The sequence below is a fragment of the Pinus tabuliformis genome, chromosome Q, assembly GCF_031772625.1.
Source record: "Pinus tabuliformis cultivar Carrire ecotype Pingquan chromosome Q, CPIR1, whole genome shotgun sequence".
Classification (NCBI taxonomy): domain Eukaryota; kingdom Viridiplantae; phylum Streptophyta; class Pinopsida; order Pinales; family Pinaceae; genus Pinus; species Pinus tabuliformis.
The window spans coordinates 819,332,084-819,404,172 of record NC_142296.1 but is presented as its reverse complement, the minus strand read 5'-3'; positions in this window follow the sequence as shown (position 1 = coordinate 819,404,172).

Sequence of the window (72,089 nt, the reverse complement as noted above, 5' to 3'; positions counted from 1 at the left end):
AAGAAGGATAATAAATTATCACCAAAGTATTATGGTCCATACAAGGTGTTGCAAAAAATTGGTACTATGGCATACAAATTGGAGCTTCCTACAGCTTCTCGATTGCACCCAGTTTTCCATGTTTCATGTTTAAAGAAGGTTACAGGTGACAAGCTCCTAATTCAAACAATATTGCCAGAACTTGACGAGGAAGGAAAAATTATATTGGAACCTGAAGCAGTCACAGAAACAAGAACTCGACAGCTACGGAATCGATCAATTTCGGAGTATCTTATCAAGTGGAAGAACTTATCCGCTGAAGATTCTAGATGGGAGGATGAGAATTTTATACAGAAGCATCCATAACTTATCAAGCGTTGAGGACAACACTTTTTTTAAGGAAAGGGGCATGTTGGGTCCCTATAATACTAGTTATTACCCCATTACTATTGTAGTTGTACCCCTTATTAATATTGTTGTGCCCCTATTATCCCCATATTGTTATTATTGTGCCCCATAGAATCCCTCTATTGTTATTTTTGTGGTTTTATATTATTATTGTTAGGTCGGCTGGGTTATATTGTGACTCCTTAGACTCCTATATATAGAAAGGAGGTTTTGTCATTTGAATCATCCAAGAATTGTTTATTTATGTAATGTAAAGGAGGTTGCCCCCTCGAAGAGGTTGAATTCTAAGGTGTTGATCTATCTTTTCTATCTTTTTCTTGAGTTGGTTTCATAACATCTTTCTTGTATGTTTCCAAAATCATCTATTTGATCAAAATTACAACACTTCATAGACTTTTTCACCCTCAAATCATCCTTGCCTGTACTTCATTCAATATCCCTCACTATTTCATTCACCTTGACCCACATATTAGTCCCTCAAGTTTTAACCTTAAAAAACATGGCAGAAGAGGGTCACACTTGTTCAGAAGAAGGGGAAAGACAATCAAGGAGGCAAACCAATAAGGGAGGGAGAATTATAAAATTTGAACCCACTAATACCACATAACTTAGGGCATCACTACTTACATTATCATGTTTCAAGTACATGGGTTGTTTTGCGTTTTGCCAAAGGGTTGAAAGGGTGAATTTTCATCAGCAGTTAACCAAGCAATTCATCCTCAATTCGCAAAACAAATAGGTCACTTTAGACGGGGTCACATTCACTATATCTCCTTCCATCATATCACAGGCCACTAGAATTCCAAATGCAGTAGAGAAATGGTTCAAGCAAAGAAATCTGCCTCATAGTTTTTATGAGCCATATCTTAAAACAAGGTTTAAAAGTGATAAGAAAAGAATTTTCCCTTTCTCTTATCCCTTAGACATGTGCCACTAATGAAGATAATCATGAGGTATTTCACATGTGAGGGTAGGTTTTCCAGACTCTACTCATATCATATCAGGCTTCTCATGCACTTTACCAGGGTAAGAATGCTCAGTTTAGCATATTAACTTTTCAAAAGTATCGACAAGATGACATATATTGCTCAGAAAACAGATCTAGCTCATCAGATCTCCTAGTATTTTCCATCATTCTCTTATCAAAATGATATTCGTCCATCACTTAGATCAATTAGGCATTTCTTGGGAGACCTTCATAGCTAATGAAATATTCAATGAGCCACCTACTCAGCCAGCTTCCCGCATTCCTCCATCATTCTCCACTCATCCATATACTTCTTCTCATACACCACAGCCTACTTATCACTCATCCTCAATAGATCATTCTTCACCATCCACCTCCACACCATCTACATCACCATTTCATTTAGCCATTCATTCACCCAATAGGGATGATGACAGTGATGAGGAACATGATGAGCATGATGGCAGTGAGGGACATGATGTACACACTGAGCATGGTCAGAGTAGTATACCACAGAGGAACAATTTGCACTCATTTTCTTTCACCTATCAGAGGGGAAAGAGGTAGGTGTTTACCCCATGGAAAGTGGGAGGGGCCTTACCTTCATCATCAACATTACAGGTTAAAGGAAAAGAGAAAATGGTGGAGGAAGCAGAGGTCAAATAGCAGCATGAAAAACATGACACTGAAAAGGAGTTTCTCCTTCTGAATACAAGTGATGGGGAGAAAGACAAAATCACTCATGTTGCCTTGAAAGCAAAGGATACCAAAATCAGGGAGCTTGAGACCAGTTTAGATAGGGAAAAATATATCATCTCCTTTTATGAGAAAGAGAACAAGCAGCTAGAGGTTAAGCATGAATTGATGCAAACCAAGTACATCAAGGCAAAGAGGGAGGCTGAGAAGGCCAAGTTTCAACTTGATGAGACTTATGGAGATTATGAAGAGCTAGATGATAAAGAGGGATAGAGAAAAATACCAAGAACAAGAGGATTAAACAGAGCCTTAGAGCTTGAAAGGAAAAAGGAGGTAGAATTGGAGAAGAAGCTCACTTTAAATGAGAAATTGGTCAAGGACATAGCTGAGAACAGAGAGCCTTGGCTTGAGAAGTTGAACACACACTTGGAGACCCTCTTGGACAAAGAAAATAGAGATGTTGGGATATAAAGGAAGATGGCCCAGTATTATGCACGGAGGAACCAAGTGGCAAGGAGCAAGCTCAAAAGAGCTCATAAGAAAATTGACAAATTGACCAAGCAAGAGGAGAGGAGGAGACTTCACATACTTGCTGAAGCATCCCTACATGCCTCTAACCTTTTATCAATCATAAAGATACATTTTGGGCATGTTGAACTATTTTAGCATTAATGAAATTGATGTGTTTTTCAGTCTAGTTTTTGCACAGTCATGGAGGGAAAATGTGCAGCGCCTTGGGCGATGCACTCTTTTTTTAGACATCCAATCAGTAAGAAGTCAACATTTTTGGGTTTCTAGTGATGATTACATACACCCTATACATTTTCTAAGCATTTGGAGGAAAACTGGTTGGTCAAAAAGTCAAAAAACACCCAAAAAGGGACCTTTCTTCCCTATTTTTGGCCTTGGCACTGCATGCTGAGCAATGTTGGGAGAATTGGGTTTTGACTGGGAAAATGACATCAAAATTCTGAAATTCAATTTTTTCTAGAAATTAGATAGGTAGATATTTCCAACAAGCTATTGTCTGCCCAATTTGGACATCGAGAATTCCTCCAAAAGTGTAGATGAAGTTGAAGGGCGCACTTGTAGTTGGCGCTGTGTGTTTGACACTTTGCCCAAAATTTTGCAGATTCAACCTAGTTTTCACTTCTACCATGACAAATGATGTTTCTACCCTTTTAATTGATAATTTGAATGTAATTATGATGCTTCTAGAGCTTACTAGGGTAGATTCATTAGGTAAAACAAATTTATGAGGTGTAATGTATCAGTTTGTTTGGATTAGGGATGAGTCACTTTGACCACCCTATTTTCTTGTTAGCAGTTCAGATTTTGTTGGAAAATCTCCTCCTCTCATGGATTCGAATCCCTGAGCTTAGGATGATTTGTTTTGGGTCTATATGATTCTTTTCCTCAATCATTGTAGGGGTTGGACTCAGTGGGATGCTTATGTTTTGATTAAATATCATTTTGTTTTAGTTACAACAGGAGATTAATGAAAAATTGCAGTTATTTCTTTGGGATCCATGTGGTATGATGCTTATTTCAATTTTTCTTTTGTATTCATGTGTTAGAATATATTGTTGACTCCATTTAATCATTTCATTTCCTTTATGTGAAGGTATACAAGTCTGAGAGGCAGCATCCATATCTTTTATGCTCTGTTTTGGGTAGACATTTCAGTCTGTGTTTTCTTCAATTTAGGAAGAATCCATGTGGTTTACATGCTCTTTCCATCTCCTCACCTATCTTTTCACCTCATCCATCAAAACCCTAAGGTTCTAATCATTGTTCCTACCTTGCCCATCAAACACCCTACAGTTTTGACCTAATTTCCTTGCACTAACTGTTTGGCTCTTTTTGATTCAGCAAAACCCTTAAAAAAATCAAATCAAAACCTTGTGCTACTATACCTATCCTAATATCAGTTTCTTGATCCAGTCATTTTGGCTGAGATCCTTACAAAGAGAGCCCTCTCCTAGCCTAGTAAGACTAGCTACTTGGCTAAGTGTGGTTTGTGGTTACCTCGGAATTTCCTTATTCAGCCTGAGGTTCAATCCAGGTGCTAACACTAGACATCTTTCAAGAAAGAATTTACATAATGTGAAACCATGCAAAGAAAATATTTTTATGAGGAAAACCATATCTGTCTTATTTTGGGAATCTTACCAAAGTCGTGGGATCTTGACATAACCATCAACGGAAGTTGAAATGCCTCAACTTCCTCACAAGTCCCGAAACTTTCAAAGATTGTAAAATCACATTTTTAAGATTGAATCAGATCATGCATGGTGTGTGGTTAACTACAAACATATTACTCTAGTATAAAGATTCTTCTAAATGCACATATAAGAATGAATATACTGGAAAATTTTCATGAGTAGCCTAGATAAAAAAACTTTTTTCATGCAGAACAAGAAATTACAAGGGGCAGAATGGATACTCAATGATTTGATTGTTTCATTTTTCATCAAATATATCCTCACTACCTTGTGTCAATTGATAGGTTAACTCACCAGATGAAGAACTTGGAGAGAAATGAGTATCCTCGTCACAGGTTGACACATGACAAACGGTAGAGCACAAGGGATAGTAAGATGGAGAGGAAGTTTCCATAAGAACATATTCTTTCACCAAATAAAATTTTGGATGAGACACTGAAAGATCAACTGGTGCAGTTGGGGGTCCATCATCACATATGTCAATAGATTCATCAACATCAGAATGGATTTTGTTCAAGACTTCAGATTAATTAAGCAAACAAATTTCATTTGACTCACTGCCAAGATTAGTAGATTCAAAATCAACCAAGAATGGAAGAGCATCGTCTTGACATGGAGGACTTTGAAAAAGAGAAAAAAGAATGAAAGAATCCTCACATGTATGTTCCTATACCTGTATAATATGACCACCTTGTACTCGACCGCAATTTGAACCAACAACTAGAAGATCAAGAGAGTGTGAAGAACTAGTTTATGGATCAGATTGATCAAGCAGATCATGGTACAAAGAGTCATGGCATGTAGATCATAGAGGATGATAGATGTCCCTTGAAGAAGTAATACTTTTAGTGTAACCAAATTCAATATTGAGGTTAAGGATTCTAGTATCATCTTGAGGTATGGAAGGATTAGTCTTCACCCTAGGCTCCATGAACCATTCCAAGGTTTCCTCCACTGGATCTGAATCATCAAACATGTATGAAAGTTAAAGAGATGGATCTAGAATATGGTTTTCAAGTTTCCTAAATTCAGTTTTAATGTATAAAGGCACCCCAATCAGTACTGGAAAAGGAGGACGACAAGGAACAAAAGGGGTAATAGGTTCCTCCTATGAAATTAGACGTGTCCCATGATTTATAAGAGTTGGGAAAGAAGAAACATCAAGGGGTTCAGATTCACCATGGAAAGAGATATGAACCAAACGATCAAACTTTTGTTTAAAGAAATCCCAATCCATGTCTTCCTCGAGAAATTCATAACAAATGTGAAGAAATAGATTAGTAAAATCCTCAATTGATTCTTTAGGATTCATTCTTAGTTGATTAATTATTTTAAGGGCATCTCGGTAATCATAGCTATCAAATTCAAAATGAAAATACTTGATGAGGTGCTCAAAAGAATGAACCGAAGTTGATGGTAGGGTATGAAACCATCGGTTAACTCGACCTTCAAGTGTGAGGCATAGAAGAATACAAGCCACATATTCATTGTCAATTTCATAGTGTTCACAGGACTTAAGAAAAAGAGATGCATGCTCGGTAGTGGATTTATCATCCTCACTAACATACTTAAATTTAGATAAGTCATCAAGTTGTTCTATGGAGATGAAATGTTTACTAGGGGATAGGTTAGAGAAACATTCTGGTATTATGATTTGGGGATGAGCCATTTAAGATAAGAGGTTCAAAATAGACTCATCAGGCACAACTTGTCATCTGGCCCTCCTTTTAGTTCCATTTGTTAATGGTGATAGAAATCCAACAACTAAGGTGGTCTCCCTGATGAAAAATCTCAATTAGACTTCACATTATTTGGTTTAGGATCCCTTCTGGGAATAAGTCTCGGCTACCATTTGTTCTTAGAGATTTTACTAGGTTACAATGGTCAACACAAGAGAGTAATGAACATGTACTTTTGGATGAACAAATTAGTATGTCTTGTGGAGTGTTTAGCTGTGGAATGTATCAAAGTTATTCTACCAAAGGGGAGAGAAAAGTGATCCTTTAAAAGAAGAGTAATAGTATTGGTCTAGTAAAGACACATGAGCATATATATATATATATATATATATATATATATATATATGAATCAATCGTTGGACAAATACTGAAGTATTTCACATATAAACAATTATTGTTAAAACACATAAAACACACCTTCAACAAGATAAGTACCAAAGCCATCGAAATAGTTCAATTTCCTTAGTGCAGATGAAAACAACATACATCGAAAACATTCAAAAAGTATTCTTACAATATTTAAGAGATACACATGATAGTTTGTTGGCTCAATGAGCTTTGGAATTAAGAAAAATTTCCAAGATACATCAATATAGTGAACACCACTTGCTCTAATGGTGGAGCATTAGAGCAACCAGTTGCTCCTACAATATAACTATTTTCCTCTCTAATTCCTGGTTGGAGGATCTAAGGTGAAAACTCATTTACATGAGCTATGAGGGTGTATATATAACAAATGGGATGACCATTCACCACCCTTGTGACTCTTGGACTACCCTCATTACTATTTGACTTCTCTATGACATTTTGACTCCTTCATGACTTTTCACACTCTGTAGATGACTCTTGGACTTCCACTTTACATTAAATTTCTCACTTATTGAAAATTACATAATCCATGAACGATGTGGAAAATAATGACTCATATACATTTTGACCTCACATATTGACAGGACATGACTTGACATTGATGACATGGATTGCATGATGATATGACAGTGTCAAGCCACTCTTATTGTTGTTATCTTTGTGTCTTCCTAAAAGACAGAACATTTTATTCTTCTTCCTCCTTCGTAAGGCTTGAAGGTAGGGAGTCTTCAGTGTGATCTTGATCTCTAGCTATTGTCACAATCTAGTTTGACATTGATGACATGGATTGCATGATGATATGGCAGTGTCAGGCCACTCTTATTGTTGTTATCTTTGTGTCTTCCTAAAAGACAGAACATTTTATTCTTCTTCCTCCTCCGTAAGGCTTGAAGGTAGGGAGTCTTCAATGTGATCTTCATCTCTAGCTATTGTCACAATCTAGTGTCCCTTTGTCTTTTTTGATTGATCAACTTTTCTTTACAACTACAAAAGTGTCTTCTTGCATGGTCTCCTTCTACATTTCCTTCATCATCATCCTGTCATTACATGATATAATATATGCAACTGAAATCCACTCATGATAAGATGAAATTATAAACCCCTAGTCTAACATTCTTCATGAAAACCATGAATAGATATGGAACTAGGTGATAGGGTGAGAGACTAGCTCAAGGATTGTACAGTTGTGTAGCTCAAGATGCCAAGGGCTAGGACTGAGCCTTGAGACTATGTAGTGCATAGTTTAGGAAGGTTAGGACAAGACAACTATGAAATTTAGGGGATCAAGGGGTAAGGCTAGAGGCTTGATGCTTGAGGTTTCCAATTGCATAGTTTTTTAGGGACAAAGGCTAAGGGATTGTGCATTTCAAGAGATCAAGTTGGAGGCTTGCTGCTTGAGACTATACAATGCATAGAAAATGGTGACTGGAAGGCATGGTGTTATAAACGTATTTGGGCACTGCAAACCCAATCTTATATTTCAATAAACCAAGGGCTATTTAACCACTGAAAGTGTTGTTTCATACCCTAAAGAATCATGGTCAACTGATTACATCATTCCCCAAAAGTTCCACCTGAAAAACCACTCAGAGCTGGCCAAAATTGGACCATATTGATTGTTTCACTGTCAGGGTGTGATGCATACTGACTCCTACACTAGCCAGGTGTGATGCATACTAAAGAGGCCTTCTGTGGGGTGTGATGAGCGAGGATGGACAAATTTCCACGACAGTTTGCTAAGTGGATGCTCATGGAATCTTATAGAAACTTCTCCAATGACACTTGCCTCTCTGAATTCACCCAGGGATGAGTAAGAGATCCAAGAAATCTCCAAGTGGAACCAAGAACAACAAGTGGAATGACACTAATCGAGAACCCAGAGATGACTCACACCCTTGCAGAGATCTATAAAGGGATCCCTCATTTGAGAGATCTAGAGGCTAGAATTTTATAATTTGTAAGGAAGTGTTGATAGTTTGTCTTTGAGAAAGAGCATTGTATTGTTGGGTGATTTTGCTTTTCATGAGGTGAAGAGGGTTTTGATGCTGGGAGGATGATGCTGGATCAGACAGCTGGGTTGTAATTCTCCCTTCTATTTTAATAAATTTCTTTGAGTCTTCCTCCATACAATTGTGTATTTGTGAATGCTATTGTATTTTCAATGTATTTCTAATTCTGCATTGTTTATGATATAATAGATCGAGATGCTTTGATGGTGTTTTGTTACTTTGTTTCTACAGGTATTCTCTAAGCGAGACAAGTAGGAGAGGAGTTGCAAGCTCTATGAAAGGGGGAGAGAAATCAAGCAAGGAGTCAAGCGGAAGATCTAGGTTGGTCCCTTTGCTTCTCTCTTATCTATCATACATAGAGGAAATCGCAAATTTCTTTGATTGTTTGTTTTTAGGATAGCGGCCAATCCTAATGGGACTAGAAAATCGAAAAGACACTAGTTTTCTCAGAAAAAAATGGAAACTCCACTGGGGAGTGAATAGTTTGTTTGTTTGTTGTTGATTGTTTGTTTTATAAACTATAGACGGAACCTGAAGTTAGCCAGATGGCCTTCGAACTGCTCTTGCTCTACAATTTCAAAGTAGATGAATGTTGCTTCAGTCAATCTCCAGTTTGGTTTATGAATTGAACATCTAACTTACAAGCATTCCAGGTGCCTTTTGGTAGCTCGGTAACCTCTTAAGATCATACCCCTGTACTTTGTTCTTTGCTGTCCATAATAGCTCAACTTAACTCACTGAAATCAGCTGCAAATTTGAGCCAAAACCCATCTCAATTGTGCTCCCTGGCCCATCGCACTGTCTGTCACTGGAAACCAGTATGCATCACACTTCCTGAGTGTAGCAAGTGATATGCATCCCTGTTTCTATGAAGCACAGGTGCGATGACTGAGTAATCCTATTTCTCTCCTTTAAATTTGGAGTTTTTGTCCTTGTTTTCAACTTTGTTCAATTGTTTTGCTGCTTATGAACATTATCTCATTGTTGAAGCCTCCTTGCTTCACATAGTTCAGCCTACATTGATTAGGAATAGTAATTTTTTTTATGTATTTGTCCATCATTTGCAATCCTTTGTCGAAAAGTTGTTTAAATTGATCTGTCGTTTTGTGTCAAAAAGAGGAGTGTGGTAAGGTCTTCCTTCTCTAGATAAGTCGATTGAATTTTTTGTCATGTATTTGATTTGATTTTTTGATATTTGAAGTGTCGAAAGCTTCTTCTATTCGAAATTGAAAAGTTTCGTTTAAGTCTTCCTTTCATTTTGAAAAAGAAATTGTCAAAATGTCACTTTGAAGAAAATATTTCAGATCTATACTTAGTTTTCCTTTTTTGCATTCCTCACATTAAGGGAACGAAAAACAAATACATGCATTTTCATTTTCATTTAGACTGTGTGCAAAAAATGATCTAGGAAAAGTGCATTTAGTGTGTGCTCGTTTCTCTTGTTTGAAAGAATCATAATCTTATTTCCTTAGTAGCTAGGATTTTCATTGCTAAAAATAAACAACGATTGTTTATCATTGTAGATTGCATTTTTAGGAATTTTACATATACATCACACGGTGAACCATTGAAAGGAAAACTTCTAAGCAAGATAAACTCTAAAATAAATTTCAATGAACTTAACAATGCTTTGGAGCCTAACGCAACACATCTAGAGGTCTAGGCTAAAGACGTGTTCCGGCATCGTAAAATCTAGTAACTATCATTTTCATCAAAGGTTGGGTGATTCCTCCTCTTTGATACGACAAGTGCTAGCATGGACTTGTGCTCCTCGTACCGTCAAGTATTTATTGGGAGACCACAATAGGCTTATATCCTTTATCCATAGGAAGACATGTCTGCCGCCCTATTGATCGCAATGCACTGAACACAACATTTGGGAAGATTGACTGCCATACATAAGTCCTTGGTAATTTCTCTTTAATTTATCACCAAGGTGCATTTTGCAGTTTTGCGATTGGTTTGGTAATCCCTCTGTTTAGATTTCCAGAGTAGTCACTTTTGTTCCTTTTCAACTCCTTAAAATAAAAGGTCCATCTAAGAACTTGTCACTTCAGGCTCATTACAAATTGAAGGGGACTAGAGTCATCTTTAGCTCTTTCTCGACTCTTAAAAATTGAAAAAGCAAATTTGTGTCAAAGCGTCATTAAAATTTATTAAATTCGGAATAACATCCTTGTTTCATTCGTTGATCTTAGGTTGAGATAATGGAGCCCACCAATCATGGAATCCCTCTTGAGGGAAATCCTAGTCCATTTTCTTCTTGGGGAAATATTGGTGCTCCTCATATGGCCACATTGTCTCTACCAGGTCTGACTATTGGCCTGCCAGTATGGCTATTCTCAACCTTTGTGGTTCAAAATAACGTGATTCCTCAGCAATCGAATTAGCAACCAGTTGATACTGAAGTTGACCCTTCGCCTTCTACTTCGTTTTTTTCTCCCTCTCCTTCTTCCTCTTCGCTTGGTGAAAGTAGTGATGCTAGTAACTAGGTGAATAAGAAGAAGAAGAAAGGGAAGGAGAAGAAGAAGAAGTCAGTTAGGCAAGGGGGAAACCATTAATGATCTGGTGAAAATCCGCACACCAAATCTCCCAGATATCCTTGTGTAATTTGTAGAGGAAACCATTTTCATCGAGATTATCCTTGCTTTCCACGGATCTTGAGAGAATAGTCTCCCTGTTCACACCATCTGGTGTCATCAACCTTGGTGATCATGTTGACAGTACGCCATCAACTAGTGAAAATGAAGTTCTTGGATAGAAAGGAAAGGTCAAAATTCCATGTGGATTATGTGAAGGGGACCATCACCTTCCCCATTGTCCTTTTTTGGATGAGGCCAAAAGAGTCTTGTGTAACCGTCCTGCTTCACCGCAACGACTTTTGTCTGGATACAAGAAACTCTCCCCAAGTCCTTTATTAGTTGAAAATCTGACTGACATAACTCAATCATCGATCAAAACACCTATAATTGAAAGTGAATATTCTGAGTCCATACCGAACCAAAATCAGCAGGTCGAGATGGCAATCGACCTAGTCTTGCCTTCAAAAGGTCCACCTTTAGATGATATCATTCCCAAAGAGAGTGAGAATGATACTATTCAAATTCTTTTTGTCACTTTAGAGTCTGATGAACTTGGGGGCAATCCGCCCATTCCTTCACAATAGGAAGAGAATCCCCCAGTTCCTGCAACTCAAGGGGTTAATTCAATCGTTTATTCGGTACCCCCTCCAAGCAGTCTAGTTACTTCCTTTGATTGGAATCGACTAGTGAGATCTCGCCTTCCTTCTAATGTACCATTCTGAATCATAGTACAAGTTTACAAAATGATCATGTCTAGCACTATCATAGATGAAGGGGCTTCAAGGATTATCCTTTCCTCAATTGTTTGGAAAGCGCTTGGTTCACCATCGCTTATGCCTGTTACAGAGAATTTGTTAGGCTTTAACAAAGGAACCACTCGACCGTTAGGGATCCTTCCTAAGTTACCCATTACTTTGAGAAGAAAAATCCTTCACCTAAACGTGATGGTAGTCCAAGGACCATTAGGTTACAGTCTACTCCTTGGACATGACTATGTTTACAACATGGAAGTTATTGTCTTAGCACTCTTTTGAGTGATGTGTTTCCCAGATGAAGGAAAAATTGTCCAGATTATTTACCAGCTTTCATTTACGGGCTCAAGCATAGCTCCGAGTCAATCATCATCCCTAAATGGTCTTTTTTGCATCAAGAGTGTCTCTTCAACCTTCATTCCATCCATTTAATTATGGCGAGTAGTTCGGTGAATGTAACGAAGCTTAGGGGGCATGCACCCTTGTCTATTTTGAGAAGAACCTAGCTGAAAAGATAGGTTTCCCTATAGGTTATGTGATTGGAAGTGTTATCTCACACCATTCACCATTGTCTATTTGATCGACAAAGCCAAGGGAGTGTTTTGTCGGCTCCGTTGACAAAACAACTATTGAACCATAGTGACTTCCATATGGTTACCTGGAGACTCTCCTTTTCTCGATGCAATCATTTTTATGCGAGCTAAAAACGACCAATTTTATTTTTAGCTTTTTAGTTTTCCAATTTCTTAGGTTAGGTGATTGGTCTAACAATGTCTGCGCCACAGACGAAGCAAAGGAAGGGTTTTGTCTAAACTGATGATGAAACCATCCTACCTAACCTCAGTAGTTTCTTAGCTTTTTAGCATTTTTTAGCTTTGTATTTTGGTCCTTTCTAGCCTACATAAAAAGGCAATGAGCAATGTTTCTGCAAGGTTCAAGCTTGTTAAAAAATAAACCTACCAACTGAGCATATGTTCCCCCAAAGTTCAAGCTCGTTAAAAAATGAACCCACCTTCGGTAAATAACCTTTGTGATTTCCATTATATCAGCCTTTTGAACCTTGGTTGTGTTGCTTCCATCACCTCCATTCTTTGGCTAATCATACGCTTCCACTTTATTTTTTAAAATTTTGAGGAACAACTGCAATCAGTGGTCCTATTAGCCACCCTCTTCACATCACCATGTTTTGAGAAGTTCCAAGCTTATCTCGAACCAGTTGCTACCCTGAAACATCAATCCTTCCTAAAAAATGAGTCCTCTTTAAACCCTTTTCAAACTCACTAAATATGAAAATATTGTCAAGCAATTGGCCTCTCCAGCTCACTAAAGTGATTGGAAGCACCATCCGTCCTGTATATTTTAACATTTTTCAGACCTGAGGGATTATCTCACGAAAAAGATTGAGCGCTTGTCTTTCTCGACTTGCTAAAGTGATCGGAAAAGTCATCCCTTTTGTATTATTATAATCTTCTTCGGACTTAAGGGATTATGCTACGAAAAGGAACTACTGGAGTTTCTTTTTCGTCCCTTTTCAAACTCTCTAAACATGAAAAGGATCAAGTTATCTTTGTCATTAAACTCGCTAAAACAATAGCGACAAACTTGTCCACCCAGAAAAGAACGAGTTTCACTGTCATTAGACTCGCTAAAGCATAGTGATAAATTTGCTCGAAGGGAAAATTATAGAACAAGCATATGTTATCCTCCTCAAGCTTGACAAAAATAAAGAGGTACTGGTCAGAAATGACTGGGGAAAAAGGAAAGAAAACTTGAATAATTTTATTGGTAGCAGGTCGCTCTTGAACATGACACTTTCACTCCATCACCATGATTGAGTCGGGTTGGGTTATTTCGTTCACCGGTCATATCACCATTGGTCCTCCATACCATCCATCTTTTGGGGTTAACGCTACCAATCCATCTCAGTGTCGCCAATATGTTCAAGAGAAGTCATTCAGAGAATTCACCATCCAGTTAATGCCTCATCCACTGCAATACCTTCACCCTCCATTTTTCATGACCGCCATTCCTGAACCTTGTATCATCAGATTGTTTTCACCTCTAGAAAATCATTTGCTTCGTTTCGTGTCATAGATGTGGGATACGTTAAGGCCCTCCTACGACGGGTCACTTCTTGTTGACATCAGCTCATTATCCAAGAAGTTGACTTAGAAACAACCCTTTCAGTACTTTGAAGCTTGCATGCCTCAATGGCAAGTTTCTCACTTTTGGTGACAGGTTTACATCAATGGCCTTCGACCGAAAGATTTTGCGTGGTGTTCAACATCAGATCATATATTCACACCACGTGAATTGTACTGTAGTACCTTGAGGGTCATTATCATTATTGGTGATTCCTCTCATGTCTATTAACAACTTACATTATTGGCTGGTAATCAGGCGATGTCTTTCTATGTTCGACTTCAGGACATCTTTTCACATGGATCGACTTGTACATCAGGTGAAGATTGAACGAGTTTTGAAGACCCCAGATCTAGTTTCATCCATCCGGGCTGCGATATATTTAGGAATATAAAGACATCAAATGTACACAGAAGTTGCACAGATGATCATCCAAGCTAGGGATGATGACTCTACACGTAAAGAATCACCAGTCTGCAACTGCAGATGATTATATGTCCTATGTACATGAAAATGAATTTATAAATTTGTGCATGGGAATGTCTGCCTCAGCTAGATCATGAAAATAATATGATGTTGATGTATTGTATTGTATGTTATACAAGTCACCTTCCAGTTCGAATACCTCAGATCCTCATGATAAATCATTTCACCTGACATCAAAAGATTTACGACTTCATGCTTTAGGGGGCAATTGTTATGGACATATTTGGGCACTACAACCCCAATATTATATGTCGATAAACCAAGGGATCTTTAACCCCTAAAAGTGTTGTTTCATACCCTAAAGGATCATGGTCAACTGATTACATCATTCCCCAAAAGTTCCACCTGAAAAACCACTCGGAGCTAGCCAAAACAGGACCATACTGACTGCTCCACTGTTAGGGTGTGATGCATAATGACTTCTACACTAGCGAGGTGCGATGCATACTGAAGATGCCTTCTATGGGGTGCAATGAGCGAGGATGGACAAATGTCCGAGACAGTTTGCTAAGTGGATGCTCATGGAATCTTCTAGAAACGTCTCCTATGACACTTGCCTCTCTGAATTCCCCCAAGGATGAGTAAGAGTTCTAAGAAATCTCCAAGTGGAACCAAGAACAACAAATTGAATGACACTAATAAAAAAGACAGAGATGACTCACACCCTTGCAAACATCTATAAAGGGATCCCTCATTTGAGCGATCTAGAGGCTGGAATTTTGTAATTTGTAAGGAAGTACTGATAGTTTGTCTTTGAGAAAGAGCATTGTATCGTTGGGTTATTTTTCTTTTCATGAGGTGAAGAGGGCTTTGATGTTGGGAGGATGATGCTGGATCAGATAGCTGGGTTGTAATCCTCCCTTCTATTTTAATAAAGTTCTTTGAATTTTCCTCCATACAATCGTGTATTTGTGAATCTTGTTATTTGGAAATGTTATTATATGTTCAATATATTTCTGATTCTGCATTGTTTATGATATAATAGATTGAGATGCTTTGTGTTAAGGACTCTGGACACCACATATCTCCACAATGGTATGATATTGTCCACTTTGGGCCTAAGCCCTCATGGATTTGTTTTTGGGATTTACCCCAAAAGGCCTCATACCAATGGAGATATTTGTCCATCTTTATATACCCATGATCCTTCCCACTTCTAATCAATGTGGGACTTTGTTCGTATACCCAACAATCCTCCCCTCGAACAAAGGACCATCGAGCCTCCCCTCGAACGATTATCCATCCGCAGGATTCTCCCCTCTCCACCAACCAGGATTCTCCGCTCCAATGCGTTGGAAGCACCTGCCTTACATGGTAGCACCACCTGTCTCGTACTAGATCTAGAAACAGAGTTACTATTGGCCTTACAATGTGGGACTTTGTTCGTATACCCAACACTTTGATGGTGTTTCATTACTTTGTTTCTACAGGTATTCTCTAAGTGGGACAAGTAGGAGAGGAGTTGCAAGCTCTATTAAAGGGGGAGAGAAATCAAGCAAGGAGTCAAGCGGAAGATCCAAGTTCGTCCCTTTGCCTCTCTCTTATCTGTCATACATAGAGGAAATCGAAATTTGCTTTGATTTTTTGTTTCTAGGATAGCTGCCAATCCTAGTGGGACTAGCAGATCTAAAAGACACTAGTTTTCATCGAAACACATGGGTTGCGCAATTCTAGTTTTCTAGTTTTCTCTCACAGTCTCACCTCTCTATTTCTCGCTCACAGAATACACATCTATCTCACAGCCTCAAATACAATACCCTCATAAAAAGAGAGGGGTTGCCTTCTAGGGCAAAAAACCCTAAACTAAACATAAGTTCTACCGTCAGATCATCCGCCTAATGAATGGCCCATATTGACTAGAAATTACTATACTTTTACAAGGCAATTTTACAGTTGTTTTTAGCTTCGGGGGCGCTGCCCCCGAAACCCCCCGCCAGGGGGGGGCTCCCAAAGGTCGCAGCCACCCCCCCTGGACCCCCCCTGCAGTGAATATTTTACGGGCGGCAACGTTTCGAACTGGGGTCTTATGTGGCGATACCTTTGAATATAGAATATAATCAGGCTCCACACCCAACAATCTCCCACTTGGAGACTGATTGTAGCAACTCCACCGCTGCTCCATTTGCTGGACAATGACTCCTCTTTGGACCTGGATGTTTCTCATCTTCATCGTCATCCTTGAAGACCAACTGAAACTGAGCATATTCTCAGTTTCTCCCTGGTTACAACTTTTGTTAGCATATCTGCAGGATTCTGGCTAGTGTGTATCTTTTCCAGCTTCAACTCTCCATATTCCAACAATGATCGTATGAAATGGTACTTGAGCTGTATGTGTTTAGTCCTGGAATGAAATGTTGAGTTCTTTGCAAGATGAATGGAACTTTGGCTATCACTGTATAACGTGCCCATACCATGCTCCTTACCCAATTCACCCATAGACCTTTGTAACCAAATCATTTCTTTACTAGCCTCTGTAGCAGCAACATACTCTGCTTCTGTTGTTGAAAGTGCAACAACACTTTGGATTTTTGAAACCCAACTGACAGTTGTTCCTCCAACAGTAAATACATATCCTATAGTGCTCCTCCTGTTACCTCTGTCACCTGCCATATCTGCATCAACATATCCTTGTAGGGAGATGTTTGAACCACCAAAGCATAATGCTTGATTTGTGGTACCTTTCAAATATCTGAGAATCCATTTCACTGCCATCCAATGTTCCTTTCCTGGATTGTTCATGTACCTGCTTACAACTCCCACTGCATGTGCAATATCAGGCCTTGTGCAGACCATTGCATACATTAAGCTTCCAACTACTGATGCATATGGAACTTTAGACATATAATCCATGTCTTCTTGGGTCTTTGGGCACATTTCCTTGCTAAGTTTGAAATGGCTAGAAAAAGGTGTACTAACTGGTTTTGCATTGTGCATGTTAAATCTTTTCAACACCTTTTGTATGTACTCATTCTGAGACAATGTTAATTTACGATTTTTCATGTCTCTAGTTATTCTCATACCAAGGATTTGTTTCGCAGCTCCCAAATCCTTCATTGCAAATGAATTTGCCAATTTTCTTTTGAGCACATTTATTTCCTGCATGTTAGATCCTACAACAAGCATGTCATCTACATACAGTAACAATATAATATAGCTGCCATCATTTTGCTTTTTCAAATAAACACAATGATCAGAGTGACATCTAGTATAACCTTGTTCAGACATAAACTTGTCAAATTTTAGATACCACTGCCTTGGAGCCTGTTTTAAGCCATACAAGCTCTTTTTCAACCTGGACACTAGTTTCTCCTTCCCTTTCACCTCATATCCTTGTGGCTGCTGCATATATATCTCTTCCTCCAAATCCCCATGGAGAAAGGCTATCTTTACATCTAACTGCTCAAGATGCAAATCTTCAGCTGCTACAAGACTTAAAATAGTTCTAATTGAAGTCATTTTAACAACAGGAGAAAATATTTCATCAAAACCAATACCTTTCTTTTGTGCAAACCCCTTCACCACAAGTCTAGCTTTATACCTCTGTTTTCCTCCATCTTCTTCCTTCAGCCTGTAAACCCATTTATTCTTCAATGTATTTTTTCCTACAGGCAACCTGACTAAATCCCAAGTCTGGTTATGCATTAAGGAGTCCATCTCTTCTTCCATGGCTACCTCCCACTTCTTCCTGCTTTCAACCTGCATTGCTTCTTCATAACATTCGGGTTCACCGGAATCAGTCAACAATAAATAATATAATGAAGGAGAGTATCGTTCAGGGGGTCTACCTATCCTGGTAGATCTTCTAACACCACTTTTAGGTGTTTGGGGTGCCTGTTGCTGTTGTGGTGGTTGCTGTTGTTGTGGATGTTGATTATTATTATTTTCAGGCACCTTTACTTTTTCAGTGATTTCATCAAGAACTGCGTATTCCTTATTTTCCTTTTCCTGTTTCTTTTCTTGCAACTGATTCTTATACAAGACCTTTTCATTGAATATTACATCTCTGCTCCTAATGATTTTGTGATTTTCGTAATCATATAAGCGATAACCAAAATCATTAACACCATATCCAATAAAGGTACATTTCTTAGACTTTGCCTCAAGCTTTGTTCTATTTTCTTTATCAATATGGACAAAGGCCTCACAACCAAAAGGCTTTAAAATAGAGTAGTTTACCTTTTTACCTGTCCATGCTTCCTCTGGAACACCACCATCCAAGGAACTTGAAGGCCCTCTGTTTATTAGATAAACAGCAGTATCTACAGCATCTGCCCAAAACTGTAAAGGCAATCCTGCATGCAATCTCATGCACCTTGCACGCTCCATGATTGTTCTGTTCATCCTTTCTGACACACCATTTTCTTGTGGTGTTCTTGGAACTGTCTTCTCTCTTCGAATTCCATGCTCTGAACAGTACCTATCAAACTCTTTGCTGCAATATTCACCTCCATTGTCTGATCTAAGACACTTCAATTTCTTTCTTGTCTCAATCTCAACCAAAACTTTCCATTTCTTGAAAGTATCAAATACATCAGATTTATTCTTAATACAATAAATCCAAGTTTTTCTAGTTGCATCATCATTAAAAGTAACATAATAAAGAGAGCCACCGAGAGATGATACCTGAGCAGGTCCCCATACGTCTGTATGCACAAGCTCTAATTTTTCGTTCTTCTTTTCTTTCCCAACTCTGAGAAATCTGACTCTCTTCTGTTTTCCATAAATGCAGTTCTCACAGAAGTCCAAATCAACATTCTTCAAACCCGGCAAAAAATTCCTTGAGTGAAGAATCTTCATCCCCTTTTCACTCATGTGTCCGAGCCTATGATGCCATAATGCTGCATCTGCTCCTCTGGAAGTTAAATCATTAACAGAGTTAGAAATACCATTGCATAAATACAATGTACCAACCTTTTCGCCTTTTGCTATTACCAGGGCTCCTTTAGTGACCTTCCAAGCTTTATCTGTGAAAGTTGTCACACAACCTTCACCGCCTAACTGCCCTGTTGAAATCAGATTTTTCTTTAGATCTGAAACATGCCTTACCTCCTTTAATAGCCATTGGTTTCCATTCTGCTGTTTTACAAGAACCTTACCCATTCCAACGATTTTACAGGGTTTATCATCACCTAGACGAACTTGTCCAAAATCTCCTTGAACATAGTCATGAAAGTATTTCTTATCAGGTGTGGCATGGAATGAAGCCCCTGAATCTACCACCCAGGAATCAGTAATATTTTCGAAAGAAAGAATCAAAGCATCTTGTAACACCTCACCTGTCACATTTGCTTCATGATTGTTTTCTTGTTGTGCATCTCCTTCTTTTCCCTTCCGAGATCTACAGTCTTTCTTTAGGTGTCCTTTCTTTCCACATTTACAGCACACTATCCCTGATCTGGACTTGGATCTACCTTTCCTTGATTTACTGCGATATCCTGAGCTCTTTCCTCTTTCCATTTTTCTTCCTCTAGACTCTGCACTCAAAGCATTTCCCGATGTCTCACAGGAGCTTTTCCGTCGCATTTCCTCGCTAAGGATAGCACCGACAACATCATCAAACTTTAAAGTACTAGATCCAGAAACGGAGTTACTAATGGCCATTACAATGTGGGACTTTGTTCGTATACCCAACACTTTGATGGTGTTTTGTTACTTTATTTCTACAGGTATTCTCTAAGTGGGACAAGTAGGAGAGGAGTTGCAAGCTCTATTAAAGGGGGAGAGAAATCAAGCAAGGAGTCAAGCAGAAGATCCAAGTTGGTCCCTTTGCCTCTCTCTTATCTGTCATACATAGAGGAAATCGAAAATTGCTTTGATTTTTTGTTTCTAGGATAGCTGCCAATCCTAGTGGGACTAGCAGATCTAAAAGGCACTAGTTTTCATGGAAACACATGGGTTGCGCAATTCTATAGCTCAAGGGTTAAGGATGAGCACTAAGAGTGCATAGTGTGTAGTTTTGAAGGGTAAGATATGTGCATTTCATAGTTCCAAGATGCAAGGTCTAAGATTGAGGCTTGATACTGCGCAGTGCATAGTTCAGGAAGGTTGAGTGAGGTCAAGTTGCTCGGGAAGGCACTTTTCTAGATTTGGCTAAGTGTAGGATCAGTAAAACCAAAGTGAACAATGAAAAAACTAGAGCATGATCACACACTTAGAATAGTTTATGACACAACATTTATCACTCAAAACCAATTAACAACATAATACCCTCAATGAGAATACATCGCAATAGTTTTCCCCAAGTGTGACACTGAAGGTATACTTATGCGAAAGTACTTGAAACTTTTGGAATGAGTGTGATACATGTTTACATGATAAGAATGACTCATTGATCCAATATTACCCCTTGAAACAAACCAAAATCACATTTGTACTATATATGATGCTTTCCATGGTCAAAAGGCAACAATTGCGATAGTAAGAGAAAAGTGAGAACGACAGTTGTAAAATGTGAATGAAATTGAAAGCAACACATGCCAAAATTAACATAGCACGAAAATGACACTTATTAAAGTGAAAAAAATCAAAAGTGATAGTTGTAAACATGAAAGGGACACTTGTGAAATCGAAGGTGCGCAAAAGTGACAGTTGGAAAAAATCACCGAAATAGAATAACAATCATGACCAAAAGTGAGATATTGTCAATGAAAGTGCGCATTGACTGTCAACATAGGTTGAACATTGAACAGGCACTTCCTTGATGGAATTGTGTTATTCATGTTCAAGTTTGCATAAAAGAGTGTTCCCATGAATTTGTTGCGGACTAAGCATGTGTGAGCAGGTGCCTTGACACTTACAAAATGAGAAGAAGGCTAGAATACTTAACAAAGCACCAATCAACCATAAAGTGACTATGTAATGAACGAACACAAGATCCACAATAGACTCCAAAATTCATGTGTAAACAAAATTTTGGAAGGTGTTTGTTTCAATGACGACACTCCCATAAACACGCCCATGACAAAATTCCTTCCTAGAATTTAGATCCTTTAATAGACACATATATTTATGAATATTATGCTTTCAAGGATCATTGACATAGTTGTAAAATAAGGATTCAAGGGATGTCATTGTACTAATTTTGTAGTTCAAAACCAAGTCTCTTTCATGAGAAATATATATAAGTCAGAGTAATTCATTTTCAAGCCCAACTTTTAGGAAATTTGTCTCTATAAGAGTCTAGAATTGATCATACTCTCTATGGAAGAATTTGAACACTAGTTTATTTGAACAAGGATTTCATTTTCTTAAATATTTCAAAATATAGTCATTTTACATACCCAATTTGGTTATACAAACCATTTTTTCTAGATAGAAGTCCTATTTTAGATGCAAAAAATCCTCAAGAAATCCTTGGAACTCAAACTAAGACTAGAATTTTCTGACAACCTTCCTAATCTAGATTTATGATAGATGGTGTACAAAGATTTGCTTTTATGAGGAAGAAGATACATGACATCAAATGGTCCTTATTATGTTTTTATACCAAACTATGATAAATGTCAATCCTTAATTTCAAAGTGGGAGAACAAATAACCCCATATATTCCATAATCATGATTTTAACGCATATTCATCTTTCCAATATCTTGCCTTGGAGCCCCAATATCCCAAACTTTGATTTTAGGAGGCCCAAACAACTAATGTTGGTCCTTGAAACATTTGGTGGGTTATAAGAATGCATAATCATGACAATGATTTATCTCTTTTTCAAGGTCTCAAAATCACCGATGACTCAAAATATTGAAGAAAAATCACTATCTATGATTCAAAAATTACAACAAGGGTCCTAATTAAACATGAAAGGCAAGCTTGAAATCCAAATAATCAATCATACATCAAGATAGTAAAAGAATTATATAGGTTTAAGGATGTTAAATTCTATTACATTCTTATAGAAATGAGAGAAAATCAAATGGAAAAGAAAAATAAGTTGGTAGCATGCACTGGGCATGTTTCTGGATAAACATGGACAATCCCTAGTTTGGGTCTCATAACATGCATTAGTCAAATGGTGGGAAATTTAAACAAAGTTTTCCAATTTTTTTTGGGGAGGCATGCCACCCTAACTTTGGATTAATTATCAATGACATAAAATACAATTTCCATAAATGCCAATTGATTGGTACCATAATTTGCATGAGCTCTCACTTCTTTGAATTATGGAGCTAGCAGATAGGAAAAGTAATGTGTGTAGATAGGTGTTGTGGAGGTTGGTTTACCCACTTTCTAACATGATTAAAACTTTCATGGGTGGAATAATGAAATTCTTAATTGATCCAATGCAATGATATATTAGAGAATATAGGGGATTCGTGGGTGAAAACTTTTGTTTGCTTTGCACAAATTGGAATGGCCATTGTAATAGAGCTCAAAATTTGAAGTGGAATCAAGAAGGAAAACCGGTGTATGGGATGGTAGTATTTCATACAAATACTAATTAGCTCCATAGTTCAATTAGATATAGGAGAATTAAGGAAAATGCAATAATTAAAGTCAACTATTGTGGAATCTAGCTTAAGTAGGAGCTTCTTGCACATGTTAGATGTGAATGTGCAATAAGTAGTTCAAGGCAACTTCTAGTGCCCACTTAGTAAAAAGTGGGAAATAATACCATCTTGTAATTTAACTTAAATAAATACAAATGAAATTCAAATTTATTATATTCTTCTAATCTCAGAAATCTACATGAAATATTTTATACATTCTAGAATATTAGTGAATTACATTTTAATCTTATCCATACACCTAATTGTTAAGTTAAGGTGGTTGCTAGGATTAATGAGATAGTTTCTAAGATATGAGAAATTAGTTGTTAAGATTAAAGAGATTAATTATCTTTCTCAAAGAATAAATAAAATAAGATGGGAGAAGTTGAAACATACTTAAAAACACTTGATATAGGAAGATACCAAGAGAATGAGGGTGCATTTGAGAGGAGAAAGTGAAAATACACTATAGAAAACATTAAGAGGAAATTTGTATAATAGCAACATCATATAGTAGTACATAAATAATTGTTGTCTTCTTTATTCATCATATCCATACTTCTATTTTAGTAGGTATTACTTCTATGTTCTACAATATTTTGTTTAGGATACAACTGCTCAATTACAACAGATTGTGGATGTACCTTGTTAGCTTTGTTCATTGAAATGATAAGTTTATTTGAAGGGGAAAATCACTATGCATGTGTGTTATTCATTTACTACTTTTATTATTTATTTTCAACCATGTGTGATTCTTCATGTTTAGAAATGCTTATTTATACAATTAAATTAGTCCATATGCGATTCAATTACAAGAAAAAATTGATAGTAGTCATTTAGGGATTAATAATTTACATGGTATCAAAGTTGGTCTCTATTTGAGATCTGTTTCTGGGAAAACTAGTGTCTTTTTGATCGACTAGCCCTCTAGGTTTGGCAGCTACCCTAGAAACAACAGTTCAAAGCAATTCGTGATTTCTTCTATGTATAATAGACAAGAGAAAGACAAAAGAACCAACCTAGATCTTCCGCTTAACTCCTTGCTTGATCTCTCTTCCCCTTGACAGAGCTTGCAACTCCTCTCTGTACTTATCTCGCTTGGAGAGTACCTGTAGAAACACAGTAACAAAGAACCGTCAAAGAATCTTGATCTATTATATCATAATCATTACGGAATCAAAAATATAATGAACATATAATGGCATTCACAAATAATAACATTCACAATTGCACAGTTATATGGAAGAAAACTCGAAGAACTTTATTAAAATAAAAGGGAGAATTACAACCCAGTTGTCTGATCCAGCATCATCCTCCCACCATAAAAGCCCTCTTCACCTCATGAAATAGAAATATCACCCAACAATACAATGCTCTTTCTCAAATACAAACTATTAGCACTTCCTTGCAATTCACAATATTCCAGCCTCTGGATCTCTTATATGATGGATCCATTTATAGATGTGTGCAAGGGAGTGAGTCATCTCTGGGTTTTGATTAGTGCCATTCCACTTGTTAAATTTGTTTCCACTTGGAGATTTTTTGGATATCTTACTCATCCCTGGGAGAATTCAGAGAGGCAAGTGTCATAGGAGAAGTTTCTAGAAGATTCCATGAGCATCCACTTAACAAACTGTCTCGGGCATTTTTCCATCCTTTCTCATTGCACCCTACAGAAGGCCTCATCGGTATGCATCGCACCTGGCTAGTGTAGAAGTCAGTATGCATCGCACCCTGATAGTGGAGCAGTCAAAATGGTCCAATTTAGGCCAATTCTGTATGGTTTTTCAAGTGGAACATTTGGAGAATGATGTAATCAATTGACCATGCTCTTTTAGGGTATGAAACAAAACTTTTAGGGGTTTAAGAGCCCTAGTTTATTGACATATAAGATTGGTGTTGAAGTGCCCAAATATGTCTATAAAAGTTTCCCCCTAAAGCATGAAGTTGTAAATCTTGACGTCAGGTGAAATGCTTTAACATGAGGATCTGAGATTTCGAAACTGGCAGGTGAACTGTATAAGATAAAATATAATACATCATCATAATATAATTTTCATGATCTAGCTGAGGCAGGAATTCCCATGCTCAGCTTTATAAATTCATTTCATGTACATAGAACAGATAATCGTCTGTAGTTGCAGACTGGTGATTCTTCATATGTAGAGTCATCCTCCCTGGCTTAGATGAATATCTGTGCAGCTTTTGTGTACATTTGATGTCTTTATATCCTTGAATATATCGCAGCCCAGATGGATGAAACTAGATCCGGGGTCTTCAATTTCGTTCAATCTTCGCCCGATGTACAAGTCAATCCATGTGAAAAGATTTTATGAAGTCGAACATGGAAAGACATCGCCTAATTATGAGCCAATAATGTAAGTTGTTAACATACGTGAGAGGAACCGATAATGATAATGACCCTCAAGGTACTACAATACAATTCATGTGGTGTGAATATATGATTCGATGTCGAACACTGTGCAAAATATTTTGGTCAAAGGCCATTGATGTCAACCTATCGTCGGAAGTGAGAAACTTGCCATTGAGGCATGCAAGCTTCAAAGTACTGAAAGGGTTGTTTCTAAGTCAAATTCTTGGATAATGAGATGATGTCGACAAGAAGTGACTCGTCATAGGAGGGCCTTGATGTATCCAACATCTACAACACGAAACAAAGCAAATGATTTTCTGGAGATGAAAACGATCGAGGACACAAAGTTTCAGGAATGGCGGTCATGAAAAATGGAGGTTGAAGGTATTGCAGTGGATGAGGCATTAACTGGATGGTGAATTCTCGACTGAATGACTTCTCTTGAACATATTAGCGACACTAAGATGGATTGGTAGCGTTAACCACAAAAATGGATGGTGTGAAAGACCAATGGTGAAATGATCAGTGAACGGAATAACCCAACCCGACTCAATCATGGTGATGGAGTGAAAGTTTCATGTTCAAGAGCGACTTGCTACCATAAAGTTTTCAAGTTTTCTTCCCTTTTTCGCCAGTCATTGCTGACCAGTACCTCTTTATTTTTTTCAAGCTTGAGGAGGATAACATATGCTTGTTCTATAATTTTCCCTTCGGGAAAACCTGTCGCTATGTTTTAACGAGTCTAGCGATAGCGAAACTCTTTCTTGTCTGGGTGGACAAGTTTGTCACTATTGTTTAACGTGTTTAATGACAAGTATAACTCGGTCTTTTTCATGTTTAAAGAGTTTGAAAAAGGACGAAAAGGAAACTCTGTCTCATCCAGGAAGGGACGACTTTGTCACTATTGTTTTAATGAGTTTAACAATAAGGATAACTCGGTCCTTTTCATGTTTAGAGAGTTTGAAAAGGGATGAAAAGGAAACTCTAGAAGTTCTTTTTCATAGCATAATCCCTTAGGTCTGAAAAAGATTAGAATAATACAAAAGGGATGAATTTTCGATCACTTTAACGAGTCGAAAAAGACAAGCACTCAAACTTTTTTGTGAGACAATCCCTCAGGTCTGAAAAAGATTAAAATATACAGGAGGGATGTCATTTCCCATCACTTTAACGAGTTGGAAAGGTCAATTGCTCGACAATATTTTCATATTTAATGAGTCTGAAAAGGGTTTAAAGAGGTCTCATTTTTTAGGAATGAGTGGTGTTTAGGGTAGCAACTAGTTTCGAGTAGGTTTGGAACTTCTCAAAACATGGTGATGTGAAGAGGTTGCCTAACAAGACCACTCGTCATAGCTGTTCCTCAAAATGGTAAACAACCAAGTGGAAGTGCGTGATCAACCAAAAGGATGGAGGTGATGGGCAGTACACAACCAAGGCTCAAAAGGCTGATAGCATGGCAATCACAAAGGTTATTTACTGGAGGCGGGTTCATTTTTTAACGAGCTTGAACCTTGTGGAAACTATGCTTAGTGGTAGGTTTATTTTTTAATGAGCTTGAACCATGTGATAACATATGCTCAATCTAGTTTCTATTTATACGCAAGCTCAAAACTAAAAAATCTAGAAACAACAAAGCTACAAAAGCTAGAAAATGAAAAAAGAAATGAAAAGTTTGCATGCCCCCAGCATGGTGAAAAGGAGAGTCTCCAGTAGCTATATGGAAACTTACTGTGGTTATACAGGATGGTTTCATCCGTGAAGTAGAAAAAACACTTCCTGAACTTCGTCTGCCAAATAGACAAAGGTGAATGGTGTGTCGGACCAATCACATGACCTACAAGGAAGCTTATCTCTACAGGGAAACTTATCTTTTCAGCTAGCTTCATCCGCCAAATAGACAAGGGTGCATGCCCCCTAAGCTTCGTTACATTCACCAGACTACTCGTGGTAATTAGGTGGATGGAATGAAGGTTGAAGAGACACTGCTGATATAAAAGGACCATTTAGGGATGATGATTGACTTGGAGCTATGCTTGAACCGGGAAATGAAAGCTGGTCAATGGTGACAATTTTTCCTTCATGCAGGAAACAGATCATTCAGAAGATGAAATAATAGCTTCCATGTTATAAACATAGTCATGTCCAAGGAGTAGATTGTAATCTAATGGTCTTGGGACTACCATCACGTTCAGGTGAACGAGTTTCCTTCCCAAAGTTATCAGTAACTTAGGAAGGATCCCTAATGGTCGACTGGTTTCTTTGTTAAAGCCTGACAAGTTCTGTGTAACAGGTATAAGCGATGGCGAACCAAGCGCTTTCCAAATAGTTGAGGAAAGGATACTCACTGATGCCTCTTCATCTATGATAGTGCCAGACACGATCATTTTGTAAACTTGTACTATGATCCAGAAAGGCACGTACGATGGAAGGTGGGATCTTGCTAGTCGATTCCAATCAAAGGAAGTGACTAGACTGCTTGGAGGGGGTACCGAATAAATGGTTGAATTAACCCCTTAAGTAGCGAGAACTGGGGGATTTTCCTCCTGTTGTGAAGGAATGGGCAGATTGCCCCCAAGTTCATCTGACTCTAAAGTAACTAAAAGAATTTGAACGATATCATTCTTACTCTCTTTGGGAAGGGTATGATCTTTTGAAGGTAACAATGGGTCAACTGTCACCTCGACCTATTGACTTTGGTCTGATATAGACTCAGAAGATTCACTTTTAGTAATAGGTGTTTCGACCAGCAATTCAGTTAAGTCAGTTGGTTTTATAACTAGCAAAGGACTTGGGGAGAGTTCCCTATATCCAGATGGGAGTCATTATGGTGAATCAGGACGGTTATCCAAGACTCTTTTTGCTTCATCCAAAAATGGACAACGGGGAAGGGTATGATTCCCTTCACATAACCTACATGGAACTTTGACTTTTCCTTTCTATCCGTTAACTTCACTATCACTAGTTGATGGTGTATTATCAACATGATCAGTAGAGGTTGATGAAACTAGGTGGTGCAAATCGGGGGGACCATTCTCTCAAGATCCATGGAAACCAAGGACAATCTCGATGAAAATGGTCTCCTCTACAAATTACGCATGGAAATCTAGGTTTAGGAGATTTAATGTGTGGATTTTCACCAACTAAAACATCCAAAGTAAGGGTTGCTTGGTTGCCCTCTTGTTGAATTGGCTTCTTCTTCTTCTCCTTACCTTTTTTCTTCTTCTTAGCCACCTGGTTATTAGTATCTCTATTTTCACCAAGAGAAGAGGAAGAAGGGGAGGGAGAAACAAATGAAGAAGAAGGCAAAGGGTCAACTTTAGTATCAACTGGCTGCTAATTCAATTGCTGAGGAATCACGTTATTTTGAACCACAGAGGTCGAGAACAGCCATATTGGCAGGCCAATGGTAAGTCCCAGAAGGTACAAAGTGGCCATATAAGGAGCACCAATATTTCCCCAACAAGTAAAAGGACTAGGATTCTCCTCGAGAGGGATTCCTTGATTGGTGGACTCCATATATCCCAGCCTAAGACCAACAAAGGAATAGGGATGTTATTTCAAATTTAATAAATTGTAATCACGCTTTGACACAACTTTGATTTTTCAATTTTTGAGAGTCGAGAAAAACCTAAAGATGACTCTAGTCCCCTTCGTTTTTTAATCAACCTGAAGTGAAAAGTGCTCAGATGGACCTTTTCTTTTAAAGAGTAAAAAAGGAACAAAAGTGACTACTCTGGAAAATCTAGACAGAGGGATTGCCAAACCAATCACAAAACTGCAAAATACACCTTGGTGATAAATTAAAGAGAAATTACCAAGGACTTATGTATGGCAGTCAATCTTCCCGAATACTATGTTCAGTGCATTGAGATCAATAGGGCAGCCGACTCAACTTCCTATGGAATAAAGGATATAAGCCTATTGTGGTCTCCCAATATATACTCGACGGTACGAGGAGCACAAGTCCGTGCTAGGACCTGTCTTATCAAGGAGGAGGAATCACCCAACCTTTAATGAAAATGATAGTTACTAGATTTTACGACGCCAGAACACATCTCTAGCCTAGACCTCTAGATGTGTTGCGTTAAGTTCCAAAGCATTATTAAGTTCATTGAAATTTATTTTAGAGTTGATCTTGTTTAAAGATTGCCTTTCAATGGTTCACCGCGTGATGTTGATTTGAAATTCCTAAAAATGTAATCTAGAATGATAAACAATCGTTGTTTATTTTGATCAATAAAAATCCTAGCTATTAGGGAAAGAAGATTACGATTTCTTTCAAACAAAGAGTAAAGAGCACACACTAGTGCATTTTCCTAAATCATTTTTCGCACACAAACTAAATGCAAATGCAAATGCATGTATTTGTTTTTCATTTCCTTTAATGTGAAAAATGCTAAAAAGAAAACTAAGTATAGCAAAGATCTTAAATATTTTACTCAAAGTGACATTTCAACAATTTCTTTTTCAAAATAGAAATGAAGACTAAACGAGACTTTTCAATTTCGAATAGAAAATGCTTTCAACACTTCAAATATCAACAAATCAAATCAAATATATGACAAAAATTTCAATTGACTATCCAGGGAAGGAAGACTCAACGACACTTCTCTTTTTTACACAAAATGACAGTTATGACACTTTTTGTACCAAAACGACAAAGCGATTTAAGAAACTTTTCGACAAAGGATTGTAAATGATGGACAAATACATAAAAGCATTCACTAATCCTAATCAATGGAGGCTGATCTATGTGATGCAAGTAGGCTTCTGTAATGAGGTACTGTTCATAAGTAGCAAAAAACTACTAAACAGGGCTAAAAACAAGGACAAAAACCCCAAATTTCAAGAATGGAAATAGGTTCAGTTAGTCATCGCACCTAGGCTTCATAGAAACAGGGATGCATCACACTTTTCAGACTTGGGAGGTGTTGAAGCCCTGAAAATCGGGTCTACAACAAGGGGGATACCTGCCCGGTCTGGACCTTGGTTGGCAGCTCCTTATCCGTTTGGTATAGTAGGTCCGACTGGGGATATGGGACCAGTTTCCCAATCTATGAGTGTGTGTGTGTCTAATTTGATGTTCCTGGTCTAACAGTTCCTAATTTAAGATATTCTAATTCTAATTTTAATCTAATGCTATGCTATTGTAATCTAATAAGCAGCAACATCTAAATCTATACTAACCCGGGATGTAATTCTTCTATTATGTTATCTAAACAGATTTCAAATAACAATTGGTAATAAAGATCATTCAACTATTATAAGAAAGGAAATCAATAAAGATGAACCACTTCGCACAAAAAGTTAGACGAAACAGTTGTGAAAAACATATCGCATAATGAGCTATTCATATATTAAGCATAAATAAATAGCTATCGCCGTAAAAAAGTGCCAAATGATAACTCAGGCATTCATGCAATAATACATAAACAACTAAAAACTGTATATCACTTTAACATATAAGCAGAAATGGTCAAGAGATAAAAGTACCATTTATGACTAGTCCTACTCATAAGCTTCAAGCGAAAGTGATTTATCTCTCTTTGCTCTAACCTCCACTAAGAGTATAGAAGTGCAACATTAGTAGCAGACATCAAATGCAAACATCAGCAAATCTTGATCCATTCATTCACCAAAACCTCCTCTGAGGGTGCAAAAGTGCATGTTCTGAGGACAAGTTTTTGATAAATTTCTGTACCCTTCTCTAAATGCATGAGAAGGGTTTAAATACTACTAACTAAATAACTTAATTACACAGATTCAGGATACGGTTTAAATGACCGCCCTTTTTCTAAGCAAAAATAAAACAAAACTATTTCTAAAAATTAAATCTAATATCTAACTATTTCTGCATTTACTCCTTAATGTTGCAAGCATTCAGTATTTGCCTGGGTAGAGTCGGCTGACTGTCTTCCACTTTTGGTTGAGCTAAGCAAATAGAATTGGTAAGATCTGGCACCATATTCTCAGCAAAATCGATGATATACTCGAGAGTCATCTTCTGACTATGTGGCTTTACCGCGTATGCCCAGTAATAATCTCAGTTTAACTTGCTTAACCCTTTGGATTGCTTCTGCCTTTTCTTCAGCTTTATATTTCCAGTTTGTTTTTTACCATTTCTTTCTTTCACTTTTCGGGCTTACAGGTGACTGAGCAGTTAGAGGCTTTCCTTCTCGAACAATTTTCTCAGCGATGCGCGATTAGCGCCTAGAACTGCCTCCGTTCTTTGATCCAGGCTTCTCTAATGCATTTTTCTCCTTTTGTGCCTCTTCATCTTTATCGGGTATAAAGCTTCAAAATTTGTAAAAATAATGTCCTTGTCATCTCTTGACCTTGAGCATTAAACTGCCTGTTGATATTAATATCCTTCTATACTCATTCAACCATGGCTGTATATGAAAGATCTGTAATGGATGGCTTAGTAGCATTCTGTGAATCTGTGGCTTTGTTGCATGCGGTATACCTTTATGAGGGCGTCTTTTCTCTATCTTTGAACATTGGAGCTTTACCCTTTTTCCTCATATCTTCCTGTACATTGCTTTTTATAACTTTTGTTTTTCGTTCTTGCAGTTCACAGGTGAGGAGAGAGTAATGATAATAAATAACGACAGGAAAGTTTTAAATGCTACGAATATGCAAAAACATGCCACCTGACGTGAACTGGCTCTTTGAACAACACAAAACAATATTTTATTAACAAATGGCATATAATACATTAATTATTATTAAAGCGCATAACCAGAAAACTTTTTCTTGAATATTGAGCTAGGAAAATCTGTGATGGAATGTTTTTGCGATCTGCATCGCAGTATCGCATTACCGAAATTTCATCATATGTGCTATCAAAAGGTTGCTTGATCGCAGTAACGCAAGATCGCAGATTGCAGAATTGCAAGATCGCAGTTCGCTTAATCGTTAAATCGTTATGTGTCTTTTATGCAATTTTGCGAGATACGATATGCGATATCGCATATCGACGATTTTTTAAGGTTTTCCAACGTGAGTTTTTCTTAATGCATGTGATGCGATGGAGTTCGCATCACAATCTCGCATTTCATCATTTTGACTCATAAGGAAATACCCTATCTTTCTCTGTGCGATGCGATGTCTCTTAAGGAGTAACATATATGAGCACTAATTGATTTTTTGAATTTTTTGACTAAGGGTCCCCACTTACATAGTCTTATTACTAATACTAAATAAGGAGGGGGGTTGTTGGTGGCCACAACAGGAGGTATGATGCATACTGGTAGACAATGATAGACAGTGCGAGGGGCCAGTGAGCGCAACTGAAGTGGGTTTTGGCTCAAATTTGTAGCTGCTTTCAAGGAGTTAAGCTGAGCTATGATGGACAGTAAAGAGAAAAGTACAGAGGAATGATATTGAGAGGTTATTGAGCTACCAAAATGGCAACTAGAATGCTTGTAAGACAAGTTTTTAATTCATAAACTAAACCAGAGATTGACTGAAGCAGCATTCATCTACTAATAATTGCAAAGCAAGAGCCGTTCGAAGGCTACCTAGCTAGCTTCAGGCTCCATCTATAGTTTATAAAACAAACAATAACAACAAACAAACATCTATTTGATCCCCAGCGGAGTCGCCAATTTGTTTCTGGGAAAACTAGTGTCTTTTCGATCGACTAGCCCTCTAGGTTTGGCATCTACCCTAGAAACAACAGTTCAAAGCAATTCATGATTTCTTCTATGTAGAATAGACAAGAGAAAGACAAAAGAACCAACCTGCATCTTCTGCTTAACTCTTTGCATGATCTCTCTCCCCCTTGACAGAGCTTGCAACTCCTCTCTATACTTATCCCGCTTGGAGAGTATCTGTAGAAACACAGTAACAAAGAACCATCAAAGCATCTTGATCTATTCTATTATAATCATTACAGAATCAGAAATATAATGAACATATAATGGCATTCACAAATAATAACATTCACAATTGCACAGTTATATGGAAGAAAACTCGAAGAAATTTATTAAAATAAAAACGAGAATTAAAACCCAGTTGTCTGTTCCAGCATCATCCTCCCAGCATCAAAGCCCTCTTCACCTCATGAAATTGCAAGATCACCCAACAATACAATGCTCTTTCTCAAATACAAACTATCGGCACTTCCTTGCAATTCACAATATTCCAGCCTCTGGATCTCTTAGATGATGGATCCATTTATAGATGTGTGCAAGGGAGTGAGTCATCTCTGGGTTTTGATTAGTGTCATTCCATTTGTTAAATTTGGTTCCACTTAGAGATTTCTTGGATCTCTTACTCATCCCTAGGCAAATTCAGAGAGGCAAGTGTCATAGGAGAAGTTTCTAGAAGATTCCATGAGCATCCACTTAGCAAACTGTCTCGTACATTTGTCCATCCTCGCTCATCGCACCCTATAGAAGGCCTCATCAGTATGCATCGCACCTAGCTAGTGTAGAAGTCAGTATGCATCACACCCTGATAGTGGAGCAGTCAGTATGGTCCAGTTTAGGCCAATTCTAGATGGTTTTTGAGGTGGAACTTTTGGGGAATGATGTAATCAGTTGACCATGATCTTTTAGGGTATGAAACAACACTTCTAGGGGTTGAAGAGCCCTAGTTTATGGACATATAAGATTGGGGTTGAAGTGCCCAAATATGTCTATAACAAGATCCTTGAGAGTTTACAACACTAACTCAACTACCACAACTAAGGAACAATGAGTAAATAGTTTTAAGCACTCTTGCAATACATTTTTTTATTTGTTTTGTTTTATTTTAGATATGGGAGTTTTTGCATTTGATCTTAGAGATGGCAAAATGTAACCTCATATTTAAGGATAGATTAGATGTTTCCTCCAATAGTTTACCTTAGACAATCAACGTTGCATTGTCATTGGAAGATAATTATCTCTAAGATGTCATCAATAATGTTATTCCTCCACCTATAGATCCAAAAAAATTGGTAGACGTACAAAAAAGGAAGTGAACGTCGAGTGTATGATCTAATATGCCGAGAAGGTTCACCTAATTCCTTACATATTTGGGAAGAAAATGATGAAGGAGATGTTGGATCCCCTGGTTAGCCTCTATCAGAGTGAGAACATTAATTCAAGATGATATTATGGACCAAACTCGTATCCATAGAGATAAAAAAATCATACATCACTACCAGATACTTGATGAAGATAACACAAATTTGTAATCAACTTGCAACAATTGGAGAGAAGGTTGTAGATGTATAGTTGGTGAACATGGAATTGAATGGATTCCCAACTTCATGGGAACCATTTGTCAAAGTTACTTATGTTCAAGATAACTTTATCAATCTTGAAATATTAAGGATTTGTATATTCAAGAGGAATCTTAGATAGAATAAAGGATCAATAAGAAGGGTGGTGACAATAACCTAGCCCTAATTGGTTAAACCAAGAAGGATAGAGGTAATGGACCTAATAAGGATAAGGGAAAGAGTGAGGATTCAACCTTACAACCAAGTAGGAAGTACTTGAGTAAAATTAAGTGCTTAAATTTTCATAATTTTGACCACTATACATCACAACATCTTGGGTAGAAGGGTGAGGGAAAGCAATAACAAAAGCAGATAGTATCCTATGCAAAAACTCACATGAACAAATTTGCTTCCAAGTTTGAGAATGATTTCTCAATGGTATTTATGGGATTTCTGGTTACTTCTAATTATGTTATTAAGTAATTGATTAGTTGTACATTTAAATTGTCAATCCAAGGCATGTTTCGAACTTGTGAACTGTCATGCACAATGTATGGTAGTGAAATATGTTGTGTCCTGAGTTTGTAGCGATATGAGGGTTTTCACAATACAAGATAAATATACTCTCACAGGTCACCGATTTGATTAAAAACGCCACTTTGCAATAAATAAAACACTTGCATAAAAGTAAACTACAGGGAAAGTAAATCATAATTCATGAAAGTAAACACACTTGCAGAAAAGTAACAAACTAACTACTAGAAGTTAGCTATTCTAGTATGATGATATTCTTGATTTGCTTGAACAATTGTGTGATGGAATGTGCCTATAATGCAATGAATGACAAGAAAATAACCCAAAAACTATATTCAAACATCACGGAACTCTCCATCGTAAACTACTATTAAAAATAGAGTACAAGTATGCTATAGGCGAGTTGTAGCAACAAGTAGGATTTCCATAATCACACAAATTTATATGGAATTCATTAGCCATTCGTTTAAATTTGGAAAATATTCCTAAATTTCTTAACCTATAATTGAAACAACAAGTACCATGAATACAACACCAAAAAATATCGAAATTGCAGCAAAGGAAAACTAACAAAGTTGCAACAGAAGAAAATCAATGAAATTGCAACAATCTGAAATAATTGTAAATTAACATAATTATAAAATTAATTACTAGCTAATGCTACATAGAAGTACTAATCTAAGGAGGGGGTATTACCTCCTTAGATGAGGTACTGTGAAATATTCAACTCACACGACCATGAAATTAACATTGAGCAATTATAGCATAAGATTTTTTTTTCTATAACATATAATGGATAAATTACACAACAATTTAGTAGTAAATTTCTTCCTCTCTTTCCTTCCCCTGAGCTTCAAAGGAAGCCAAGTATTTATACAAAATGGTTTCTATATAAACTAAGTGAAATATCAAATGACCAACCTAAGTGAATTAGGTGACATGTTTTATTATAACAATCTATTCAGAAATTGGTATGAATTAAACAAAAGCTAACTCAAATCATCTAGGCATCGTTGGCAAATGAGTTTTCCTTCTAAATCGTTTACCCGCTTGCCTCCATCATCTTCCATCATGATATATTTATATTGAGTGTACAACTATAGCATTAACCAATGAGCTAGCGTTGTATGCTAGAGTTGTAGAAACAATAGTTACAACAACACAAAATCCATGGATTTTATCTGTAACATGACATTCATGAGTTGTGGTAGATTCATTGGTCATGGGTGAGTTGTAACATTATTATCTTATGTATGTTACCATGCTAGAGTTGTAATGACACAAAGGAGTTGTAACAAAGTCATAAAGGACAATCAAACCATGTGCATGTCTTGGTCCGAGGAAAAGAAAACTAATGGAGTTGCAACAAAAGAAAACTAATAGAATTGAAACAATAGTAAATAATTGTAACCTAATAGAATTATAAGTACTAATTACCTACCAATTATACCTAGTAGTACCAACCTACAGAGGGGGACCTACCTCCTTAGATGAGGCACTCTGAAATCTTCAGTTCACACATTCATGAAATTAACATCGAGTGATTGGAGCAAAAGATATTTTCTATTGCAAAGGATGGAGAAACCACACAATAGTTTAATAGTAAATTTCTTCCTCTCTTTCCTTGCTCTAGGATTTGAAGGAAGCCAAGTATTTATACAAAATTATTTCTATCTAAATTAAGTGAATATTGGACAACCAACCTGAGAGAATTAAGCGACTCAATTTGTTATAACAATCTATTTAGAAATTTGTATGAATTAAAAAAAAAGTTAACTTGGATCATATGGGAATGTTGAAAAATGAATTTCCCTTCTTAATTGGTCATCGACTTGCCTCCGTAGTCTTTAATAATGAGAGATTTGTGTTGAGTGTATAGTTGGAGTGTTGACCGATGAGCTAGTGTAATATGCCAGAGTTGTGGCAATGGGAGTTGCAGTAACATCAAATCCAAATATTTTGTCCACAACATGGAATTCATGAGTTACAATAGCTTCTTTTGTTCTGTAAAATTCTGTGGATATTCCACTGGATAGTTCATCACAACAAATTTGATAATATTATATTAAAAGATCTGAGATTCTACGCTATTACAATTTTATTTAATTTCTAGATATGTAGATCTTACTGTAATTAGTGCATTCATGTAAAAATAAATTATGCAGAAAAGAAGAGAATGAAAAAATAATCTCACACACACATAATACATAAGATATTCTCTATGGGAAACCCTTTCAGGAGAACACATAGCTGGAAGGTGAGGCCGCTTTGCTCGCTTTCTCTGTCTTGAAATATGGCTGTCGATACAAAGAAGTAATGTTTATGGCCTGTGGGCTACTATAGTGCACAGATCCTCTATGTTTTCTCTACCTCCTATCTCTCCTGGCTATCTTTTCTCATCTATGGAACAAATACTCTCGAAAGAATGGAATGCCTCTTCCTCCTAGTGGCTCGGTTATAACATAGCCAGATAGCCTACTAGTGGTTAAGTTTGACTACATAAAATCTTAAATATAGTTACAAAATAGACTCTTATAGAGTATTAAACATCACAAACACGTGGATAGCCCCTTTTCCATCAATAATGGGGATTGACGCAGCATCCTTTCGAACTATAGGTGTGAAAACAGGAAGTTCAACTTCTGAGTGGCATAACTTTTTCATAGGACTCTGATTGACATGATTCTTACACTGTTCGAAAGCTTCATGTGTGTATAATAACATGAAAATTTTGTGCTCTTGAATGGCAAATTTTTACCCCCAAAAAACATTGTTTGATGCCTCAAAACGCTCCTAGAAGGTTTCGGACCCCGTCTCACCAAACTGGGTCATGCTGGTAAAAACAATACTGTGAGCTAATTCCTCCACTTTTTCCACTCCAAATGCATCAATATGGATGAAAAACAATATAATGATTCATTCAGATCATCATTGGTCACACACAAGTTATACCATTCTTATCTTCTATAAGTGGCCACATCGGAGTGGCAGTGACATAGAGGAGTTGCAATAAGGGCATGGAGGAGAGTTGCAAAACTTGCCTATTTTGGTCCAAAGAGTTGAAACACCTGTGTTTCAACTAGCAACACTTGTTGTGGGTTTCAAGCTAGTGCTGCAACAACATGGAGGAGTTATAACCATTTACCTTGATCCTATTCGATAATGTTTGTATGAAATATGAAAATTTCACAACATAATGCATAAGAATAAGTGTAAAAGTGTCAAAAAAAAAATTATTCATACCTTCACCAAAAATAGGGTAATAATGGATGAAATATGCATAAGGAAGGAATGGAAAGTGGAAGAATGACATAAAAAAGGTTATGGGCATGTGTTGAAAATGTGTTGATTTGGACACTTATCATCTCCCCCCAGCCAAAATTGTTGCATGTCCCTTATGAAACTAATGATTAGTAAAAGTTGGAGAGAACAGGGCTCCCATGGAGCTTGCTAATGCTAAAATCTGTTGTTCCTACTTTATATGGAAGGAGGTATCCTCCCCTTATCCATGTGGCTTTCTAGTAGGCAAATTCCTTTTTCTTGGTTAGCTTATGTTCCTTCATGCATGGCTTTTCTAGGAACAATATCATGCGATAATGGAAATTTAATATGATCCAATTTTCCCCATATTATTCTATGCACCTTACATATTTATGCACTCTCTCCAAGGAAATATGTAATTTGATAGGATTGAATGGATATTTTTTCTTGATGCTCTCCCTAGCCTGTTTCCATCTTACTCTGCATCCTTCCTTTGTAGATTCATTAAGTATGTTGATTTCATCCATGCAATTTATAATGGCCTCCTACTTATTCTTCAATTCAAATTATTCCTTCGAGGGAGATAAAATCAAACTCTTATGATTTTGGATGACCTATAAAGGCATGGAATGTTCTCCCCTTAACCATAAATTACTATCTAAATTATTTTTTGCAACCTTGTAAGCCATAACCTAGTCAATTTGGTTTGGAAAAAAAGAAACAAAATATCTTAGTTGTATTTCACCCATAAAGTGTTTTGGGTTCCAGAATCTATCATGAAATAATAGGACATCATGTTTGTATAACTCACAAAGGAGGTTATTTTCTTTGTCACTGCACTTTGAGTAGGCTATAAGGAATGTAAGAGGATTACTAATTTCAAAAGGTTTACCAGTCATGAGTGCATTTTTTGAGGCATTAGATATTTTTCTTGTAAAAACATATTTTATTAATGAGATAATTACAACAACAAGTACCATGACTACAACACCAAAAAATATCAAAATTATAGCAAAGGAAAACCAACAAAGTTGCAGTAGAAGAAAATCAATGAAATAAAATTAATTACCAGCTAATGCTACATAGAAGTACCAAGCTAAGGAGGGGGAATTACCTGCTTAGATGACGTACTATGAAATATTCAATTGACATGAGCATGCAATTAGCATTGACTGATTGGAGCAGAAGAGATTTTCTATTACATAGAATGGATAAATTACACAACAATTTAATAATAAATTTCTTCCACTCTTTCCTTCCACTGGGCTTCAAAGGAAGCCAGGTATTTATAAAAAATTATTTCTATTTAAAATAAGTGAAATATCAGAGGACCAATCTAAGAGAATTAGGTGACATGTGCTATAATAACAATATATTCATAAATTTGTATGAATTAAACAAAAGCTAACTCGGATCAGCTAGGCATCATTGGAAAATGAGTTGTTCTTCTTAATCGATTACCTGCTTTCCTCCATTATATTCCATCATGATATATTTGTGGTAAGTGTACAACTAGAGCATTAACCAATGAGCTAGCGTAGTATGCTGGAGTTGTAATAACAAGAGTTACAACAATGAAAAATACATGGATTTCATCCTTAACATGACATTCATTAGTTGTGGTAGGTTCATTGGTCACATGCGAGTTGCAACATTCTATATTCTGTATGTAACGATTCCATGCTTGCAGTGACACAAAGGAGTGTAGCAAGGGAATAGAAGAAAGTCACAACACTCTCCTATCTTGGTTTGAAGAAAAGAAAACTAATGGAGTTGCAACATAATAAAATCAACAGAATTGAAACAATAATAAATAATTGTAAATTAATAGAATTATAAGTACTAATTACCTACTAATGCTATCAGTTCACACAATCATGAAATTAACATAGAGTGATTGGAACAAAAGATATTTTCTATTGCAAAGAATGGAGAAATTACACAACAATTTAATAGTAAATGTATTCCTCTCTTTTCTTTCCCTAGGCTTCGAAGGAAGCCAAGTATTTATATAAAATTATTTTTATCTAAATTAAGTGAAATATTGGACGACCAGCCTAAGAGAATTAGGTGACTCATTCTGTTATAAAAACATATTTATAAATTTGTATGAATTAAACAAAAGTTGACCTGGATTAGTTGGGCATCATTGGAAAATGAGTTGTCCTTCTTAATCGGCCACCCAATTTCCTCTGTCAACTTACATCATGAGAGATTTTCATTGAGTGCACAGTCGGAGTGTTGACTGATGAGATGGTGTAGTAAGTTGGAGTTGTAGCAACATAAAAACCATGGATTTTGTCTACAACATGGCATTCATGAGTTGCAATAGATTCATTGGTCACGCACGAGTTACAACATTCATATCTTATGTAAGTGGCCACTTCATAGTTGCAATGACATAGAGGAGTTGCAACAAGGGCATGGAGGAGAGTCACAAAACTTTCCTGTTTTGGTCCAAGGAGTTGCAACACTTGTGTGTCGACTAATAACACTTGTTGTGGGTTTGGAGTTGGTGTTGCAACAACATGGAGGAGTTATAGCTATTGAACTTGATCATGTCTGGTAGTGTTAGTATGAAATATGACAATTTCACAACATAATGTATAATAATAAGTGTAAAAGTGGAAAAAAAGAGATTATTCATACCTTTACCAAAAATTGGGTAATAATGGATTAAAGATGCATAAGGAAGGAATGGAAAGTGGAAGAATTACATGAAAAAGGTTATGGGAATGATTTTAAAATATGTTAATTTGGACACCCATCATCTCCCCCTAGCCAAAATTGTTGTATGCCCCTTATGCAACTAAAAATCATTCAATGTTGGAGAGAACAAGGCTCCCATGGAGGTTGCTAATGATGAAATATGGTGGTCATATTTCATTTGGAAAGAGGTATCCTCCCCTTATTCATGTGGCTTTCTAGTGGGAAACTTCCTTTTTCTTGGTTAACTTATATTCCCTCAAGTAGGGCTTTTCCAGGATAATGGAAATTTAATATGATCGAATTTCCCCACATTCTTCCATACACCTTACATATTTCTTTACTCTCTCCAAGGCAATATATAAATTGCTAAGATTGAATGTATTTTTTCTCTTGATGCTCTCCCTACCCTATTTCTATCTTACTCTGCATCCTTCCTTGGTATCTTCTTCAATTGTGTTGATTTGATCCATGCAATGTGAAATTCCCTCCTACTTATTCTTAAATGAAAATTATTCCTTCCAGAGAGAGAAAATCAAACTCTTATGATTTTGGATGACCTATAAAGGCATGGAATTTTCTCCCATTATCCATAGATTACTGTCAAAAAAAATAAAAATTCAACCATGCGATCCATAACCCAGTCAATGTTTTTGGTAGAAAAGGAAAAAAATTCTCTTAGTTTAATGTCGCCTTTAAATTGAATGGGCTTCTAGACTCTGTCTTGAAAAAAGAGGACATCATGCTCGTATAACTCACAAAGGATGTTCTTTTCTTTGTCACTAAGCTCTGAGTAATATATAAGGAAGGTAAGAGGATTGTTGATCTCAAAAGGTTTACCAGTCATGAGTGCATTTTTTTGAAGCATTAGATATTTTTCCGGTAAAAACATATTGTATTAAGGATAGGGAGGTATGTAGTTGAGGAATTCCTCCACTAGCATGCACAACTGAGTCTTTTGGATTTCTAGTTTGTTGATTTTACTATATAGTCCACCTTTGTTCTCTCCTCTTTCTATACTTCCCATCTCATCTTATGAATGTCTATATTCTCATCCCAATTTTCCTTCAATTATCTAATAATCTTATGGTGCTCCTTGAGGGGTATCACCTCCTTCTCATAGGAAGCCAACAAATTTTTGCATTTGTCCACTTATGCCTTTATCCAATTTTCAAGGTTGTTATGCTATATCCCTTTGTCTTCCTCTGTCCTAATTTATGTCTGGGTGATTTTTTCAGTAGCGACACTTGTGGGTTGCACTACCACAACTTTCTTTCCTTTTTCTCCATCTAAGGTTACCTCCTTTTGATGTCTAATGGATTCCCTAAAAGTAAGAGAATCTTCTTCCTAGGATATGCATTCCAATCCTTTAAAGGATTCCCCTCCATTTGATTATTTTCTTGTGATTTTGAACATGATTCTCATTTTCCCATTTTACATTATAAGAAATTTATTTTGTCAAACAAGTGATGCATATAGAGGTAAAGAGTGAAAACGTGTTACCTCTTCTCACTTCATGGGGGTAGCAACAATTGTTTCTCCACGGTTAACAACATCCTTCTCCATCGGAGTGGAAGCAGATGTGTTCACGTGAGTGGCATCCTCACATTCAAAATATACCTTAAATATGGTGGAAATTCCTTCTCCAAGAGTTCTCCTTGTTGTCTCTTATGTAGCAATAAGTTCATCTATTCCCAAACTTTTAAAACCTAGTGTTATAGACATTTTTGTGCCTTACAGCTCTAAGCATGAAATGTCCATAAACCAAGGGATCCTAAGTCCCTAAAAGTGTTGTTCCTACCCCTAGAGGAACAAGGTCAACCAATTACAGCTTCTCCCAGAAGTTCTCCACCAGAAACTGCTCAGAATCAGTCAAATCAGGATCATTTCAGCTGCTCCACTAGCTAGCTGCGTTGCATAACACCCAAGTAGACTAGCTAGGTGCGTTGCAACGCACCTAAATGCACTACCAGGGTGCGCTGAGCGGGAAATGACAAATGGCAGTGTCATTCCGCGAGGTGGACAGACAATGGAAGCTTCCAGAATCTTCCCCAATGACACTTGCCTCACTGAGTTCGACCAAGGATGAGTAAGAGGCTCTCAGTCTCCAAGTGGAAGCAAGAACTGACAGAGAGAAGCCACTAGTCAAATCATAAGCTGACTCATCCTCTTTGCATACATCTATATATGGATCCCTCATCCCAGAGATCCAGAGGCTGGAATTTTGTACATTGCAGAGAATTGATGTTGGTTTTGAGATAGAGATCAGAGTATTGGGTGATTTATGCTTTGTTGGAGGTGAAGAGGGGATTCCTTTGCTGGGGGGTTGATGCTGGATCAGGGATCATCGGTTGTAACTCCTCCTGGACCTTCTTGTTATATCAATAAAACTATTTGAGTTTCTCCCACATGCTTGTGTATCAATGATGTTTTGTTATATTTGCATGTTTAGCTTAAATCTGATCCTAAGCTATTTATGAATATAAATCCATGTCTTTGTGTAGTTTTCTTCTTCTGTGATCTTGCAGGAACTTGGTGAAGCTGGGCAAGTAAGGGAGCAGGTAGCTGGAAGCTGTCAAAGAGGAGAGAAATTGGATCAAAGGACTAGTGCAAGACAAAGGTTGGTTCATCCTATTCCTCTTTGTTTATAGTTCATAAAGAAGAATACGAAAATAGTTTTCTCTGTTTGTTTCTAAGGTACTGTCACACCTTAGTGGGATAGGGGCGTTCTGAGTAGACACTTTTCCCATTAACACCTAGGTCACATTCCCTTGTTGGTTCTTGTGGATTAGCAGGGGTGGTATCTTCCTTTTAATCTCTAATTTCTTCTATCATTGTTGGTTTTTGTGGGCTAGCAAGGGTTTGAGTTGCAGTAGGAGTGTACATGGTTCTTCTTTTCTTTGGAACATATGGTGGTTTCTTTTTTCTGATTCAACCCTCTCATCCTTTTGGTAGATGACTTACTATTTTTTTTCCAATGAAAAAAAAGTATTTTTATTAATATAGAAAAATAAAATTACATGTTGTACTCGTGAGTAATCAAACAACACTAGCCGATAACCGATGGTAAGCATGAGCATCAAAAAAATAGATTAATGGACAATAGGTTCTTCTCAACCTTGCGTCAACCCCCCTACTATTGAGTAGTAGTGACTAGGGAAAGCCGAGACTGATCAGGTCTGTGGATATCTTTATCTGAGTCTGAGGTATATGATGAGTGTATTCACTTGTACCTGCTTGGTTCGATTGATTCTGACATAACTATTGGTTGTGATTCCATGGTTTCTTGTTCCCCCTGGGTTTCTGGTGCCTAGTTGTCCTAAGTTTCCTTGGGTACCTAAGTGGACTCCTCCTGTTTCTCTAGTGCTTGTGATCTCTGGCTGTTCCCAGGAATTGGGGGATCCACCTCAGCTTTGTCCTCCTCCATTTCCTATTGGGATGGAAAGAAGTTCCATCCTTTTGGTTGTTTCCTATTTTTCTTCCTTCTGGAGTTGTTTTTTTTGGCTTCCGGGCATATATTTTTAAGATGCCCAGTTTGTTTGCAGATTCTACATATGAAAGTTGTGTTTTCATAATCTAGGGTCTAAGTCCAGTTCATCTGCTTGTGGATTAGTTGAATACAGTCTGGCAAACATTTGCTGAGGTCCAAATGCACATAGATCCTAGAAAAAGTGTAGATCCTTTCATCCAACCTTTGGGAATCCATTTTGAGATATTTCCCAATGTTTTTCCCAATACCAAAGAGAATGTGTTCATTCCAGAAGTGGAGAGGGAGGTTGTGTAGGCAAATCCACACCAACATTCTAGATATTACCATGGTGTTTGCATCAAAATCTGGGAATCATGGGGTGATGAAAAGACCTGTCAATCCCTAAAAGCATGGCCCCTTCTACAGAATATAGTCTCTGGAAACAAGAGAAGGGAGTTTTACTATAAAAAGACCCTTTGAGCAAATATGTATTTCACAATTGAGGGACTAGTTGCTCAAAATCCAATGAAAAATTTCCTCTAGCTTTGGCCAAAAATAGTTAAATTAACAGATAATAGCTTGTGTTTCGAAAGAGGTGCAACTCACATCCACTTTAGTATCATTTATATTTAGTTCTGGGGTTGAGTTCATGTTACACTAAAAAATGTCACCTTGACTACTTACAGTTAGTATGGCTCAAATCAACAGTCATGCTACCCTCTTAGGCAAGTCTCTATGCCTCTGTTATCCATCTCAAACTCAAAGAAGAGAGAAAGTCTTGTAAAAACTATGTTTATCTCTGGGGTCGCAGGTTCTCTCTAGCCTTACCTGCGGGGACGCAGGTCATGTTCACAAAAACTGCGTCCATGGACGCTCTGTATGTTAAAGGACAGGTGCGTCCTCCTGTAAAAGGCAAAATGCGCAAGTTTTATCTTGAGAAAGTTACTTGTGGTTACTTCTAGAACATTCTAGAGGTCGGTTTGATGAAATGGATGCGCCTCCAGTTGGTTCATGTATCTCTATTAAGAGGGGACTTATCCCATCAATAAGGGAGCTATCCCACCCATAGAGGGGAATGATCCCATTGATAGTGGACCTGAATAACCTCTTTACAGCACTATAAATGAAGGCATTGAGCCAGAAGGAGGAGAGGTTGGAGCTATACATTTTCTTTGGGTAAATGCTGCAGGATTTAGGTCTTCCATTAGAGCCTTTGTGAGGAGAGATTGTCTTCACTTGATTCTACTTGGGAGAGGGTGAGCTTTGTCAAAGTAGAGGAAAACCCTTGATGGACCCTGGGAGGAATTTGCACAACACCAAGGCCAGGTTGTAAGAGTTTCTTTGTTTCGTTATTAATACAAACTGGTTTATTTTTCTCAATAGCTTGTGTTAATGAGTTATTTCATGTGTTCCTTGGTCTGCATGTTGAATATATGTTTTATTATATGAAATGCAAGTGCTTGGTAATTGTTTGATTGTTTGTGGTTGCAGGAATTGACTTGAAGGAGGAGCTCATCCGGATCGTCAAGAACGGACTTCAACAACAGCGTTTTGGAATAAGGTAAGCCTAAACACTTGTAGTTTTCATGTTGTAAAAGGTGTATTTAGAGAAAGATCACTCCATTTTGTCTTGTTTGTCATTAGAATGTCTTAGACTTCTAGGAAGGTCAGTCGTGTCCGCACCCTTGACAGATTCCGTGTGACAAATTGGCGACTCCACTGGGGAATCCATTAATGAGAGAGTCTTTTCCTTTATATGAACTTTGCTTTGAGAAATTCATTTTTATTTTCTGGTTTTTGACTGTGAGAATTAGTATTTGGGTGGCTTAGCTTTAGATTTAGTTAGATTTGGTTTTTCTTGAGTTTTTTAGAAGGACGCACCCTCTGAGTGCTGCACAGTGCGTCCCTGGACGCACTTTCGCAGCGTGCACAGTGCGGGCCCGCGCCTGTGATAACGGGTTGCCTGCGTCTTCCTGTAAAATTTAGGAAAATTCCATTTTTTGCATTTTTTGCTCTTAGATTTTGTTTTTTCTTAGTTTTTACTGCGCCAGATCCACTGGTTACCTGCCATAAATCTTCACCTAAGCTTGTTTCCTTGGCATTCCTGCTTTAGCTTTCATCAATTGGGTGTTTTGAGTCTCTTTTTTGAGAAATTCTTGATTTGATTTCCTTTGGTCATTACTTGGAGGTTTGTCTCAGTCTTTTCACAATTTTGCATCTTTTGCTTGTGTTTTTGCAAAAAAATTTCCCCCCCTCATTCGCCGGGGGGCTAAATTGTGTATGAGTGTTAATCGCCTTTGAGTGTTTTTATTTTATGATCTTTGGAACTCTCACCCAATTTTCTCGACTTGCACTTGATTGGTTCTTAGATTACATTAGAATCATCTTGTGTTTGAGAATTCTCTTGCATAGATCACATTTGCATAATTAGAGTTCTCAGTTTCAGAATATGAATGAAAAATGTGCATAGATTACATTTGCATACTTTTCATGTGAATTGTGCATAGATTACAATTGCATAGTTTACATTCTGAAAAATCAATCGTAGATTTAGATCAGCTTTCTTTGATTTGAATTTGCACAAAAAATAAAAATAAAGAAAAATGGTTTGGAATTGATTTGCATTAGTTTTTCTTGATGAAATTAGTGCATTAGAGAATTTGTTATATTTTCTCTTAGTGATCAAATTTTTGCATTGTTGGAAGTGAATGGAAACTCTCTCCTTACTTTAGTTAGGATTCATCGAATTGAAACGATTACATTATCATATTCGATTGCATTCAGTTGAGTCGGGTCATAACACCATTGGTTTCATCTCCATTTATCCATTTGAGTAATAACAACCTTAATAACACAGCGCTTAATTAAAATTCATCTAGTAATTTTTACATTTCTAGGGCTCTGAAGCACCAACATAGCTTAGGCTAGTGTCTTGGAGTAGGTGAGTACTTAACTCTCCAAGACAGTAAAACCAAACAAGTAGTCGATCTTGTGATAGAATCAAATCCAATTGTTACATTTACACTCTGGGAAAGCTCCTCTTAAAGGAGAAGCACGAGCTCGTGTCCGAACCAGTAAGGGGATCATTCCCCCCTCGTTGGGAACGACGCCAGACAGTACGTATTACAAACGGTAAACCTCGGATTAACCATTGTCGAGGAGCCAGGGGTCACTTATCGGTAAACCTTGGATTACTGTCAAGGAGCCGGTAAGGGGATTGAGCTTGCTACTCTGCCCTTGCGTGCTGTCGGAGTTTAGACTGTTCCCCCAGGTGTACTTGTGGCCGTTGGTAACCTTAGTGACCATAATTTCTAGGATTCTACCCAAGGTGACGGTGGAGGGAAGGTCCCACTGTACCTGGAGCAGACGTCGGCTATACTCACTTGGATTTTCTGGGGGGTTCACTTCACTCGAGACGGTTAAAGTGGAGGAACTTGGTCCAGTCTATTCATTAAGCAGGTTGTCGGCGTAACTGTTCCACCCGCCATTTCTGTACTGAATCCAGCGAGGTTGGGCTTCATCACCAACTAGCGTTTTTGGTCCGGAAGAATACTGTTTGTGTGTGGTTTGACTCCTAGATTTGATAGCGCGTGTTAATTTGTTTGTTTTTACTTTTAGAGACCATAGGTGTGAATTGTGAATTTTAATTGTTAGGTGTAAATTGTGAATTGTTAATTTTAGTTTAAAATTGTTAATAAAATTCACTGAAGTTGAATATAATGGCAAATGTTCCGGAATTTATCAACCTAGGAACCCCTCCCAATGAGAATCCTAGTACTTTTCCTTACTTTGGAAATGTTGGTCCTCCTTATATGGCTACTTTGTCATTACCTGGATTTACAATAGGTTTACCGATATGGTTATTTTCAACTTCGTTGGCCCAAAATACTCCAATTGTTCCATCTCAACCGGATGCTTCACCTCAACAGAGTTCACCATCTCAACATCACCAACCTTCTGTTGACCCTTTACCTTCTTCGCCTAATTTTTCTTCCTCCATTTCTTCCTCTTCGCCTGGTAAAAGCCTTGATGCTAGTAACCAGGAGACTAAGAAGAAGAAGAAAGGGAAGAAGAAGAAGAAGAAGAAGAAGAAGCAAGATAAGAAAGAAGTCAACCAACCAACCATGGCTGTAAGTGTTAGTTGTGTTGAGGAAAATTCCGACATGCACCGTAAACCCAAATACCCTTGCAGGCTTTGTAAGGGTGACCACTTCCTTGTCAATTGTCCTGGAATTCCAAAGGTCTTGGAAGTATGGTCAGAAAAATCTCATCAACTTTCCGTTGATCCATCAACCAGTGATAGTCAGGTTCCTGGGAAAAAGGGGAAAGTTAGGTTTCCTTGTAAGTTATGCAAAGGGAGTCATCAAACTCACATTTGCCCTCACATGGATGAAGCCTCAACATTGTTGGAAAACCTTACTGTTCCACAGCAAGAATTTCCAACTGGTTACCGTAAACTTTCTCTCAACCTACCGTCAACTGACGGAGTGATTGATCTAACTTCAAGTACAGTCGATCACACTCTTCCATTGGAGAGTGAAACTCATGTCACTCAGGTTGATGATCCATTAGTTGATCAAGTGGTCGATTTAATTTCACATTCGGTCGATCCCACTTTCTCTTTAGAGAGTGAACTTCATACCGCTCAGGTTCTTCTTGTTACATCAGATTCTTCTATGCCAGGGGGCATTTCACCTATTTCTATAGAACCCCCTCCAAGTACTGAGGTCTTTTCCTTTGATTGGAATAGACTGACAGAACCTCGTCTTCCTTCCTCCATCCCTTTCCAAATCATTGTCAAGGCTGGTGGTAGGGACATACATCGTACTCAGGTAGATGAAGGTGCTTCTGTTAGTATTTTATCCTCAGCTGTTTGGAAAGCTTTGGGTTCCCCTCAGCTTGCGCCTATTACGCAGAATCTGAAAGCTTTTAACAGAACAATTAGTGAACCTTTAGGGATCCTTCCTAAGTTTTCTATTACCTTGGAAGGTAAAACTGTCTGTATTGATCTTATGGTAGTTCGAGGTCCCTTGGATTTCAATTTACTCCTTGGGCGAGACTATGTTTATGCAATGAAAGCTGTCGTATCGACACTCTTTCGCGTGATGTCTTTCCCTCACAATGGCAGTATTATGACTGTAGACCAGCTTTCGTTCCCTAGTCTTGTCTCAACTACCAATAATATGACATCTCTAAATGTTCCTGAGTCTAAAGTGGTATCTACCCTGCCACGGGTTAATTATGTGGCAACCGGTCCCATGATTTCAGTTACCGATGTAAGTGAGCCTCTCACTGTTGATTTTGATCCGGTAATTGACATGGAAAACTCTATGGGATTACTTGAACACGATGTTCTTATCCCTTTTGAGTCCCTTGACATGTGTTCCTTCCAGAGAAGTATTCTTCCTTCTGATGAAGACCTCTTGGAAGCCATGATCAAGGAGTGTCCATTGACATGTCTTTCTTCCAGTTGGAAGCCATGATCAGTGAGTCACGAGGAAAGTTCCTTTTACTGTGTCAACCTCGTTAAAAAATGAATCAGTGTGTACGAGGAAAGTTCCTTTTACTGTGTCAACCTCGTTAAAAAATGAATCAGTGTATGAGGATAGTTCTTTTACTGAGTCAACCTCATTAAAAAATGAATCAGGTAGATTTTAGGATATGTAGGTAGATTGTAGAAAGTAGGATTTTGAGGACAGTTCCTGTTACTGAGTCAACCTCATTAAAAAATGAATCAGGTATGAGGATAGTTCTTTTCTTGTGTCAACCTCCATAAAAATGAAACAACTCCCTTTTCAAGTTAAATATTGAAAGTAAACCTTCATTTCATCCAGCCGGTTGAATGCAATGAAGCCTGGGGGGCATGTACCTCGCTTTGCATCATTATGCTGGGGGCATGCGAACTTTTTGAGCATAGTTCCTTGTCTTGTGTCAAGCTCGTTAAAAAATGAAACAAGGGTAGGTTAAGTAGGTAGATTAGTCATGAGCATAGTTCCTTGTCTTGTGTCAAGCTCATTAAAAAATGAATCAAGGTTTTTAGAGCATAGTTCCTTGTCTTGTGTCAAGCTCGTTAAAAAATGAATCAAGGATTTTAGAGCATAGTTCCTTGTCTTGTGTCAAGCTCATTAAAAAATGAATCAAGGTTTTAGAGCATAGTTCCTTGTCTTGTGTCAAGCTCGTTAAAAAATGAATCAAGGATTTTAGAGCATAGTTCCTTGTCTTGTGTCAAGCTCGTTAAAAAATGAATCAAGGTTTTTAGAGTTAAGTTTTTGTTAGGTAGATTGTAGAGTAGTTACGAGCATAGTTCCTTATCTTGTGTCAAGCTCGTTTAAAAAATGAAACAAGGGTTTTGAGGATAGTTCTTTTCCTGTGTCAACCTCACTAAAAAATGAAACATCTCCCACAAGTCTTTCCAAGATCTTGAAAGTAAAGCTTCATTCCATCCACCTCATTGAATGCAATGAAGCTTAGGGGGCATGTACCTTGGTTTGCATCTTTATGCTGGGGGCATGTGAACTTATAACAAGCATAGTTTTTCGTTTCAAGCTTGCATAAACATGAAACTGAATCCGAGCATAGTTCTTTTCCTGTGTCAAGCTCGTTAAAAAATGAAACAAATCCTCCTCTAATTGAGTCAAGAGATTGACTAGATCTCGTAAATGTTAAGTGTTTAGGTTAGTTATTTCAGTTTTTTGCATAATTTTCTTACAGTTTTAGCTCAAGTCTTTCAAATGATCTCGTACTTGAACCTTCATTTCATCCTATTAGTTGAATGAAATAAAGCTGGGGGGGCATGCGCTCTAACAGTTATGCTTAGGGGGCATCAAGCACAGTTTTCTTTCTGTTTCAAGCTTGTGAAAAAATGAAACTACTTTGAAGCATAGTTTTTATCTGTTTCAAGCTTTTGTAAAAATGAAACCTATCTCGAGTCAATTTCAGTTATTTTCAAGACTCGTTAAACTCATGAAAATCTCGAGATTATTTTGCTATTTTTCATTCTCGTAAAACAAATGAAAACGCCGAGTTCTTTCCGTCTTTTCCTGCTCGTAAATTAAATTGAAAGTCAGCCATATGAGTACATTTTTATCCCTTTTTCGAACTCATTAAAACTTACGAAAAAGTGAAAACCATGAGTACATTTTTATCCCTTTTTCGAACTCGTTAAAACTTACGAAAAAGTGAAGCCTTGGAGTTCTCTTTTAAGCCCTTTTCAGACTCCTAAAACATGAAAAGATTGCCGAGTGTTTCTTTTTCACTCGTTAAAACGGAATTAAAAGACGGTCCCCTTTTAGCTCTTTTCTGACCGTAAAATCAGGAAAAGATTGCCCGGTTTTTGTCGTTTCAAACTCGATAAGGAAATAAAACGACGTGTCTTTGATCGCTTTTTACTTTTCAGGTCAACGATACTATTATGAAAGTACTCCTTGGTCGCAAGATCAAGCGGTTCCCCCAGGTATTATTTTATACTTTTTCGGGCTTGAGGGACACAAATATACGAAAAAGTTCAACGTGGAGTTTCCTTAAGTTTTTCAGACTCTCTAAAATTGAAAAACGCCGAGTTTCTCCTATACTGGGCTCGTTAAACTTTTACAGTAAAGGACCTGTTCAATTACAAACAGGAATGAACCACTCCTTCCTAGGGTTCGCATTTAAACTAGGTTGGACTCGTCCGAAGGATGAGCTTATAATCAAGCATATGTTATCCTCCTCAAGCTTGTTAAAAATAAAGAGGTACTTGCCAGAAATGGTGGGGGAAAAAAGAGAAGAATGAACCTATTTGTCACCTTTTGCCTCAGGAGAAACTTTATTACCGCTCTTGAACACGACACTTTTCATTCACCTGGGTTGGGAAATCTTTTACCTCACAGTTGACTAAATCACTTTGAAAATCTTTAACCGAGTTCAGGGATCAACTTTGAGTTATTCGTCACCAAACCATCTGTTGTGTCGTTATGTGTTCAAGAGGTCTGCAAGCAAAACTTTCATCTGCAAAATACTTGTCAACCATTGACCATCCCTGAGTTAGTCCTTACAGCAACATTTCTTCAACTTGAACAATGATTTCGTGTTGCAGGCTTGCCTGCAACGGGTCGCTTTCTATCGACATCGACACATTATCTAGAAAGATGACTTAGGAATCGACAGTACCTTGAAGTCTGCATGCATCAATGGCAGGTTTCTCGCCTTTGACGTCAGTTTACATCATTGACTTTCGATCAGAGGATTCCGTGAAGTGTTCGACATCAAAACATCTATTCACATTTCACGGGTTGTGCTTGGTACTTTGAGAACCATTGACATTACTGGTGGTTTCTCTCACGCTTGTTAACAATTTACATCATTGACTGGTAATCAAGTGGTTTCTACCATGTTCGACATCGAATCATTTAATCACATGGCTAGAATCGTGCCAATTCGGGAAGTAGAAGTGAAGACCCTGGATTTAGTTTCTACCATCCAGGCTGCGAGGAGTTTTGTATTCATTATCTATGTAGACTAATCATAAACAGATGGCTGCGTCCATACTGTGTCTACAAAAGTCTATAAAATGATGTACTGCAAGATCATTCCTGTATCAGACTAGTTAGTCCATTAGTTAAAGTTTTGAATCTGAGTATGGGAATGCCTACCTCAGTGATGATATAATCTTATACATGTATTTTGTGTTGAAAATTGCAGGTTCTAACCAGGTCATCCACAAGTCAATCCTTGAAATGATAAAGCGCTTCACCCTTCCTAGAATTACAAAATACCAATCTATTCCAGGCTTCGCACTTTAGGGGGCAATCTGTTACACTAAAAAATGTCACCTTGACTACTTACAGTTAGTATGGCTCAAATCAACAGTCATGCTACCCTCTTAGGCAAGTCTCTATGCCTCTGTTATCCATCTCAAACTCAAAGAAGAGAGAAAGTCTTGTAAAAACTATGTTTATCTCTGGGGTCGCAGGTTCTCTCTAGCCTTACCTGCGGGGACGCAGGTCATGTTCACAAAAACTGCGTCCATGGACGCTCTGTATGTTAAAGGACAGGTGCGTCCTCCTGTAAAAGGAAAAATGCGCAAGTTTTATCTTGAGAAAGTTACTTGTGGTTACTTCTAGAACATTCTAGAGGTCGGTTTGATGAAATGGATGCGCCTCCAGTTGGTTCATGTATCTCTATTAAGAGGGGACTTATCCCATCAATAAGGGAGCTATCCCACCCATAGAGGGGGATGATCCCATTGATAGTGGACCTGAATAACCTCTTTACAGCACTATAAATAAAGGCATTGAGCCAGAAGGAGGAGAGGTTGGAGCTATACATTTTCTTTGGGTAAATGCTGCAGGATTTAGGTCTTCCATTAGAGCCTTTGTGAGGAGAGATTGTCTTCACTTGATTCTACTTGGGAGAGGGTGAGCTTTGTCAAAGTAGAGGAAAACCCTTGATGGACCCTGGGAGGAATTTGCACAACACCAAGGCCAGGTTGTAAGAGTTTCTTTGTTTCGTTATTAATACAAACTGGTTTATTTTTCTCAATAGCTTGTGTTAATGAGTTATTTCATGTGTTCCTTGGTCTGCATGTTGAATATATGTTTTATTATATGAAATGCAAGTGCTTGGTAATTGTTTGATTGTTTGTGGTTGCAGGAATTGACTTGAAGGAGGAGCTCATCCGGATCGTCAAGAACGGACTTCAACAACAGCGTTTTGGAATAAGGTAAGCCTAAACACTTGTAGTTTTCATGTTGTAAAAGGTGTATTTAGAGAAAGATCACTCCATTTTGTCTTGTTTGTCATTAGAATGTCTTAGACTTCTAGGAAGGTCAGTCGTGTCCGCACCCTTGACAGATTCCGTGTGACAGTTCATTAGCTCAAATATGTATGGGTTAGAGGCTGAACCAACCTGATGTTTTTTCTCTGGCACTGTTCTTTCCCATGGAGAATATTTTTGAACAAGGGGCCTCCATTCATTTGGTTCATTTTGTCTTCTAAGTATTTCATTGTATTGCTCCCAGAACTCTTTCCAACCATAGAGGGATGTTTGATAGTCCCTGCGCCCTCCCCCCCCCCCCCCCCCCCCTTAATCTCAGGTTGAGAACAATGGTGGATGTTGGTTGAATATCATAAATTTTCAGTAGGCCTCCATAAACTAGATTTTGAATGTTTGTCGGATATCTAGCTTTCTGCATAATGATTTGTTTCAGGAAATGAACACTATCTACTACACTAAACCAAATCGACAGAGAATGCCCTTCTAGGGGTTTTATATAAATTTGAAAATGGAAAGGTTTTACCTTGTGTGAGGAGCCAGCTTCCCCTTTAATGGCAGAGACTAGCCACGCAGCAAGGGGAAGATCGAACGTCACCAATGATCGGACTTAACAGAGCATATTGGGCCTGTCAGATCAGGTGTATGCCAAAAACCCCTCTACCCAGCACAAAAAAATCGGCATATTCATGGGAGACCCTGGCCTGCACGTGGAAGGGCATTGGTTCAAGCCGTCTACAGCCACAGTTTTCACGGAAGCAGTAACCACATAGAGGAAGAAGGAGTCGACATCCCAAAAAACAGGTTTCCAGAACAGGTAGAGAATCCGACCAAAACCCATTCCCAAAACAATAAAACCACCCTGGGTCCGCCGCAAATCCCCCTTCAGCCAGCCTTGGGAAAAAAATAAACGAGCCCGACTACCTGTGTAGTCGCCAAGCAAAACCCAAGCTAGGTCTACCTCTTGAGTTTGAAATCGTCGAAATTAGAAGTCTGCCACAGTCACTGGGGAGCTGAACTCATCTGGGTTAGCAAGCAGCTACAGCTGGACAACCTGGGGGAGCAGACCATGGGGAGCCCATGGGGTAAGTCGGTAGGAGTAACCACGAAGGCCCAGCCCAATCCTTTCCTCCATGAATAAGGGTCTTCATGTCTACTCTCCGAGCCCTCCAAGGAACCGATAATGGCTGCCAAATCCCGAAACTCGTTCACACGCAGGAAAAACCCCAGCTCCATGTTCATTCCCCGCATGGTTTTGACTTACTGTTTATTAGTTTGTACATAAGGGTTCCTTTATTTTCATGAATTTTTTGCACTTGCTCCTTATCCTTTGTCAGGTATTGGTGGGTATTCTATGGGTTGGGGAGTCAATACAATGAAACCTTCTATTGCAATTTCAATGTCACCACTTTTAGGTGGGTTTGCAATACCTATGGGTTCATGATGTGGATTTGTTTCCACTATCTGGATAACTTCTCCCCAATGTCTTCCTTCTTCATTTAGGGCTTGTTCCATAATTAACTTGATAAGTCCATGATGTGAAACAACATCTCGTGTCTTGTTCAACGTTTGTGCATGGGTCACCATGTTCTGCAATGTTCTTGAGAAGGTGAATATGTTGGAGGTACACAATTCCATAGTACCCTTCGCATGTTATATAACTATGTATGAGTAAGACTGTTTGGTCAATTTAGTATGTCCTAAATTGCTATATAAATTTTCAATCCGGGAGTCGTAAACTGCTGAAGTGAAGTGCACTGTATATGCAAGATAATCGATTTCTTAATTCTTTGTCGTTTGTGATTTTTTTTTGGTTTGTTTTTGGGTTTATATTTTGTTGATTCCCTAATGTGAGATGGAAAAATAAAAAGTCAAGTATCGATATAAGTGTTCAAGGCAATGGTGACCTCTACAATGTTTTCCAAACTTCAAAGTTCTCAAAAAGGTTTGCAATGATGAAATCAATTACTAAGAGAAAATAAAAATGTACCAAACAGTGAGCTAGTGACAATGAAGCCCAGTATCCTTACTGTTGTATAAAAAGAGAAAAAACTGAACTTAAAGCAATTCAAAAACTATAAGCAAAGTAAACTAGATCATACTACTTCAACTCATATTCTAACCCCTCACCAGTAATCTCGCTCTGGTTATATGAGGTAATCATAAACAAATTGAGTAATCTGATATCTAAATTGCATAAAATGAAACTAAGATCAAACTACACATTCATACTTCAATCCCTCACCAGTAGTATCGCTCTGGCTATAAGAGGTAACTGAAAATGACATGAGTAATCTAATCACTAACTTGCAGAAAAATAAACTAAATCATATCACATCAACTCATATTCTGACCCCTTACCAGTAGTCTCACTCTAGCTATAGGAGGTAATCATGAAAAAATTGAGTAATCTGATTTCTAACTTGCATAAAAGTAAATGAACAAAACAAAACTGAAAGAAATAACAATCCTGGAATTAGAACTCAGAAAATAAATCAGCAGAAGGACTATGATTTCATGTCATTAGTCATTAAAAAGCTATGTAAAATTTCCCAGGCTGTCTACAAGAACCTGAAAGAAAAAACACTGACCAGTTAACAATCATGAGAAAGCATAAAAGAAAGTATGGACAACAGTTAACATGAATATCAAAAACATTGTAATATATACAAGCAAACAATTATGGAAACAGTAACATAATGGAGAAAATCAAGAAACTATACAGTAGTTACAGAGCCTTAGTGTACAGGGTCCCTCTGCAACCTCGACCAATCAGCAATCAGTCACAAAATGGAACTTAAGAACATTGTCTTCTCATATATTAAAATGCAGTGATAAGATAAAGATAGAGCACGACACAGTGGGCTTGTAAATCAATCAAAATTACATATATCCAACTAACTAACAAGTGTATGATAACGCGTTACTTATAACTGAGGATGCTACAACTACTTCCTAAATTCTGCGTTGCTAAACAGACACGTGAATAACCACGTCTGGAGATCTAGCAATATGGTAGTCGTGACAATTAAATCCAAAGAGTGGTGGCTGTTGGATTTGGGTTCATGGAACAGTCCACAGGTGTTAGCACACCTCTTGAGATTGAGGAATTTTCCACGCAAGTCTTCACGTGGTGAAAAACAGAGTCCTTCCACCGCAAAACTCTTAGCTTGACCACTGCTTTGACTATCTTTGACCATGGCCTTTTGTGAGTGATTCAGCTGAACCAAAGGGACACGTTCCATGTACACGTCATTTGCAGCTTGCCCATGTGGCCAGATTCTCCAGTAGACACCTGTAACATAGACTTCAACAAAATGGCTGTGGAAAGTTGAGCTGGCTGCGGAAACTAACAAGATTCCGCAGCTGACTGAGCAAAAATCTAAATCAAACAGTACTCACAAGACATAGTTAGGAAACCATTTTATAAGCTCTTTTTAAACTAATATGCAATGATTTGATAGCTTGGTGGTTCAAGTAACTGGAAAATAAGGCTAAAAAGGTTTATAGGGAAGACGCAGGTTTGGGACTCAACAAAGACCACGCCTACCCAAGGGAGTGGAAAGGACCAATGATCAAACTTTATTCCTTTATTCACTAAATTCTCTCTAGGTTCCATACATTTTGGTAGGATTTCAGGCCTGGATGTTTGCTTGCATTACCATACTTCCTCTTCCTTTGGAAGTCGTGCTACTTTTGCAAAAAATTCCTTTGTCACCTCCATAACTGTCCTATAAATCATAGAATTGTTGACCCTAAAATTTAGAAAAAAATTCTAACACTACTTCATAGTTGTAGACTTTCATCCTTTGCACATACTCCATCCATCTTGCTTCCTGAAAATTAGCTCAAATGTGGTCGTGAGCCTGCAAAATTACTACTTCAGTGAGTTCACAGAGCATAAGTGAGCCTCCCATGGTATATGTAATTCTTCTTCTTCAAATGTCACTATTACAAAAGTAAAATGGAACCTTTAATGGTTTTTGGGTGGTATTGAATCTATGACTTATGTCCCATATTTTTCTGAGAACAGAATTCATATCAGATTTGATCAATTCAGAACCCATCTGATAAAACAGGGACTCTTTCTATTCCTACTAATAAAGAGATTAAAATGGAACCTTTAATGGTTTTTGGGTGGTATTTTCCATATTTGGTGTGAGGTGAGGATATGATGCAAGGAATGTCAACTTTAATAGTTTTCAATGGGCAGTTTCTACATTTGGGAGAATGATGCAATATAATGGAATCAATAGTAATAATAAACAAGTACTCTTTCCAATTAAACCTATTCATTATGCAAAACGTTGGAAAACATAGTTGTCATACCTTACCTCATTGGTTTTGGCCTTGTACAAATGCTAAGTTGGTGGCTGGTCCCATAAATCATTCATTTTCATCGGTGTTACAACAACAAGACCAGAGTTGTAGCAAGAGGAGTTGCAACAACTAGAGCAGGAGTTTCATCTGGAGGACTTGCAACAATGGGAATTATAGAAACCAAATCTATAGCAATGGGAGTTGTGGGAAGAGGAAGTCACAAGGAATTGCAACAATGGGAATTATCACAACTGAAGTTGTAGTGATGGAGTTGTTGCAAGAGGAGTTGCAAAAACGAGAATTGCAACAACTATTGATTAGAAACAATTCTCTTCCCTACATATTTGACAATCATGTTTATTAGAGAAGGATCTTGACATAACCATTGCAAAACTTCCAAGTCTCCTTTTTTTTTTGCATGTCAAGTACTAGTTAGAGTTGGTTTTCACATGGCATGTGCCCAGGTATATATATATATATATATATATATATATATATATATATATATATCTTGATTGTTGGAATAGAAGTTAATTGTAGCAATGGGAATTATCACAACCGAAGTTATAGCGATGGGAATTGTAGCAAGAGGAGTTGCAACAACTATTGATTAGAAAAAATTATCTTCCCTACATATTTGACAATCATTTTTATTGGAGAAGGATCTTGACATACCCATTGCAAAACTAATAAGTCCCCCCGCCCCCGTTTTTTTGCATGTTATGTGCCAGTAAGATTTGGTTATATATATTCTTGGAATAGAAGTGAATTATCTCGCAGTAATATTTTTTTTATGAACCAATTGCATATCACCTTTGGGCCATCCATTTTTTTGTTTTCCATATGAATACTTCTTTAGATAGGGTTCAATGGTATAAGCGAAGCATGTGCCCATTGGACATTAGGGGATTTCTTGTCTCATATCTAGTTTGGAGTTTGATGAATCTATTGTCATAGATAATATCAATCTCATAAGGCCCAAGCCATGTGGTGTGAAAATTTCCTTGAAAGTATTTAAAGTTGGAGTCAAATAATAAAGCCTAGTCTCCAACCTTGAATTTCTTCTTATTTATGAGTTTTTAATTCCATCGTGCCCTCTCATTATTTATTATTGTTTTTTAATGCAAGGCATCATAACAAAGTTTGTCCAAATCATTAATTTGTAGGATTCTTTCTTTTTGATAGCTCTATTCTATGTTGGAAAACTATTCTAAGTGTCTGGATCTCTATCACAATTGGCAATATACTCTCTTTCCATACACTAGCTTGTAAGGAGTGCATCCAGTAGTAGTTATCCATGTTGTATGATAGACCCATAAATCCTTAGCAAGTTTTTCATCCAATCCTTGAGATGTAACTGAATAATTTTAATGATAATGGTCTCAAGAATCTTATTTGTTCCTTCCAATTGTCTGTAGCCCTGAAGATGATATGGTGTGGTAACTATTTGCTTGATCTTATATTTCTCCATTAAATATTCAGTGGCGAAATATCCACCCTAGTGATCAATATTGGTTTCCATGTTGCAATGATACACTCTAGCCACTCAACAAGGAGGATCCATCTAGGTTTCTTAGTCAAATTCAACTGGTGAATTTCATATAGTTGTTTTACTGAGGATCTTGTGAGTATGTGGTAGCATCAATTGTGACAAGCCATTGAACAAGAGTATTTGGGGTCACAACTTAACGAGCTCTAGTTATCTTCCAAGCAAGGAGTTCTAACTAATTTTCTTATACCTAGGCCAGTTTATTGGATATTTTTCTCGTCAAATTTTGCAAGACCGAGTTCATCTCTTTTTGAGGAAGAGAAGCCCTTGGCCAAAAATTGTATGAAGCTAAATTGATTCATTTTATAGGTCCAAGGTTTACCCTTTTGCTAGTGGCAGAGTTGATCATTGTGAATATAAGATTATCATATATCAGAGCCAAGTTCATTATAAGTTTAAAACCTCGAGCCAAGTCATCTCTTCATGTGAGGTTAAGTTTATTTGTAGAATTTGAATTTAGTTTGTTGGGTAAAATTTCTTTTGTTGGGCCAAATTCATCTTACTGGGATGCATTTCTCTTACAGGGTCGAATTTATCTTGCTAGGCTAAAATTATTCTACTTGGAATAATTTATCTTGCCGGGAAAAAAATTTCTTATTGGGAAAGATTTATCTAGTCGGGCTGAAATTATTCTAAGGGGTTGAATTCCTCTTGTTGGGTTGAATTTATCTTGCTGGTCCAAAATTATTCTATTGGATCAAATTTATTTTGCTAGGCTGAATTTTTTTTGTGGAGAGGTTGACTTATTATATCAACTAAATTTATTTGTGGAGAGGCCAAGTATTGGATCAACTGAATTTATTTGTGGAGATTTTGAATTATCACAACAACCAACTTTATTTGTGGATATTTTGAGTTATTGTAGTAGGAGAATTTATTTCTAGAGAGGCCGAGTATTGCAACAATTGAATTTCTTTTTGGAGGTTGAATTATTGCAACAACTAAATTTATTTGTGGATAGGTTGAGTTATTGCAACAACTGAGTTTATTTATAGAGAGGCCATATTATTGCAACATTTGATTACATTTTTTGATGGCCGAATTGATTCCAAAAAGAATTAATTGTGCCATCGTTGTAGCAGCTACTAGATTCAATAAAATAAATTTCTTGTTGGAATTTATTAAATTTTTTGGAAAAATAATTTCTAAAAATTTTCTAAACAAATTTGATAGGAAAATTGTGAATTAAATTAAAGGGATATTATAGTGGTATAAGAGTTGTGCATCTTGCCAACGTAATGGGGTTAACAGTGAGATATGGTGACTAACACTTCTTTTAAACAATTAAGAAGTATGTTGATGGGATCCTTGAAAAAGATGTTAGAGAAAGAGGAGTAGGAGACAAGCTTGGTGATTTGTCTCCATCAAGAGAGACCCTTCTTAGCTTGTTGGGGGAGCTAGGAAAGTGTTTACATAACGTGGATTAGACACCTTCTTAGCTAACGTAAGAAAATATTATTCCAACTACAATTTACTTGGGTGAGCACAAGTTGTTGAGACATAAGGACAAGGAGGTAAGACTTGATGTCATACATTGTTGAAGTGGAATTCTAAGGGTTATAGTTCCTAACCTTACTTACATTGAATATATAATGAAGGATATATTCCAATTGATCATTGAAAATCTTCAAAATTCCTTATTTCAGTAATTCCTTGAATTGATCTTTGAAAATTCCTTATTTCAGTAAGAGGGTTAAGATTCTAAATTTGATGGCGCAAGTGAAATATTGTGTTTTCATGATTGATTATGATGTTACTCTACATATGTTCCATATTTCCTAATGTTATCAATGAGGCTCATGACAAATATAATGACTACAAGTATTGAGGAAAGTGATATTATCTCAAAACCCATCATATCTTTGTTAGTGGTTGTATGGAACAACAATGGGTCATCTCTACGACTACTTACAACTTGGTACATAATAGTGTCAAACAATGTGAAGGGAAGTTGAAACCTCACTTGTTTGATGCGGAATAGATGGAAGAAGAAGAAAGGGTTGACGAAATTTATATTATAGTAGTGTGAAATACAATACCATTGGTTGGAGTATCACTTCCCTTATTTTTTCTACAGAGATTTCAAATGGAAGTCCCAAAGGGCATATTTATGAAGAGATCATTTATTTTACAGCAGGCCTCTTAGCATGAAGGAAAAAATCAAAAGGCTAAAAGGTACAATATTAAAGAAGGATAGTGATTTTGAGATGTGTGTGTGCTAGGACAACTCCCAAGATTTTTAGTAATGAGGAACAATTAAATTCATAATGGGGCAACAATGGAAACATGTTCTTGAGTTGAATTTAGCAATAGAAAGATTCAGATATACAAAAACCCTCTTTAGAAGTACATAGATAGGGCTTGCAACACCTTGAGTCTAAATTTTCATATAAGTGGATACATGATTAATGGGTAGTGTTGCACATTATTTTTCAACCCACATAGAGAGGGTAATGACACATAAGCATGGGATGGAGGGTTGGTATAAGGTGTTTCCTTCTATGGATAAAGGAGCCGAATCTTGTGGGTCTCTTAGGTTTTTTCTATAGGATGGATATTTTGTGGGGATGTTGGGAAAATAGACAGAGCTCCAACATACTGGTATTATTGATGTCATTAGAGTAGCACAATGGAAGAATGATGGACTCCCAAGCTAGAAATGGGATCCAGGCAGCGTATATCCATGGGAGGAAGACTTTGACATCCTTCCCCTAGTTTGCTTACTCAAGCTACTACCTTCATGATATATGATGATACTAAGGTTTTCGATCCAAATATTTTTATGATGCATGATTTGTTGCACTATGGGAAAGATTTTGTAGGAGAGGTAGCAAGATTGATAGAATCCTATGGATGCAATAGGATTTCTGTGGAGCCTTCTTCATATTAATTTTGGATCCATGAATTCATCTTGGCATATAGGTTTTGCAATTAATTTTATTGATGCAACAAGAATTCTTGATATTCATTTGGGGTCCTGGTAATGTTGTGTATATTTTGGAATTTATTAAGGACAAGAAATATCAAGAAAGGAGGACAATTATGTCCCTTTCCAAGTAATCACCCAAGGGGAAAGAAGGGTACCCATGGTAATTTCGCATAGTATTCATATGATCGATGGTATTCTCCCATGGTATTTAGATGGCCGATGATATGCACCTATGGTATTCTAATAGCTCATGAATTGAAAGGGGAGACTAGATATCTCTGATGAACACGAGTTGGGTTATTATTTTGTTATTGATTCTGAGATTTTGGAGCTTGATTAGGTGAAATCTTATGTTAGAAGGGCTAGTTTTAAATGGTTAGGGATCCACCCTACCTAATCCAAGCCAACTAGTTTTGGTGTTGAAACTATTCACACTAACTAGTAATATAGGATATATTAGATCATATCTCTCATCATGCTTCATAATTGTAGGAAATAATAATTTGTTGAAGGTAAAATTCCTCTAGGGGTTGAACCAATATCTTGGAATGTAGACATTGTTGAATTAAGGTTTGTTGAACATAGGTTAAATCCATCTCTTGCATTGTTGAGGATCCTTTCTTGTAGTAGTATAATTATGGGTAGAAATATAATCATTGGATAAAGAACTAAGTTATTTTTCCAAAATCCTGAATTATTGCGGCCAACAGGTCTCAATTTATTTTCAATAAGTTTTGTATGTAATCATTGGGTTTCTTTTAATGAAATAATTGACTAGTATTTGTGGAAAATTCCCCTAAGTTTATTGAGTGAATTTCCCTTTTTTCACAGGGTTTTAACAAATAGTTTTTCTCCACCAAAGCAATCCTCTTTGTTTGCATCCAATATGTTTTATAATGTTTTTCCATGCAAAGTGTTTATTAACATTCTTCAAAGAAAATTTTTATATAATTATTGGAACTTACTAGAAGGGACATGTTGTAGCGGCCACAACCACCCTTCAAAATTTTGCCTTTGCTTCATTTTGGAGCCTCCCTCCTTAAATCTCAACATCTTGTCTTGCACTGCTCAGGTACTCGTTTTTTCATTTGAATTTACATTTCGCTCTACAACTTGTGTTCACTTGCTTTGTTGTCTAACCACAAGCCAACCCCCCATGACTTGGTTGCATTTAGTTCTTGCACTACCTTGGAAAATTGTGCAGTCCTAGAGGGCATCCAACCTTACTCTTAGGAATTGGGTAGTGCAGCCCAGCAATGAGCCTTGCTCTCAAGAATTTTGCAGATCATCCCAACAGTGACCTTCGGCTACAGAACTGCACAAACCTAGCTAATAGTTTGTCTTCAACTGCGAAACTGTGCAGAGCATGAGAGGCTGCTAGAGTTACTCAGCCCAGGAATTGTGTAGAAGCATTCCTTTAGTTGTTTCCTAATGCATGTGCCAGTAGGTTACTTGGTTCCCTCCAGAAATGCATAATTTCAAAAATAAAAAAGAAAAAAGTAGAAACCATCCCTAAAATTTAGGGATCTAATTTTAGCACTAGGAGTTACAGTTTAGTTAATTTTAGAAATTCCTACCACTTATCACTTTTTCCTAGATTTTGGGCATGCACGTCATAAAACCTAAATTGATCAAATCTATTTAATGGATGCCAACATAGCTGATTTTCACATTCGACCTTGAAGATCTAGATTCCCAAGGCATCTAGGAACCTTTGGCATAATCGGCACAAATTTTCGAGGTAAATTTTGCTTGTCAACTCTTTTGTTGCCTTTTTTGTCACTTTTGTTTCCTTGGCTTGTGTGAATGTTTTTTTTTCACATTTTATTGAATGACCATTGGCATTTTAGTTTGTTTTAAATTATAGATGTGTTTTTTCAAGTTTTTCATTACCTTTCTTAAGTGTCGCATGAATAACTTTGTTTTTGCATTAACGGGCGTCATTGTAGCGACTCTCCCCACAAGCTTCATTTTTTGTTCATTTGACTAATTTATACACTTGATTTTATTGCATGCATTGACTCAAATATGCACCATCCTTCGCTCATGCATTCAAATCTACCCATTTTCAAGTTTCCCTTGGGTAGATCTGGGCTACCTTGGCTCAGATCTAGCTCTTTTCGAGATGCACTGTGCATTTCTAGAACTTAAGGCTCTGCCTTGGCTCCAATGATTATGTAGAGGCTATTAGTCACTGGCTCCAGTTGTGCTTTGCATAGTTCTAGGAGTCAATCCTGAATATTTCCCATAGGGGTTATGCAATGCGTAGTCCCAACCAACATCAATCCAAACTGAATCTCACATTGTGTGCTTCCAATCCACAACAAGCCACACTGGACTATGCTCTGCGTAGTTCCAATCATCATTACCTCTCATTGGAAGCTAGGACTATGCAATGCGTAGATTTGAGTGACAGTCCCTTGCCTCTAAGAGTCACAACTGTGAAATCTTGCCCAATAGTTGCCCATTTTGTTGTATGATCGATCCTTGAAGTGCTTTGTGTTTTTAAGCTCAAATTTGCTTGTCGTGAGTGTCTGCTCTGTCTCTAGGTACATCAGTTGTTGAGTAGATTCTCAGCAGTACAAGCAACATTGTTTCCAAGAGAGTTGGATCAAACGATACCATAAAGAGCAACAATGGAGATGTAGTTGAACATGTTCCAATGATTATCTTCTATATTCAAAGGTATCACCACATTGGACCCCAGTTCGAAATGGGGGCGGCAATGCCACCCGTAAAATATTCGCTGCAGGGGGGGTCTTGGGGGGCGACTGCGACCTTTGGGAGCCCCCCCCTAGTGGGGGGTTTCGGGGGCAGCGTCCCCAAAGCTAAAAACAACTGTAAAATTTCCTTGTAAAAGTATAGTAATTTCTAGTCAATCTGGGCCGTTCATTAGGCGGATGATCTAACAGTAGAACTTATGTTTAGTTTAGGGGTTTGTGCCCTAGAAGGCAACCCCTCTCTTTGTATGAGGGCATTGTATTTGAGGCTGTGTAATAGATGTGTATTGTGTGAGCGGGAAATAGAGAGGTGAGACTGTGAGAGAAAACAGAGGATATTACAACGGATCTACTGTAGGTGGTGTCTCTTCATTTTGCTGGATAGTAGAAAGGAAGGGCTGGCTGTTTGGGGTGGACGTAGCCCAAACTGGGTGAATCACGTATATCTGTGTCTCTCTTGTTTTATGCGTTTTGTGTGTTTATATTTCTACAATATTTTGTGTGTTCCATTGCTCCATAATATATAATTTCTAACAACTGGTATCAGAGCGGAAGGTCTATTTGGCTGATAAACTCGCAGGAAAGAAGGGTTCCTGGTTCGAGTGGGAGCAATGGCGGAAGATGGTAAGTTTAGGGTCGAGAAATTTAACGGCCAAAACTTCTCGCTATGGAAGATGCAGATGGAAGATTATCTGTATCAGAAAGATCTATACCTACCATTGGGCGGAAAATCAAAGATTGCGACGGGTATGACAGACGAAGAATGGAACCTTCTCGATAGAAAGGCACTCGGAACAATACGGTTGTGCCTCGTTGTGTCAGTCACCTTCAACATTTCGAAGGAAACCACGACAGAGGGTTTGATTCAGGCGTTGTCAAAACTATATGAAAAACCCTCGGCCTCAAACAAGGTATTTCTTATGAAATGGTTATTTAATATGAAGATGTCATAAGGTGGATCTGTTGCAGACCATTTAAATGATTTTAATACAGTTACAAGTCAGTTAAGTTCTGTAGGGGTAAACTTTGATGATGAAGTTAGAGCTCTGTTATTCTTGTGCTCATTACCAGAAAGTTGGAATGGTTTGGTAATGGCCATTAGTAACTCCATTTCTGGATCTAGTACTTTAAAGTTTGATGATGTTGTCGGTGCTATCCTTAGCGAGGAAATGCAACGAAAAAGCTCTGGTGAGACATCGGGAAATGCTTTGACTGCAGAGTCTAGAGGAAGAAAAACGGAAAGAGGAAAGAGCTCAGGATATCACAGTAAATCAAGGAAAGGCAGATCCAAGTCCAGATCAGGGATAGTGTGCTGGAAATGTGGAAAGAAAGGACACCTAAAGAAAGACTGTAGATCTCGGAAGGGAAAAGAAGGAGATGCACAGCAAGAAAACAATCATGAAGCAGATGTGATAGGTGAGGTGTTACAAGATGCTTTGATTCTTTATTTCGAAAATATTATTGATTCCTGGGTGGTAGATTCAGGGGCTTCATTCCATGCCACACCTGATAAGAAATACTTTCATGACTATGTTCAAGGAGATTTTGGACAAGTTCGTTTGGGTGATGATAAACCCTGTAAAATCGTTGGAATGGGTAAGGTTCTTGTAAAATAGCAGAATGGAAACCAATGGCTATTAAAGGAGGTAAGGCATGTTCCAGATCTAAAGAAAAATCTGATTTCAACAGGGCAGTTAGGCGGTGAAGGTTGTGTGACAACTTTCACGGATAAAGCTTGGAAGGTCACCAAAGGAGCCCTGGTAATAGCAAAAGGCAAAAATGTTGGTACATTGTATTTATGCAATGGTATTTCTAACTCTGTTAATGCTTTAACTTCCAAAGGAGCAGATGCAGCATTATGGCATCATAGGCTCGGACACATGAGTGAAAAGGGGATGAAGATTCTTCACTCAAGGAATTTGTTGCTGGGTTTGAAGAATGTTGATTTGGACTTCTGTGAGAATTGCATTTATGGAAAACAGAAGAGTGGTTAGATTTCTCAGAGTTGGGAAAGGAAAGAAGAGCGAAAATCTAGAGCTTGTGCATACAGATGTATGGGGACCTACTCAGGTATCATCTCTTGGTGGCTCTTGTTATTATGTTACTTTTATTGATGATGCAACTAGAAAAACTTGGATTTATTGTATTAAGAATAAATTTGATGTATTTGATACTTTCAAGAAATGGAAAGATTTGGTTGAGATTGAGACAGGAAAGAAATTGAAGTGTCTTAGATCAGACAATGGAGGTAAATATTGCAGCAAAGAGTTTTATAGGTACTGTTCAGAGCATGGAATTCACAGAGAGAAGACAGTTCCAAGAACACCACAAGAAAATGGTGTATCAGAAAGGATGAACAGAACAATCATGGAGCGTGCAAGGTGCATGAGATTGCATGCAGGATTGCCTTTACAGTTTTGGGCAGATGCTGTAGATACTGCTGTTTATCTAATAAATAGAGGGCCTTCAAGTTCCTTGGATGGTGGTGTTCTAGAGGAAGCATGGACAGGTAAAAAGGTAAACTACTCTATTTTAAAGCCTTTTGGTTGTGAGGCCTTTGTCCATATTGATAAAGAAAATAGAACAAAGCTTGAGGCAAAGTCAAAGAAATGTACCTTTATTGGATATGGTATTAATGATTTTGGTTATCGCTTATATGATTATGAAAATCACAAAATCATTAGGAGTAGAGATGTAATATTCAATGAAAAGGTCTTGTATAAGAATCAGTTGCAGGAAAAGTAAGAGGAAAAGGAAAACAAGGAATACGCAGTTCTTGATGAAATCACTGAAAAAGTAAAGGTGCCTGAAAATAATAATAATAATCAACAACCACAACAACAGCAACCACCACAACATCAACAGGCACCCCAAACACCTGAAGGTGGTGTTAGAAGATCTACCAGGATAAGTAGACCCCCTGAACAATAATCTCCTTCATTATATTATTTATTGTTGACTGATTCCGGTGAACCCGAATGTTATGAAGAAGCAATGCAGGTTGAAAGCAGGAAGAAGTGGGAGGTAGCCATGGAAGAAGAGATGGACTCCTTAATGCATAACCAAACTTGGGATTTAGTGAGGTTGCGTACAGGAAAAACTACATTAAAGAATAAATGGATTTACAGGCTGAAGGAAAGAAGATGGAGGAAAACAGAGGTACAAAGCTAGACTTGTGGTGAAGGGGTTTGCACAGAAGAAAGGTATTTATTTTGATGAAATATTTTCTCCTGCTATTAAGATGAATTCAATCAGAACTATTTTAAGTCTTGTAGCAGCTGAAGATTTGCATCTTGAGCAGTTAGATGTAAAGACAGCCTTTCTCCATGGGGATTTGGAGGAAGAGATATATATGTAGTAGCCACAAGGATATAAGGTGAAAGGGAAGGAGAAACTAGTGTGCAGGTTGAAGAAGACCTTGTATGGCTTAAAACAGGCTCCAAGGCAGTGGTATCTAAAATTTGACAAGTTTATGTCTGAACAAGGTTATACTAGATGTCACTCTGATCATTGTGTTTATTTGAAAAAGAAAAATGATGGCAACTATATTATATTGTTATTATATGTAGATGACATGCTTATTGTAAGATATAACATGCAGGAAATAAATGTGCTCAAAAGAAAATTGGCAAATTCATTTGCAATGAAGGATTTGGGAGCTGCAAAACAAATCCTTGGTATGAGAATAACTAGAGATAGGAAAAATCGTAAATTAACATTGTCTCAGAATGAGTACATACAAAAGGTGTTGAAAAGATTTAACATGCACAACGCAAAGCTAGTTAGTACACCTTTTGCTAGCCATTTCAAACTTAGCAAGGAAATGTGCCCAAAGACCCAAGAAGACATGGATTATATGTCTAAAGTCCCATATGCATCAGCAATTGGAAGCTTAATGTATGCAATGGTCTGCACAAGGCCTGATATTGCACATGCAGTGGGAGTTTTAAGCAAGTACATGAAAAATCCAGGGAAGGAACATTGGACGGTAGTGAAATGGATTCTCAGATATTTGAAAGGTACCACAAATCAAGCATTATGCTTTGGTGGAGGTGAGTGGCTTTTTAAGAAATTTACTGCATAACATAAATAATTACTGAGAGGAATAAATATAAAAATAACCAGCAACAACCATAAACACATAAACACAAATGTTTATCTGGCAAAACCCCAAATCCGGGGTAAAACCCAACCTAATAAGATCTCATTAGCATTGGCCAAAACCCTGGCCAATCTGACCAAGTGAGCCTTCACCACTTCACCTCCAAGTCTTGCATTACAATGAAGTCCTTCCAACCTTTTATAAGCTCCATTACATATAATACCACAGGCAGAATACTATGGGTGCACAATACCATGTGCCCCAAAACCATCACTGTTTAACCTGGTCAACTTTGACTCTATCCTGAGTAAAGTTTACCTAACAATTCCCCCCTAAAACTTGACTTGGGTTCCTTGACTAACTCCAGCCAAACTTGCTAAGTGAGACAATCCCGCTCACTCTAGCTCTTACCCCCTTCAGAGTTTTTACCCGGGGTATTGTTAACCCAACATCCCCCCTATCACCTAGGTCTAACCCAGACTTTACCGATGATAACCAAGGGGTACACATGCCTTACCAGGTCTTACAGTAGTATGCCCATTTACATGCAATAATTTTGACTTCATTAAATTTTTTTTGTTTATTGCTGTTGCAATTCTAATCCATCCTCTCTCAATTTGATTTGCTCAAAAACTTCTATCAAACTGCTCCAACTACGAATCTGATGGGAACCTAGTAGATTCTAGCACTGGTGGCCTCACGTAGCAGAAAATGAACAATTTTCAAAGCTGCATGAACAATTTTCTTCTGCTGACCTTCTTTAAATAGCCGCATGAATCCTGAACAATTCATCAGCATGTTCCAAACCAGTAAATATCGCAAATGCACTGCAATCCCTGGCACACTATCTTCCACATATTCTCCTCAAGGTTCTTCTGCGTACGATTGTTCCACCATTATTTTCAGACTTAGATTTGTAAAAAGGCTGCATTGATCTCATCAAGCACTATAAATCCCTGGCATCAAAGAATCCCTTTGAAGCCAATATCTGGCTCCGATACCACTTTTTAAGAAATTTACTGCATAACATAAATAATTACTGAGAGGAATAAATATAAAAATAACCAGCAGCAACCATAAACACAAATGTTTATCTGGGAAAACCCCAAATCTGGGGTAAAACCCAACCTAATAAGATCTCATTAGCATTGGCCAAAACCCTGGCCAATCTGACTAAGTGAGCCTTCACCACTCACCTCCAGGTCTTGCATTACAATGAAGTCCTTCCAACCTTTTATAAGCTCCATTACATATAATACCATGGGCAGAATACTATGGGTGCACAATACCATGTGCCCCAAAACCATCACTGTTTAACCTGGTCAACTTTGACTCTATCCTGAGTCAAGTTTACCTAACACAATGCATAGATCCGACTGACAGTCCCTTGCCTCTAAGAGTCACAACTGTGAAATCTTGCCCAGTAGTTGCCCATTTTGTTGTATGATCGATCCTTGAAGTGCTTTGTGTTTTAAGCTAAAATTTTCTTGTCGTGAGTTTCCGCTCCGTCTCTAGGTACATCAGTTGTTGAGTAGATTTTCAACAGTACAAGCAACATTGTTTCCAAGAGAGTTGGATCAAACGATACCATAAAGAGCAACATTAGAGATGTAGTTGAACATGTTCCAATGAACTTTCCCATTTATTCAGACACACATTTGTTCGTAGAGAAGGACATGAAGGTTACATGGTAATAAATAAATGACATATTTGCAGGTAGCTACAAGGAAGATCTGGAAGATCGATAGGACTATGTCAACATTTACAAGACATGATTGTACAGGGTTGCATGCAGGTACCCTGCCTTCCCATGAAGGGATATCATTTACTGGATTGTCTCACATACCAAGCCCAAGATGATGACACTAAGAAGTACCAGTGGAACATATCTTTCCACCTTCAAGTCAGAAAACTAGCATCAAATGTATCATTTTCCACAGCCGTTGAAACACATGGATGCACCATTCTACACTCCCAACAACAATGTGAACAATAGAGACATCATGAAACATTTGGTAAAATATCCATTAAAGTTCAGAGCGACACCCAACTAGGTCTACAAGACAAAGTCACTTGGGAAGGCTTACCAACCCTTGGTCATCTTTGCATGCCACTTATATGGTAAAGATAGCACAAACACCTTTTTGAAAAGTTGGGTGATTATGTTGGATCAATTGGAAAATGAAGGAAGGCCATTCAACTAGTCTGACATGTTGGATCTTCAACTGAAAGTGCATGTGTCTAATGCCCAGAGTCCACCTAAGAATGATCAAAAAAGATTCCTTATGTTCGTGTACCTACTTGATGCAATATATGCC